This window comes from Xenopus tropicalis, chromosome 6, assembly GCF_000004195.4.
Source record: "Xenopus tropicalis strain Nigerian chromosome 6, UCB_Xtro_10.0, whole genome shotgun sequence".
Taxonomy (NCBI): domain Eukaryota; kingdom Metazoa; phylum Chordata; class Amphibia; order Anura; family Pipidae; genus Xenopus; species Xenopus tropicalis.
This window is the reverse complement of record NC_030682.2, coordinates 6,581,200-6,636,934: the sequence shown is the minus strand read 5'-3', so window position 1 is coordinate 6,636,934 and position 55,735 is coordinate 6,581,200. Positions and strand designations below refer to the sequence as shown.

Here is a 55,735-nt window from a genome sequence, read left to right as displayed (position 1 = left end):
ATATGTGTTTTCTGATGGTCTTAGGTGACCCCTGTGAAAGGGTTGTTCCAACCCCAAAGGGGTCCCGACCCACAGGTTGAGAAACTGCTGGTTTAAAAGTAATGGCGTCTGTGGCGGGGCATTAACCCTTTTAGTGCCAGCAGACACTAACTGCAGAACCAATTTTTTGTGCCCTTTTACTTTGTGGGGCATTTATACAGCGCCCTCCATAATGTCAACCACTGTGACCTACAGCACTTATATTTGCCTATTTGTATCTGTTACCCTCCCATATAGACTGTAAGCTCTACGGGGCAGGGACCTCCATCCTCTTGTGTCTTTGACTCTTAACTTGTTGCAAATGTATTTATCTGTATTTATTGTTATACTGTGTATTTATCTATTATTATCTTAATAACCCCCTGTTTGTATTAATGTATTCTACTGTACAGCGCTGGGTACATAAGTAGCACTTTATAAATAAAGATATACATACACACACATACATACAATTTCTTTGATTTACCCCTCTGCTCCTCAGTGTAAAATTGTAACTCAAACAATTCTGATGTGATTAAGGTGCATACATTTCAGTTTCCCCATGTAGAAATTCCAACACTTTTTTATAAACCGTCCCGCTCGTTTCAGGGCACCATAATGTTTGGGACATTTGGCTTCACAGGTGTTTGTGTTACTCAGGTGTGCGGCACTGCTGCATTAGTGCAGGGATAAGGTACCCAGGCTGCTAGTACCATTGGGAGTCTGGAGTTGCCATTGTTCAACATGAGGAGAAAAGCTGCACCAATAAAAGTCAAGGAAGGCTGAAAAACAAGAATAAAGCCATTAGAGACATCAGTTAAACCTTAGGATTGCCAAAGTCAAGTGTCTGGAATATCAGTAAGGAGCAAGAATACACTGGTGAGCTCTGTAATGGCAAAGGGGCCGGTAGGCCAAGGAAGATCTCAACTGCTGATGGCAGAAGAATTCTCACTATGGGAAAGAATAATCCTCAATCATCAGTAAAACAGATCAGAAGCATCTCCAGGAGGCAGCCGTGTCTGTGCCAGAGGCTCCTATCCGCAGAAGGCTTCATGAACAGAAATACTGTCAGGTTGAGCCACAGGTGGGTGGCTGGCAGGTAGGAGCCTATGTGTGTGTAACACGGATAGAGTGGGTACTTCACTTGTTGATAGGCTGGAAACATGTTATGGTGAAAGATGATTTATTATAAGGAGTGAAATATAGCAATAAACAAATACGTAAGTCCTTACAACAGGCCAGTTGTCAGAGGCAGGCAGCAAATGATAGGTCCATATAGCAGGCAGAGGGTCTGGCAGCGAGCAAGGAGATTCCGATAAACAGGCTGTGGTCAGGGGCAGGCTGGAGACAGACAGTAGTGAAATAAACAGACCGAGGTCAATACCAGGAGATCCAACTGAGGCCCGGAGCAGGAGCAGAGGAACAGGGTATATAGCACACGGAATCAGGCAGAACCGCAGGTACAAGTGCTCGATCAGCCTATAAGGGCATAATGATCAAGCAACCAGGAGTTACTTGTAACAGGCTTATAAAGCCCATTAATTGCCGGATTGCAAACACCTGGGCTTACTGAGGGAGGAGGAGGTGAGCATGAACAACGAGAAACTGAAGAATATTTAACAATATGTGTAGGACTGGATCCCCAAGGTCTCCAGTGGCTCAACAAGGTAATGCAGGACCTGCCTAATATACAGTCCAGAGTTTGAGTACAGGCAGGTCCTGACAAATACAGAGACTACACTGCAAGATACAAACCACTAGTTAGCTGCAAAAAGGGGCAATTACAGTTTGTGGAAAGTACTAAAAAGAGGCTGCAGAATATGGGAAAAGGTGTTATGGCCAAACGAGAGCAAGATTAACCTGTATCAGAGTGATGGCAAGGGGAAAGTGTGTAAGCGGAATGGAACTGCCCAATATCCAAAGCATAGCGGCTCATCTGTTAAACATGGTGGTGGGGGGTATGGCTTGGGCAGGTGTGGCACACTTATCTGCATTGGTGATGGGACTCGTACATTGTGAGCTGTATAGAAACATCTTATCTGCTCAGGTTCCAGTAAGTGCCTCCAAACTCATAAGGTGAAGCTTCTTCCTACAACAAGATAATGATCCCAAACTTACTGCTAAGGCAACACGGGGGTTTCTCAAGCTAAACAATGGATAATTCTTGAATGGCCAAGCTGGTCACCTGATTTAAATCCAACTGAGCTTGCCTTCCATATGCTGAAGAGGAAACTGTCATGATATTTATGGGGCACTTTTTATCTCTAAATGACACTGTTACACAGCAAATAATTCCCTCTGCCATTTAACCTTTTATTCTTGAACCAACAAATGTCCAAGCCGGACTTGGATTTCTTACTATTGAGTGCTATTTTGATGCCTACTGGGAGCTGCTATCTTGCTCCCTTCCCATTGTTCTGCTGATCGGCTGCTGGGGATGAGGGGGGGAGGGGGGGTATCACTTCAACTTGCAGCGCAGCAGTAAAGTGTGACTGTTTATCAGAGCACAGGTCACATATCTGTGGCACCCTGGGAAATGAAGAATATGGCTAGCCCCATGTTTTTAAAAAAAAATGTTATTTAAATGGCAATTTGTGTTCAACATTGCACTTTGCACACTGCACTTGTGGCCATAAATACCTCCCATGTGCTCTTGGGCACAAAGACACAATTCAGTTTAAAAGCCAGGAAATTCCTATTCACATGTGCGCTTTCTAGAGACCCAAAAATGTGAATCTGCCCATTCTAATTTTTATGACACTTGTGCAATCACTCAGGGGCACATTTATTACAATTCAAGATGGCGACTTTTTTTTGTGAGATTTATCAAATGTAAATATCTAAAAGCTGACAATTTAGTGCATATTATGGGATTATTTCAACATTCAAGCAACATTGTTTTTTCTTATTTTTTCTATTGAGTTTATTAAAACGGTTGAGATTTTTGTTTGCAAACAACTTTTTTTCCCTGATTAAACACAACAACATTCACCCGTTTGAGGTTTTTCTAGTGATTGTGGAAAGAAGAATGCGATTGCGGGAAAAAAGTAGCTCGTAATTTTTGTCCCACAAATTTGGAAATTGATCAATCGGCCTCTCATCGTCTGTGGTTTATGTGTCAGAGGAGCCCCCATCAGTAAATAAACCCCATATACAATATACCTTGAGAAAGTGCACTCCAACGATACAAAATGGGTAAATATTCCTTGCTACTCATCTTTTAGTATTTTTTTAGTATGTTATAGAATGGCCTATTCTAAGCAGCGTCGGACTGAGCCGCTGGGGAAAAAACCTGGTGGGCCCCCGGCGGCCCAGACCGGAACCCCCCAGGGAACTCATGTGATCCGCCGATCTCCTTCCCCCAACGCCGCAGGTGAGTTTAATTTAGGCACGCTCGGGGGAGGGGGTCGGAGGGTGTTGGGGGCTCCTGCGGGGGAGGTGTGAAGGCGCCGGGGGCCATTGGGTGGTGCAGGAGCCCCTGAGGCAGAAGCCCCGGTGGGCCCTCCACCCCCCAGTCCGACCCTGATTCTAAGTAACTTTTCAATTGGTTTTCATTATTTATTTGTTATAGTTTTTGAACTATTTCCTGCTTTCAAATGGGGGTCACTGACCCCAGCATCCAAACCCTATTGCTCTGTGAGGCTCCAGTTTTATTGTTATTGTTACTTTTTATAATTTGTTCTTCTATTCAGCCCCTTCCCTATTCATATACCAGCCTCTCATTCAAAAATTTATAAAATCAGCTCAGCACCTTATCTGCCACGTGTTCCTGGATACTAAGAGAACACATCATAAATACGAGGGCCAGGGCTCCCTGGAATACTATGATACCACACGTGAATAGAATCACCAAAACTGTGTGGACCCCATATTAAGTACATACCAGCAATGAGCAAATTTTCGAAACACCACATTTCGCCAATTTTGGCAAAAACTTTCCGCAAACAAAAATTCACAGAAAAAAGTCACCAAGAGAAAATGTTGCGAGAGACAAAAAGGTCGCAGCCAAAAAAAAATGCCCATTGACTTTAAAGGAGACATATCCTATAAAAATTAACAATGTACCAGGGAATTATACTCCTCTAGATATAGAAGGATTGGGCTAAAAAAAGTTGTGTTTCTGACTGATTTATTGAGAAATTCCACCAAAACCCCACTAGCCCCGCCCATCTGTTCCACTTCCTGCTGGCTGAATTCTCTGGATGTGCAGGGGGGCCGGCGGCCCTCCGTAACCTGCACTGTAGGATAGGAACCAATCAGCAGCTAGGCTGACCTGATAGGGAACTGAAGCCTGTCTGTGCTTGTGTGACTGCAGGGCTGTGATTGGCTCTCCCGCTCCTACTGTGCTTCTGGCAGGGACCGTTAGGACACGCCCACCCCTCATGTGAAACCCAGACAGGGACCTGAGAGGATCTATAGGGAGCTCCAATAAAGGGGCCATTGTTACAGACAGGGTTAATGTTTAGCCCAAAGGGAAACCAGCACCGGATATTATTCATAATTGCCTACAGGGTTGGGGGTTTTACCCCATTTATCCAATATGTCTCCTTTAATGCATTTGGAGAAAGAAAAAAAGTCACGCATAAAAATTGTTGCGAGTAAAAAAATTGGCTTCAATGTGTTTCGTGAATTTGTAGCAGTTTTGCAAATTTTTGGCCAGTTTTAGGTAGGGATGAACCGAACCCAAAAGTTTGGCCGATCCCCCCGAACCCACCCCGGTGGATCTGGCGAATACAGAACCGTATCCTAATTAGCATATGCTTAGGATTGGGAAGGGTTTTTCCCCCTAACATTTAACCCTTCCAAATGCTAATTAGAGTATGCTAATTTATGCTAATACGGATTCAGTTCAGCCAGGACCGTGGATTCGACCACAACCGAACCCTGCCAATAAAGCCCGAATCCTGGCCGAATACCGAACCGAATCCTGGATTTGGTGCATCCCTAGTTTTAGGCCTCACTACAGCCCCAGATTAGGAGAGCCAGGAAAAATAGTCTAACTTCTAAAGAACACAAACACCAAACCACATTGTTTTGGTTAGAATTTGTCATTTTTTCCCCAAAAAATTTCATGCCACGTGGCAACCTCAAAATATGAAAGGTACATTACAGTTATTGTATTGTAAATGCTTGAGGGGCTCACCATTGCATCTGTTAAATGGAGGGGACCACAATATGTCATTCCAATCATATAAAAAGGGTGTGGTTACCTGGGTGTGGCCACAAAGGGGGCGTACCCAAAATGTCACCATCACAGTGCACATGGCAGATTTTCTGCTTTCAGTTTCTTAAATGTTGGGAGATATGGTATTGCATACATTAAGGGGCTGATTTACTAAGACACGAATTCGAATCCAAATTGGAAAAATTCTGATTGGAAAACGAACATTTTGCGACTTTTTCGTATTTTTGCGATTTTTTCGGCGCCTTTACGACTTTTCGGAAATTGTTGCGACTTTTTCGTTACCAATACGATTTTCGCGAAAAAACCATTACGATTCGCTCGTATCTTGTCGCGACTTTTTCGTATTGAGCGCTCGTAAGCGGCGGCGAAACTTTCAGACTTAGCATGATTTTGGAAGTCTCCCATAGGACTCAAAGGCACCCTGCAGCTCCAACCTGGCCCAAGGAAAGTCTCCCATAGGGCTCAATGGCACTCTGCAGCTCCAACCCGGCCCAAGGAAAGTCTCCCATAGGGCTCAATGGCACTCTGCAGCTCCAACCCGGCCCAAGGAAAGCCTCCCATAGGGCTCAATGGCACTCTGCAGCTCCAACCCGGCCCAAGGAAAGTCTCCCATAGGGCTCAATGGCACTCTGCAGCTCCAACCCGGCCCAAGGAAAGTCTCCCATAGGGCTCAATGGCACTCTGCAGCTCCAACCCGTCCCAAGGAAAGTCTCCCATAGGGCTCAATGGCACTCTGCAGCCCCAACCCGGCCCAAGGAAAGTCTCCCATAGGGCTCAATGGCACTCTGCAGCTCCAACCCGGCCCAAGGAAAGTCTCCCATAGGGCTCAATGGCACTCTGCAGCTCCAACCCGGCCCAAGGAAAGTCTCCCATAGGGCTCAATGGCACTCTGCAGCTCCAACCCGGCCCAAGGAAAGTCTCCCATAGGGCTCAATGGCACTCTGCAGCTCCAACCCGGCCCAAGGAAAGTCTCCCATAGGGCTCAATGGCACTCTGCAGCTCCAACCCGGCCCAAGGAAAGTCTCCCATAGGGCTCAATGGCACTCTGCAGCTCCAACCCAGCCCAAGGAAAGTCTCCCATAGGGCTCAATGGTACTCTGCAGCTCCAACCTGGCCCAAGGAAAGTCTCCCATAGGGCTCAATGGCACTCTGCAGCTCCAACCCGGCCCAAGGAAAGTCTCCCATAGGGCTCAATGGCACTCTGCAGCTCCAACCCGGCCCAAGGAAAGTCTCCCATAGGGCTCAATGGCACTCTGCAGCTCCAACCCGGCCCAAGGAAAGTCTCCCATAGGGCTCAATGGCACTCTGCAGCTCCAACCCGGCCCAAGGAAAGTCTCCCATAGGGCTCAATGGCACTCTGCAGCTCCAACCCGGCCCAAGGAAAGTCTCCCATAGGGCTCAATGGCACTCTGCAGCTCCAACCCGGCCCAAGGAAAGTCTCCCATAGGGCTCAATGGCACTCTGCAGCTCCAACCCGGCCCAAGGAAAGTCTCCCATAGGGCTCAATGGCACTCTGCAGCTCCAACCCGACCCAAGGAAAGTCTCCCATAGGGCTCAATGGCACTCTGCAGCTCCAACCCGGCCCAAGGAAAGTCTCCCATAGGGCTCAATGGCACTCTGCAGCTCCAACCCGGCCCAAGGAAAGCCTCCCATAGGGCTCAATGGCACCCTGCAGCTCCAACCCGGCCCAAGGAAAGTCTCCCATAGGGCTCAATGGCACCCTGCAGCTCCAACCCGGCCCAAGGAAAGTCTCCCATAGGGCTCAATGGCACTCTGCAGCTCCAACCTGGCCCAAGGAAAGTCTCCCATAGGGCTCAATGGCACTCTGCAGCTCCATCCCGACCCAAGGAAAGTCTCCCATAGGGCTCAATGGCACTCTGCAGCTCCAACCCGGCCCAAGGAAAGCCTCCCATAGGACTAAATGGCACTCTGCAGCTCCAACCCGGCCCAAGGAAAGCCTCCCATAGGGCTCAATGGCACTCTGCAGCTCCAACCTGGCCCAAGGAAAGTCTCCCATAGGGCTCAATGGCACTCTGCAGCTCCAACCCGGCCCAAGGAAAGTCTCCCATAGGGCTCAATGGCACTCTGCAGCTCCAACCCGGCCCAAGGAAAGCCTCCCATAGGGCTCAATGGCACTCTGCAGCTCCAACCCGGCCCAAGGAAAGTCTCCCATAGGGCTCAATGGCACTCTGCAACTCCAACCCAGCCCAAGGAAAGTCTCCCATAGGGCTCAATGGCACTCTGCAGCTCCAACCCGGCCCAAGGAAAGCCTCCCATAGGGCTCAATGGCACTCTGCAACTCCAACCCAGCCCAAGGAAAGTCTCCCATAGGGCTCAATGGCACTCTGCAGCTCCAACCCGGCCCAAGGAAAGTCTCCAATAGGGCTCAATGGCACTCTGCAGCTCCAACCCGGCCCAAGGAAAGTCTCCCATAGGGCTCAATGGCACTCTGCAGCTCCAACCCGGCCCAAGGAAAGTCTCCCATAGGGCTCAATGGCACTCTGCAACTCCAACCCGGCCCAAGGAAAGTCACCATACTAAAGCTTGAATGAATCCGAACGCTACGAAAAAATCGCAACATTTTGCGCAACTTTCAGAATGGCTACGAAAAAGGCGCTACTTTTCGTGCAAGTTTTAACGCTACGAAAAAATTGCCAGATTTTGCGCAACATTCGGAATGGCAACGAAAAAGTCGCGATAATTTTCCGAAAAATCGCCAAATACCGATCATTACGAAAAAAACGCAATCGGACGCATTCGGCCCGTTCGTGGGTAAGTAAATGTGCCCCTAAGTGTTCTGATCATGTGATAGACAAACAGATAAACCGACTGATAAATGGATCTATTGATCCCAGGAATAAGTGAAGCTCATAGCACAGAGTTCTTTTGCTTTTTCTTAGAACCAGTCCTAGTGCCATGGAAATAAAGCAAAAGTCTGAGTACAATGCCCAAACCAAAGCACCCAGAGTGAAATTGCACCGTGTTGCAGGGACAAACGTTTCTTATTTTGATGACAGTATCCCTTTAAATAACCTAGTCCCTGATCTGAGGTAAAAAAGGCGGCAAAACTTGAGTTGTCATAGTGACAAAACCCACCCACTCAGAAGTGAAAGTAAAATACACAAAAAACAGAGATGTACCAGCAGCCCAGTGTTGCCATATAGAACACAGTGAAGCCATTCCTTATTGTATACACCACACTCAGCCCATTCCTTTCTGCCCTCGCCATGCTCCCAAGCTGGCACTGCCAGTCCTAAACCACTAATCTTGGAATTATCAATAAACCCAGGCCAATATGTTTCCCTCAGTGACTATCGGAGGGTATCGCTGTGGTACATTGGGGCCTCATTGCAAATAAACACCGGTTACAGGTCCAGGGGCAGAATTTGGGCCTTTCCAAATAAACATGGCATCTTCTATATAACTCAGCCCCTGATCCTCCCCCTTTTTTTCCTGAGGTAAAATAAGGGTTGAGGTACCCTTGTAACTTGGTCCAACTTCTACTATTATGTTACTATGACACAAGTCCAGACTGGGATTGGAAGTAGGCCCTGGCATTTCAAGTCCACAAAGGCCCAATAAATAGTGACTCTTACAGCAGCCCCTATGGGACATGTTATCCAGAATGCTTGGGACCTGTGGTTTTGCAGATAAGGGGGATTTCCATAATTTGGACCTCTAAAAATAATTTAACCATGAAATAAACCCAATAGGGCTGTTCTGCCCCAATAAGGGGTAATTATATCTTAGTTGGGATCAAGTACAGGTACTGTTTTATTATTACAGAGAAAAGGGAATCATTTAACCATGAAATAAACCCAATAGGGCTGTTCTGCCCCAATAAGGGGTAATTATATCTTAGTTGGGATCAAGTACAGGTACTGTTTTATTATTACAGAGAAAAGGGAATCATTTAACCATTAAATAAACCCAATAGGGCTGTTCTGCCCCCAAGAAGGGGTAATTATATCTTAGTTGGGATCAAGTACAGGTACTGTTTTATTATTACAGAGAAAAGGGAATCATTTAACCATGAAATAAACCCAATAGGGCTGTTCTGCCCCAATAAGGGGTAATTATATCTTAGTTGGGATCAAGTACAGGTACTGTTTTATTATTACAGAGAAAAGGGAATCATTTAACCATTAAATAAACCCAATAGGACTGTTCTGCCCCCAATAAGGGGTAATTATATCTTAGTTGGGATCAAGTACAGGTACTGTTTTATTATTACAGAGAAAAGGGAATCATTTAACCATTAAATAAACCCAATAGGACTGTTCTGCCCCCAATAAAGGGTAATTATATCTTTGTTGGGATCAAGTACAGGTACTGTTTTATTATTACAGAGAAAAGGGAATCATTTAACCATGAAATAAACCCAATAGGGCTGTTCTGCCCCCAATAAGGGGGGGGTAATTATATCTTAGTTGGGATCAAGTACAGGTACTGTTTTATTATTACAGAGAAAAGGGAATCATTTAACCATTAAATAAACCCAATAGGGCTGTTCTGCCCCCAATAGGGGGTAATTATATCTTAGTTGGGATCAAGTACAGGTACTGTTTTATTATTACAGAGAAAAGGGAATCATTTAACCATTAAATAAACCCAATAGGGCTGTTGTGCCCCCAAGAAGGGGGGGTAATTATATCTTAGTTGGGATCAAGTACAGGTACTGTTTTATTATTACAGAGAAAAGGGAATCATTTAGCCATTAAATAAACCCAATAGGGCTGTTGTGCCCCCAAGAAGGGGGGGTAATTATATCTTAGTTGGGATCAAGTACAGGTACTGTTTTATTATTACAGAGAAAAGGGAATCATTTAGCCATTAAATAAACCCAATAGGGCTGTTCTGCCCCAATAAGGGGTAATTATATCTTAGTTGGGATCAAGTACAGGTACTGTTTTATTATTACAGAGAAAAGGGAATCATTTAACCATTAAATAAACCCAATAGGGCTGTTCTGCCCCCAATAAGGGGTAATTATATCTTAGTTGGGATCAAGTACAGGTACTGTTTTATTATTACAGAGAAAAGGGAATCATTTAACCATTAAATAAACCCAATAGGGCTGTTCTGCCCCCAATAAGGGGTAATTATATCTTAGTTGGGATCAAGTACAGGTACTGTTTTATTATTACAGAGAAAAGGGAATCATTTAACCATTAAATAAACCCAATAGGGCTGTTCTGCCCCAATAAGGGGTAATTATATCTTAGTTGGGATCAAGTACAGGTACTGTTTTACTATTACAGAGAAAAGTGATTTTTAAAAAAAATTATTTGCGTATATGGGAGCCTATGGGAGATGGCCTTTCTGTAATTCTGAACTTACTGGATAGCGAGTTTCCAGTTAAAGGATCCCATACATATAATATATAAATATATATCTGACAGGAGGGCCGATAGAGAAATTTAGATAATACCAGTTGCATATGCCTTAGTCACATTGGCCTGTGAGGAACCTCTTCCAATCAAATCATTCTTTTGATATTCAATTTTGTTGGCCCATGACACTTTTTAGAAGTTGCCATAGCCAGGTATGGGAGAATTTTTGCCCCAGGTCCCCTAATTTTATGCTTTTTTCCATCCCGGGGCCCATGCTGACACCACAAGATGATCCAATGCATCATGGGAAAGTGATCATGGTTTGCAACTCAGTGAGGGGGGCTGGAATTACATATTATTGCCTAACAGTGCTCTCTGCACTGGAAGAACAGAAATTGCATTTTGGCTCTTAAAATTACCAGGCGTTTTGCTGCCACTGGTAACCTGAGGGGCGCTGCCCACGGGGGCAAGTTTCTCGTCTCTTGGCAGCAGCGCCCCTAGTGGATTCCCAGCTGTTTGCTCATGACACATGGCCCCCATGTTGTAGGCATTTCCTCATAGCACTAAATAATTCATCTTGATTTATAAGATGGCTTAAACTAAGGATTTTTTTTTAATGAAGATGTGTCTCTGAGGGCCACTCTGTATTTATTCATGTTATTATAGTTATGAAAGATATCTGGACCTGGAGATGCAAACTAACAGGTCCCAAGCACTACGGGATGTTAATGGCCCTCTTCTGAGAGAAAAATAAATACTAAGGTCTTACGTTTTCTACACGGTTACCCACAGAAACCAATCAGTAAGTAGCATTTATGGCCAGCTGTTTGAAATTGCCTGACTGGTTGCCATGGGTTACTAGATGCTGGTTATAGGTAGACCTTTCATTGGAGCTGTAGATCAATGGAGGACAGGCTAGAGATATCTGATTGATACTTTAAGCGTCTATAGATTTTTTTTTTTAGTCCTAGTGCCTAATTCATGTAGCAAAAAACGCACATGATTAGTTGCAGCAACTTATACAGTAACCAATGGCAGTACAGTTGGTAGCCTGACTGACTTTTTTAAAAGTTGGCTATGTTTCCTGTGCCAGAGGGCCGCCCCACATGAGCCCAGTGAGTGAGGGCCCCCCATGAGCCCAGTGAGTGAGGGCCCCGCATGAGCCCAGTGAGTGAGGGCCCCCCATGAGCCCAGTGAGTGAGGGCCCCCCATGAGCCCAGTGAGTGAGGGCCCCGCATGAGCCCAGTGAGTGAGGGCCCCCCATGAGCCCAGTGAGTGAGGGCCCCCATGAGCCCAGTGAGTGAGGGCCCCGCATGAGCCCAGTGAGTGAGGGCCCCCCATGAGCCCAGTGAGTGAGGGCCCCCCATGAGCCCAGTGAGTGAGGGCCCCCCATGAGCCCAGTGAGTGAGGGCCCCCCATGAGCCCAGTGAGTGAGGGCCCCCCATGAGTGCAGTGAGTGAGGGCCCCCCATGAGCCCAGTGAGTGCAGTGAGTGAGGGCCCCCCATGAGCCCAGTGAGTGAGGGCCCCCCATGAGCGCAGTGAGTGAGGGCCCCCCATGAGCCCAGTGAGTGCGGGGCCCCCATGAGCGCAGTGAGTGAGGGCCCCCCATGAGCCCAGTGAGTGAGGGCCCCCCATGAGCCCAGTGAGTGCAGTGAGTGAGGGCCCCCCATGAGTGCAGTGAGTGAGGGCCCCCCATGAGCGCAGTGAGTGAGGGCCCCCCATGAGCCCAGTGAGTGAGGGCCCCCCATGAGCGCAGTGAGTGAGGGCCCCCCATGAGCCCAGTGAGTGCAGTGAGTGAGGGCCCCCCATGAGCGCAGTGAGTGAGGCCCCCCATGAGCCCAGTGAGTGAGGGGCCCCATGAGCCCAGTGAGTGCGGGCCCCCCATGAGCCCAGTGAGTGCAGTGAGTGAGGGCCCCCCATGAGCCCAGTGAGTGAGGGCCCCCCATGAGCCCAGTGAGTGCAGTCAGTGAGGGCCCCCCATGAGCCCAGTGAGTGAGGCCCCCCATGAGCCCAGTGAGTGAGGGCCCCCCATGAGCCCAGTGAGTGAGGGCCCCCCATGAGCCCAGTGAGTGCAGTGAGTGAGGGCCCCCCATGAGCCCAGTGAGTGAGGGCCCCCCATGAGTGCAGTGAGTGAGGGCCCCCCATGAGTGCAGTGAGTGAGGGCCCCCCATGAGTGCAGTGAGTGAGGGCCCCCCATGAGTGCAGTGAGTGAGGGCCCCACAGCTCGGTTCCCCACAGGCTGGCCCTGCCGCCCCAACATGCCGAGCAGCCGAGTGCGGAGTGGCGGAGCGCCGGGCGGGGGCGCAGTGCAATGGGATTGGCTGGGAAGGAGGGGGCGGGGCCCGGGGGCGGGGAAGGAAATGATGCAGCTTGTTCCTTCGGTCCGGAGCCATTAGTGGCGGAGCTGCACGGTACGTACATGTAGCGGCGGGAAGGGGCCCGGCGGGAGGCGGAGGGACCGGGGGAGCGCGGTGAGTCTGGGATGGGAGTGGCCGCCCTCCTACCGGCTCCGCTACCAGCGCAACTTTGCGCCTCTACTGTTAGCTTTCCCGCCAGCCTGCCCCCACCCCCCCGGGAACGCTAAATGGTACTGCCCGCATGGGAATGGGACTTACTGTGTGCCCCCCCCCCCCAGCGGGAATGGTACCTGCCCAGCAACTCCCCCGCCCCTCCCCCCTGCTCCTGTAGGGAACCCTCCTCTGTAAGGAACCTGCTCCTGTAGGGAACCCTCCTCTGTAGGGAACCCGCTCCTGTAGGGAACCCTCCTCTGTAAGGAACCTGCTCCTGTAGGGAACCCTCCTCTGTAAGGAACCCTCCTCTGTAGGGAACCTGCTCCTGTAGGGAACCCTCCTCTGTAAGGAACCTGCTCCTGTAGGGAACCCTCCTCTGTAGGGAACCTGCTCCTGTAGGGAACCCTCCTCTGTAAGGAACCTGCTCCTGTAGGGAACCTGCTCCTGTAGGGAACCTGCTCCTGTAGGGAACCCTCCTCTGTAGGGAACCCTCCTCTGTAGGGAACCTGCTCCTGTAGGGAACCCTCCTCTGTAAGGAACCTGCTCCTGTAGGGAACCCTCCTCTGTAAGGAACCTGCTCCTGTAGGGAACCCTCCTCTGTAAGGAACCCTCCTCTGTAAGGAACCCTCCTCTGTAGGGAACCTGCTCCTGTAGGGAACCCTCCTCTGTAAGGAACCTGCTCCTGTAGGGAACCCTCCTCTGTAAGGAACCTGCTCCTGTAGGGAACCCTCCTCTGTAAGGAACCTGCTCCTGTAGGGAACCCTCCTCTGTAAGGAACCTGCTCCTGTAGGGAACCCTCCTCTGTAGGGAACCTGCTCCTGTAGGGAACCCTCCTCTGTAAGGAACCTGCTCCTGTAGGGAACCTGCTCCTGTAGGGAACCCTCCTCTGTAGGGAACCCGCTCCTGTAGGGAACCCTCCTCTGTAAGGAACCTGCTCCTGTAGGGAACCCTCCTCTGTAAGGAACCCTCCTCTGTAGGGAACCTGCTCCTGTAGGGAACCCTCCTCTGTAAGGAACCTGCTCCTGTAGGGAACCCTCCTCTGTAGGGAACCTGCTCCTGTAGGGAACCCTCCTCTGTAAGGAACCTGCTCCTGTAGGGAACCTGCTCCTGTAGGGAACCTGCTCCTGTAGGGAACCCTCCTCTGTAGGGAACCCTCCTCTGTAGGGAACCTGCTCCTGTAGGGAACCCTCCTCTGTAAGGAACCTGCTCCTGTAGGGAACCCTCCTCTGTAAGGAACCTGCTCCTGTAGGGAACCCTCCTCTGTAAGGAACCCTCCTCTGTAGGGAACCTGCTCCTGTAGGGAACCCTCCTCTGTAAGGAACCTGCTCCTGTAGGGAACCCTCCTCTGTAAGGAACCTGCTCCTGTAGGGAACCCTCCTCTGTAAGGAACCTGCTCCTGTAGGGAACCCTCCTCTGTAAGGAACCTGCTCCTGTAGGGAACCCTCCTCTGTAGGGAACCTGCTCCTGTAGGGAACCCTCCTCTGTAAGGAACCTGCTCCTGTAGGGAACCTGCTCCTGTAGGGAACCCTCCTCTGTAGGGAACCCTCCTCTGTAGGGAACCTGCTCCTGTAGGGAACCCTCCTCTGTAAGGAACCTGCTCCTGTAGGGAACCCTCCTCTGTAAGGAACCTGCTCCTGTAGGGAACCCTCCTCTGTAAGGAACCCTCCTCTGTAGGGAACCTGCTCCTGTAGGGAACCCTCCTCTGTAAGGAACCTGCTCCTGTAGGGAACCCTCCTCTGTAAGGAACCTGCTCCTGTAGGGAACCCTCCTCTGTAAGGAACCTGCTCCTGTAGGGAACCCTCCTCTGTAGGGAACCTGCTCCTGTAGGGAACCCTCCTCTGTAAGGAACCTGCTCCTGTAGGGAACCTGCTCCTGTAGGGAACCCTCCTCTGTAGGGAACCCTCCTCTGTAGGGAACCTGCTCCTGTAGGGAACCCTCCTCTGTAAGGAACCTGCTCCTGTAGGGAACCCTCCTCTGTAGGGAACCTGCTCCTGTAGGGAACCCTCCTCTGTAGGGAACCTGCTCCTGTAGGGAACCCTCCTCTGTAGGGAACCTGCTCCTGTAGGGAACCCTCCTCTGTAAGGAACCTGCTCCTGTAGGGAACCCTCCTCTGTAGGGAACCTGCTCCTGTAGGGAACCCTCCTCTGTAAGGAACCTGCTCCTGTAGGGAACCCTCCTCTGTAGGGAACCTGCTCCTGTAGGGAACCCTCCTCTGTAGGGAACCTGCTCCTGTAGGGAACCTGCTCCTGTAGGGAACCCTCCTCTGTAGGGAACCTGCTCCTGTAGGGAACCCTCCTCTGTAGGGAACCTGCTCCTGTAGGGAACCCTCCTCTGTAAGGAACCTGCTCCTGTAGGGAACCCTCCTCTGTAGGGAACCTGCTCCTGTAGGGAACCCTCCTCTGTAAGGAACCTGCTCCTGTAGGGAACCCTCCTCTGTAGGGAACCTGCTCCTGTAGGGAACCCTCCTCTGTAAGGAACCTGCTCCTGTAGGGAACCCTCCTCTGTAGGGAACCCTCCTCTGTAGGGAACCCTCCTCTGTAGGGAACCTGCTCCTGTAGGGAACCCTCCTCTGTAAGGAACCTGCTCCTGTAGGGAACCCTCCTCTGTAAGGAACCTGCTCCTGTAGGGAACCCTCCTCTGTAAGGAACCTGCTCCTGTAGGGAACCCTCCTCTGTAGGGAACCCTCCTCTGTAGGGAACCCTCCTCTGTAGGGAACCCTCCTCTGTAGGGAACCCTCCTCTGTAAGGAACCTGCTCCTGTAGGGAACCCTTCTCTGTAGGGAACCTGCTCCTGTAGGGAACCCTCCTCTGTAAGGAACCTGCTCCTGTAGGGAACCTGCTCCTGTAGGGAACCCTCCTCTGTAAGGAACCTGCTCCTGTAGGGAACCCTCCTCTGTAAGGAACCTGCTCCTGTAGGGAACCCTCCTCTGTAGGGAACCTGCTCCTGTAGGGAACCCTCCTCTGTAGGGAACCCTCCTCTGTAGGGAACCTGCTCCTGTAGGGAACCCTCCTCTGTAGGGAACCTGCTCCTGTAGGGAACCTGCTCCTGTAGGGAACCCTCCTCTGTAGGGAACCCTCCTCTGTAGGGAACCTGCTCCTGTAGGGAACCCTCCTCTGTAGGGAACCCTCCTCTGTAGGGAACCTGCTCCTGTAAGGAACCTGCTCCTGTAGGGAACCCTCCTCTGTAGGGAACCTGCTCCTGTAGGGAACCCTCCTCTGTAAGGAACCTGCTCCTGTAGGGAACCCTCCTCTGTAGGGAACCTGCTCCTGTAGGGAACCCTCCTCTGTAAGGAACCTGCTCCTGTAGGGAACCCTCCTCTGTAAGGAACCTGCTCCTGTAGGGAACCCTCCTATGTAAGGAACCTGCTCCTGTAGGGAACTCTCCTCTGTAATGAACCTGCTCCTGTGAGGAACCCTCCTCTGTACGGAACCCTCCTCTGTACGGAACCCTCCTCTGTACGGAAACCCTCCTCTGTACGGAAACCCTCCTCTGTACGGAAACCCTCTTCTGTAAGGAACCCGCTCCTGTAGGGAACCCGCTTCTGTAGGGAACCCTCATCTGTAAGGTACTAGCTCCTGTAGGGAACCCTCTTCTGTAAGGAACCCTCTTCTGTAAGGTACTAGCTCCTGTAAGGAACCTGCTCCTTTAGGGAACCCTCTTGTGTAAGGTACTAGTTCCTATAGGGAAACTTCTTCTGTAAGGTACTAGCTCCTGTAGGGAACCCTAATCTGTAAGGTACTAGCTCCTAAAGGGAAACTGCTTCTGTAAGGTACTAAGAGTCTGCTCATCAGGGTTCTGCTGGGTGGAATGTTCGGAAGGCCGTAGAGATTTTCAGGTTTGCTTCGGTTGCCCCTGTGGCTCGCTAGGAATTATGGAAATTGCAGTTTAATAGCTGCAGGGCCACATGTTGCATTTTTCTGTGTTTAGCTGTGGAGACCTTGGTACTTTACTGGTTTAGGCAGGTACCCCATAGTACCCCGTGCAGTCTGTACTTGCTCTTTGTATTACCCCAGCTAATAGCCCTGTATCCCCGACCTGCTATCTCCTGCCTGTGTCTGAGCTGCTAAACTGCACAGGGGAGTATATAGAGTTGGGGCCCTCCTACCCTGAGTGTTACAGTAGCTGCCCCTCCCCTGTACATACAGCCTACCTTTCTCATGGGGGCGCCACTTTAATTAAAGTGTATGGGTCTGGCAGTAGCAATAGCTTTCATTCCTCATCTCTGTTTATTCTCTTAGACCGTTTGCCATGTTATAGAGCTGACGCCAGACGCCCATATGTCTGAGGTATACTCACGGAGACGGCGCACCAACACCAGACTGTCTCAGCGCTTGAAGCAGGACTCCTCCAGCATGCTGGACTCCGACACCTCCTCTGCAGAGACGCCTCCCCTTAGTAACAATGCATCAGCTTCTCCAAAGGTGGACCCCAAACTGGCGCTCAAGGAAGAACCCGTTGACCCGGCAGCTGCGCCCAACATCCTTGTTAGCGTCTGTTCCTTGCCGGCCCCTTCCACCTCGCAGTCTATGCTAATGCAGGTCAGGGAAAGCACAGCGTTGCAAGGGCCCATCCCCTTCCCCGGCCGAAAGCGCAAGGCCAACTTCTCCAACGAGGAGACGGAAACCTTAGTGAAATATGTGGTTAAACATTTCAGCGCTCTGTACGGTTCTGAGGCGCTGAGAACGGAATCAACCCGCAGGAACCAAAGGAGGAGCCAGCTGTGGAGCCAGATCCAGACAAGTGTAAACGAATTGGGCTACACCCCTCGCACCATCGACGATCTCAAACACAAATGGAGGGACCTGCGGCTCGATGTGAAAAGGAAGATCACCCATCGACGGACGTCAGGCAAGGCGTCTCCGGCTCCCACAGTCACCCCTATTATAGATACCAAGCTTACACCATTGGAGGATCTGGTGGCCTCCACCATAGGACACCATTGTTCATTGGACGGAGAGCAGGAGGGAATGTTCATGGAGCCAGGTGAGAATGGAGTCTCGCTCTGCAAATCCTATTTTTCCTTTGGGTGCAAGGTAAATTAATATAGCTGAGAGAAATGGCTTCTGGCACTGCAGGGGTTACAGAGCTTCCTCGTCAATAGATAATTTTGTTTTCAGAAACAGTCCTTTTATAGCTTCATACATAAATAATATATGTCTATTTTTCTTTCTCAGGGGTTCCCAGACAGTCCATCTTCTTAACATGCAGAGGCCCCCCCTCCGGTGTCTCCGAGCTGTGTAACGATACACTATCTAGCACAGGTAACGGCCACGGTGCCAGAACATGAGTGGCTGAGAGTGTGAGGGAGGGGTAATAGGCGTAAATTGGGGGCGTAATTGGATGGATGGGTAATAGGCGTAAATTGGGGGGCGTAATTGGATGGATGGGTAATAGGCGTAAATTGGGGACGTAATTGGATGGATGGGTAATAGGCGTAAATTGGGGACGTAATTGGACGGATGGGAAATAGGCGTAAATTGGGGGGCGTAATTGGACGGATGGGTAATAGGTGCAAATTGGGGGCGTAATTGGACAGATGGGTAATAGGCATAAATTGGGGGGCGTAATTGGACGGATGGGAAATAGGCGTAAATTGGGGGCGTAATTGGACGAATGGGTAATAGGCGTAAATTGGGGGCATAATTGGACGGATGGGTAATAGGCGTAAATTGGGGGTGTAATTGGACGAATGGGTAATAGGCGTAAATTGGGGGACGTAATTGGACGGATGGGAAATAGGTGTAAATTGGGGGGCGTAATTGGACGGATGGGTAATAGGCGTAAATTGGAGGCGTAATTGGACGGATGGGTAATAGGCGTAAATTGGGGGCGTAATTGGAGGGATGGGAAATAGGCGTGAATTGGGGGGCGTAATTGGACGGATGGGTAATAGGCGTTAATTGGGGGCATAATTGGACGAATGGGTAATAGGCGTAAATTGGGGGACGTAATTGGACGGATGGGAAATAGGCGTAAATTGGGGGGCGTAATTGGACGGATGGGTAATAGGCGTAAATTGCTGGGCGTAATTGGACGGATGGGTAATAGGCGTAAATTGGGGGACGTAATTGGACGGATGGGTAATAGGCGTAAATTGGGGGGCGTAATTGGACGGATGGGTAATAGGCGTAAATTGCTGGGCGTAATTGGACGGATGGGTAATAGGCGTAAATTGGGGGCTTAAATTGAAAAGGCATCGTTTACATGATGTTGCACTGAATATGACTTGGTGTCACTGGTTCCACTCTCTGCTCTGTGCTCGGCACCCTCTGCAAGAGAAGCTAGACTGGGTGGGCTCCTCACATCATTTCAAAGACTGTGGCCCATTTCTGTGTCCCATGGGGCTAGCCATATTCTTCATTTCCCAGGGTGCCACAGCCATGTGACCTGTGCTCTGATAAACTTCAGTCACACTTTACTGCTGCGCTGCAAGTTGGAGTGATATCCCCCCCCCTCACCCCCAGCAGCCGATCAGCAGAACAATGGGAAGGGAGCAAGATAGCAGCTCCCAGTAGGTATCAGAATAGCACTCAATAGTAAGAAATCCAAGTCCAGCTTGGGACTCCTCCAGTTACATGGGAGTAGGAGAAACAATAGGTTAGCTGAAAGCAGGTCTAATGGGTAGCGCTGGCTGAAAGCTCAGACTCAGGCACACTTTACTGCTGCGCTGCAAGTTGGAGTGATATCCCCCCCTCCCCCCAGCAGCCGATCAGCAGAACAATGGGAAGGGAGCAAGATAGCAGCTCCCAGTAGGTATCAGAATAGCACTCAATAGTAAGAAATCCAAGTCCGGCTTGGGACTCCCCCAGTTACATGGGAGTAGGAGAAACAATAGGTTAGCTGAAAGCAGTTCTAATGTGTAGCGCTGGCTGAAAGCTCAGACTCAGGCACACTGCACTGAGATGGCGCCTACACACCAATATTACAGCTACAAATACATTTGTTGGGTCAAGAATAAAAGGTTAAATGGCAGAGGGAATTATTTGCTGTGTAACAGTGTCATTTGGGCATATTATTTCCTAGGTGAGATAATAGAGAGATGCCTCATACACAGGGCCATGATTTCCTCTCACTCTGTCCCTTCTTGTTACAGCGAGCCCCAGGCCTCCTGCAGAGATCTCCCTAGTGGCCCCGCTGGTCAGTGCCTCCCCTGCCCATGTCTCCTTCATTCCTGTGACAGAAAATGGAGACTTGAATGAACTGGATGCCACCCAGAGAGTTACCATCAAGCCCTTCACAGAAGCGTGGACGACCGTTAGTGAGATCTGCACCCTGGTCACAAATCCGACACCTCTAGCTCCCCAAACCGACCTGGTCCTGAAGAACCAGAAACCAGCGACCCAAAAGCCCGAGATGCTCAAGATCAAACAAGAGCAAATGCCGCTGCAAAATGACTTGGATTCGGTTCGCTGCGACTCCCAGGGATCTATTGGCTCATCCCCCGAGGGTTCTATTGGCCCTGTGACTGGGCACAACGAATGGACTTCAAGTGTCAACGGAGACAACGAGGTGTCGGCAGTCACGGTGGAATCGGACACACTCCAGCTGAAAATAGAGGACGATGGGGACAGTCAGATGGAAGAAGACACTGGCTCCCAGGGAAACCAAGAGGTTTGGGAAAGGCAGTCGGTGTCCCCCCAGCACAGTGACAATGCACAGGACTCCATCCCGCCATCCTCCTCCTCTCAGGAGGGGGAACCCTCATCCGGGGGCGACATTGTCACGAACGGGGACGACTGCTGCCTGGAGGATGATGGCAAGGAGGTGCTGCAGAGCAGAATGCATCGACTGCTGGAACTGGAGGAGCACTGGGACCGGCTCTACCAGCGGGAATTGGGGATGTGGGAGGAGGAGAGAATCCGGCAGCAGCAGCAGCGGGACCAGGACCAGAAACTGCAGCTGCAACTCATGGGCATCCTCAGCGACATTCGGGATGAACTGCGCCTCATTAGGGAGGACCGAGCAGCTGCCCGAGAAGCCCTCCTTAACTCCCAAGCAAATGGCTCTGCTGTCCTATCCGCTGCTCCCACGGAGCAGCCGCCCCCCGCCCCAAGCACCGTATCCAGTGCTCCGGAGCAGCCCACCCCAAGCACCCCCAGTAAGAACCCCAAGAAACCCAGCACTACTGATGCTTCCCCAGCCCTGGCCAGTCCGCAGCCTCGGCGCAGAGGGCGCCCCCGTCTGGTTAGGCCAAACGCAGACCAAGCCAGCAAGAGCTGAACCCCGTACTATGAATTAGCCGGAATTAATTAGGGGTGCTCAGTTCTAGGAGCAACCAACCTGGTGCGCTGGCAGGACTCTCTCGCCCCACCCCGGGGCAAGGTAGGTCGTTGGCAAGCCATAGAGACAGCTGAAAGCTTTATATGGAAAGAAGGATAAATAGGGGTTATTTGCTTCTACATAGATTTCTCCTTTTATTGCCGTTATGAAATGTGACTGCTGGAAATGGATGCTAGACATCGTCATATGAATTTCATACCCGCTATTTGTTGCTCCGCCCCCCAATACTTTTTACTCATTTACCCTGACATAACTGCAGTGCAGCAGGGAGGCTCCATGAAATGCCCCTGCCCCCCAGCTGCTCCCTTTCTATACACTGGAGAGACGAGCCCCCCCAACTTTGCTTTCTGTCCTGTAACCTCATCTGTTTTACTGCTCAGCCGACAAAGGACACAGCGAAGGGGGCACCGATCAGGCCGAATATATATATATATTTTATAGTTTCTTTTTGCACATTGTTCCCTTAGAAGGAGCGGCCAGTAGAATGGATCTGCCCCGGGATGCTCATGTAGGGGTAAGTGATATAGGGCTGAAGGGAGGGCGTTACTGATGAATTATTTTGCATTATGCCGACCAACGCCTCTCTGCCGACCCTGTTCTGGACCTTTTAAATCTTTCCATGCAATAAAAGATTTGGTTGTTTTTTTTTATGACTTGTTCTGTAAATTAACTTTGCCTTGAATTGTTCTGGCTAACCAGTCATCTGTTTACTTAAAAAACAGATTTGTTCTGCTTGATTGATTCCCCCTGTTCTATTCCCTGCTAATGACTGGTATCTACAGTATAATGCAATATAAAGGGTAAGTTAACCTGTGTTTAAACCTGAGTACTTCAGTAACTCAGTTGTAGGTAAGTGAATCCAATCTCCCCCCAGTACTTACCCAGGTACAGAGCTCTGATTCTCTGTACTTCCTGCTCCTGGGCTGCTCTCTTTCCCATGGTCAGGCAGGAACCCCCCCTGGGTAAGTGAATCCAATCTCCCCCCAGTACTTACCCAGGTACAGAGCTTTGATTCTCTGTACTTCCTGCTCCTGGGCTGCTCTCTTTCCCATGGTCAGGCAGGAACCTCCCCCTGGGTAAGTGAATCCAATCTCCCCCCAGTACTTACCCAGGTACAGAGCTCTGATTCTCTGTACTTCCTGCTCCTGGGCTGCTCTCTTTCCCATGGTCAGGCAGGAACCCCCCCTGGGTAAGTGAATCCAATCTCCCCCCAGTACTTACCCAGGTACAGAGCTTTGATTCTCTGTACTTCCTGCTCCTGGGCTGCTCTCTTTCCCATGGTCAGACAGGAACCTCCCCCTGGGTAAGTGAATCCAATCTCCCCCAGTACTTACCCAGGTACAGAGCTCTGATTCTCTGTACTTCCTGCTCCTGGGCTGCTCTCTTTCCCATGGTCAGACAGGAACCTCCCCCTGGGTAAGTGAATCCAATCTCCCCCCAGTACTTACCCAGGTACAGAGCTCTGATTCTCTGTACTTCCTGCTCTTGGGCTGCTCTCTTTCCCATGGTCAGGCAGGAACCTCCCCCTGGGTAAGTGAATCCAATCTCCCCCCAGTACTTACCCAGGTACAGAGCTCTGATTCTCTGTACTTCCTGCTCCTGGGCTGCTCTCTTTCCCATGGTCAGGCAGGAACCTCCCCCTGGGTAAGTGAATCCAATCTCCCCCCAGTACTTACCCAGGTACAGAGCTCTGATTCTCTGTACTTCCTGCTCCTGGGCTGCTCTCTTTCCCATGGTCAGGCAGGAACCTCCCCCTGGGTAAGTGAATCCAATCTCCCCCCAGTACTTACCCAGGTACAGAGCTTTGATTCTCTGTACTTCCTGCTCCTGGGCTGCTCTCTTTCCCATGGTCAGACAGGAACCTCCCCCTGGGTAAGTGAATCCAATCTCCCCCAGTACTTACCCAGGTACAGAGCTCTGATTCTCTGTACTTCCTGCTCCTGGGCTGCTCTCTTTCCCATGGTCAGGCAGGAACCTCCCCCTGGGTAAGTGAATCCAATCTCCCCCCAGTACTTACCCAGGTACAGAGCTCTGATTCTCTGTACTTCCTGCTCCTGGGCTGCTCTCTTTCCCATGGTCAGGCAGGAACCTCCCCCTGGGTAAGTGAATCCAATCTCCCCCCAGTACTTACCCAGGTACAGAGCTCTGATTCTCTGTACTTCCTGCTCCTGGGCTGCTCTCCTCCCCCATGATCAGGCAGAGGGGAGGGATCTGATAATTGTATGACTGCTCTAAATTGTTCCCTCCTTGTCAGCCTATGGGAGAGAGAGCAGCGCATCAGGAGTGGGTCAGTGATTCACTGATAGAATCCCAAATAAAATCCCCTGTATAAAAAAAAAGAGCTTTGAAGCCATTTGATTGGTGCGTAACGACTAGAATTTGTACTAAAGTCCATAGAAATCGGCTTGAGAAGAGATTTGCATATTGGCCCCGCCCCTTCAGCTCCCTACTGGTAATTACATATTCATTCAGGGTTATCCAATCACAACCCGTTATGGCTCCTTGCAGCTCTCACTATCTTATCAAGCAGGGTCAGTCGTTACTCGTGCAAATGGCACCAAGGAGTTTAAAGGGAATATAAACCCAAAGAATGAGAGAAACTTTATTATTTGTGAAGGTAACTGCTGTCGGAATATGTCTGCCCCCCCTTCCTGTTTCCTCTCCTGCTCTCCCTGACAATAAAGTGTATGAATGGAATAAGTAGTGCGCCCCCTCTGGTCGAGACTCCAGTTCCCATAATGCAATGCATGTTGTGAAATCTTAGAAGGAGGGCAACGGAAGCGTGCACGGCATTGTGGGAGGTGAAGGCTGAAGGAGGGGCTTATTCTTGCTACATTTGCACTGTAGTTTGGCAGACAGGGAAGGGAATAAAGGAGGCCAGACCTGGGCAGAGTTCAGCTGCCCATTTCCCATGATGCCTTGCACGCCAGTTTGTAGCTGGCTTCTCCGCAGCCAGTGTAGCAATTGCAAAAGGTCTGACCAACTGCAGGCAATACAGTTGCTATGGAGGGGAGGCAGGGTCTGTGTCCAGTAATGCTATTGGCCGGGGGTGGTTCAGCCATGAGAGCCAATAGTCACCCTTTGCACTAGCCCCATAGTGCGTTCTACGTGCCGGCAGTCTCATAGCCAGCGCTGATTGGCTGCACTTCCCCTAGGTTCTCTCTTATCTGCATTACAGATCAGCAGTAGGCGTGTCCTGTCATTACCCAGAAGCACAGTAGGGTGTGGGAGCCAATCACAGCTCTACCTCTGGGCATACTGCAGGTCTGCTGCTGATTGGTCCCCCTAATGATGAGGTAAGTGACAGGCAGTGCTGAAGGCGATGCCCCTGGTCTGTACAGGGAGTAGGATATTCCCCCCGCCGACTCCATCTTACCAGCACCCCGATGTTCATTGTCCCAACAGTTTCTATGGGTGAAGACACACAGAGCTACTAGTAGCAGCTACTTGTCACAGCTACTAAAGTAGACTTTTAGTAGCTGTTAATAGGTAGCTGTGTTTCTCCAGCCTAATAAGGAGCGATGCTGCCCCCTAGTGGTTGCAATAGGAACAATGTATCTTGCAAACGTACAATATGCCTATTCTCATTCACCCAGCCAATGAGACACACTATCTGGCAGCATTAAGTCTGACACAACTGGACTTTTCTGGGGTTTTTCTTGAAATACGTTTCACCCCTCATGCGAGTGGCTTCTTCAAGCAATGTGTGATATGCGGATACATTGAGCAACAGGAGCCTCTAATTACTGACTGACTGGGAGAGTTGAACGGCTAAGTAGAAACACTTCTCTCAGATTTGGGGGTGTATGGGGGGGGGGGGGTCTCGGCTAAAGACAGGATCATGTGCATTAATAAGCAGGAAGATATTAGATACTATACACACACACACACACACACACAAAGAATGTAGGAGGCGCTCTAGTCCAACTGCTTGTGCTGAGCATGATGGGAAGTGTAGTTTATCAATGGGCTGATTTCATTGGGTTAGACATTTCTCAAGGCAGGTTGCTCAATTCCCTGTCTCTGCTCTCCTCCTCCCTGACTGTCTCTGCTCTCCCCCTCCCTGACTGTCTCTGCTCTCCCCCTCCCTGACTGTCTCTGCTCTCCCCCTCCCTGACTGTCTCTGCTCTCCCCCTCCCTGACTGGCTCTGCTCTCCCCCTCCCTGACTGTCTCTGCTCTCCCCCTCCCTGACTGTCTCTGCTCTCCCCCTCCCTGACTCTCTGCTCTCCCCCTCCCTGACTGGCTCTGCTCTCCCCCTCCCTGACTGTCTCTGCTCTCCCCCTCCCTGACTGTCTCTGCTCTCCCCCTCCCTGACTGTCTCTGCTCTCCCCCTCCCTGACTGTCTCTGCTCTCCTCCTCCCTGACTGTCTCTGCTCTCCCCCTCCCTGACTGTCTCTGCTCTCCCTCTCCCTGACTGTCTCTGCTCTCCCCCTCCCTGACTGTCTCTGCTCTCCCCCTCCCTGACTGTCTCTGCTCTCCCCCTCCCTGTCTCTGCTCTCCCCCTCCCTGACTGTCTCTGCTCTCCCTGATTGTCTCTGCTCTCCCCCTCCCTGACTGTCTATGCTCGCCCCCTCCCTGACTGTCTCTGCTCTCCCCTCCCAGTCTCTTTTCCCCCCCTCCCTGACTGTCTCTGCTCTCCCCCTCCCTGACTGTCTCTGCTCTCCCCCTCCCTGACTGTCTCTGCTCTCCCCTTCCCTGACTGTCTCTGCTCTCCCCCTCCCTGACTGTCTCTGCTCTCCCCCTCCCTGCCTGTCTCTGCTCTCCCCCTCCCTGACTGTCTCTGCTCTCCCCCTCCCTGACTGGCTCTGACACCCTCCCACCCCCTGTCTGTATTGGGTGCATTCCTGTGCCACTCACTCGGACCCCTCCCTGTGTCTCCCCTCTGCCAGGGGCCGGTGTAACCCCTCAGGTGCCAGACAACTAAAACTCACGCAGACTCTAGTACTTAGCCTACTGCCTTGTTGCTAGGGTCAGTGACCTTGGTAACCTGAAAATTCTACCATGAGATCTCTAGTCACATTTTTATATCACACACTCCTCCCTTCTGTCAGCCTGCCAAACCACTGTGTTGTTGCTAGGGGTTGTTAGACCATAGCAACCAAAGCAGTATCCCAATACCAGACTGAAGGCCACAAGGCAATGTGTGGAACAATGCAGGAAGCGCATGGAATATCAAATAAAGCCCAACCCTGCCTATTACATGATTACTAGTAGTGTTGGCCCCCCGCATGACAGGGCCCCTGTAAGAATTGTTAAGTATTCAGGTGGGGGTGGGACGCTGGGAGTTGTAGTTGCACTTGATGGTGTAGGAATAACATTAACCGTTACTAACACCAATTGGGCCCAGACCCTGTCAGCACCGAGTGCTTGAGCCCGACTCCCCAGCTGCCACACACGCCGGTTATTGGAAGCTCCTCCTCCCGGAGCGCCGGACTATATAGCTGGCGCGCTGCATTGTGGGAAATGTAGTTTCAGGACGTTCCCAGCCGCGCAGAGTGATGGTACCGGAACTACATTTCCCAGGAGCGCACGTTTCCCAGGCAGCGGCAGAATAGGGAGCGCGGTACCGACTTCCTTTGTCTTTTCCCGGAGCCCCTCCCTTCCTGGGGCGGAGTCACTCGGGGTGAGTGAGAGGCGGAGACCTACCCTACCTACTCTCACCATGGCCGGGCCGCTGGCCCCTCTACAGGTAGGGAACCTGCTCGGCATCGCAAAGCCAGATGGGAAAGTAGGGCATAGTGCTGGGGCTCCTGTCAGAGAGTAGGGATACACAGTGCCGGGGCTCCTGTTGGAGAGTAGGGATACACAGTGCCGGGGCTCCTGTCAGAGAGTAGGGATACACAGTGCCGGGGCTCCTGTTAGAGAGTAGGGATACACAGTGCCGGGGCTCCTGTCAGAGAGTAGGGATACACAGTGCTGGGGCTCCTGTTAGAGAGTAGGGATACACAGTGCCGGGGCTCCTGTTAGAGAGTAGGGATACACAGTGCCGGGGCTCCTGTCAGAGAGTAGGGATACACAGTGCCGGGGCTCCTGTCGGAGAGTAGGGATACACAGTGCCGGGGCTCCTGTCAGAGAGTAGGGATACACAGTGCCGGGGCTCCTGTCAGAGAGTAGGGATACACAGTGCCGGGGCTCCTGTCGGAGAGTAGGGATACACAGTGCCGGGGCTCCTGTCAGAGAGTAGGGATACACAGTGCCGGGGCTCCTGTCAGAGAGTAGGGATACACAGTGCCGGGGCTCCTGTCAGAGAGTAGGGATACACAGTGCCGGGGCTCCTGTCGGAGAGTAGGGATACACAGTGCCGGGGCTCCTGTCGGAGAGTAGGGATACACAGTGCCGGGGCTCCTGTCAGAGAGTAGGGATACACAGTGCTGGGGCTCCTGTCAGAGAGTAGGGATACACAGTGCCGGGGCTCCTGTCAGAGAGTAGGGATACACAGTGCCGGGGCTCCTGTCGGAGAGTAGGGATACACAGTGCCGGGGCTCCTGTCGGAGAGTAGGGATACACAGTGCCGGGGCTCCTGTTGGAGAGTAGGGATACACAGTGCCGGGGCTCCTGTTAGAGAGTAGGGATACACAGTGCCGGGGCTCCTGTCGGAGAGTAGGGATACACAGTGCCGGGGCTCCTGTCAGAGAGTAGGGATACACAGTGCCGGGGCTCCTGTCAGAGAGTAGGGATACACAGTGCCGGGGCTCCTGTCGGAGAGTAGGGATACACAGTGCTGGGGCTCCTGTCAGAGAGTAGGGATACACAGTGCTGGGGCTCCTGTCGGAGAGTAGGGATACACAGTGCTGGGGCTCCTGTCGGAGAGTAGGGATACACAGTGCTGGGGCTCCTGTTGGAGAGTAGGGATACACAGTGCCGGGGCTCCTGTTAGAGAGTAGGGATACACAGTGCCGGGGCTCCTGTTAGAGAGAAGGGATACACAGTGCCGGGGCTCCTGTCGGAGAGTAGGGATACACAGTGCCGGGGCTCCTGTCGGAGAGTAGGGATACACAGTGCCGGGGCTCCTGTCAGAGAGTAGGGATACACAGTGCTGGGGCTCCTGTCAGAGAGTAGGGATACACAGTGCCGGGGCTCCTGTCAGAGAGTAGGGATACACAGTGCCGGGGCTCCTGTCGGAGAGTAGGGATACACAGTGCCGGGGCTCCTGTCGGAGAGTAGGGATACACAGTGCCGGGGCTCCTGTTGGAGAGTAGGGATACACAGTGCCGGGGCTCCTGTTAGAGAGTAGGGATACACAGTGCCGGGGCTCCTGTTAGAGAGAAGGGATACACAGTGCCGGGGCTCCTGTCGGAGAGTAGGGATACACAGTGCCGGGGCTCCTGTCGGAGAGTAGGGATACACAGTGCCGGGGCTCCTGTCAGAGAGTAGGGATACACAGTGCTGGGGCTCCTGTCAGAGAGTAGGGATACACAGTGCCGGGGCTCCTGTCAGAGAGTAGGGATACACAGTGCCGGGGCTCCTGTCGGAGAGTAGGGATACACAGTGCCGGGGCTCCTGTCGGAGAGTAGGGATACACAGTGCCGGGGCTCCTGTTGGAGAGTAGGGATACACAGTGCCGGGGCTCCTGTTAGAGAGTAGGGATACACAGTGCCGGGGCTCCTGTCGGAGAGTAGGGATACACAGTGCCGGGGCTCCTGTCAGAGAGTAGGGATACACAGTGCCGGGGGCTCCTGTCAGAGAGTAGGGATACACAGTGCCGGGGCTCCTGTCGGAGAGTAGGGATACACAGTGCTGGGGCTCCTGTCAGAGAGTAGGGATACACAGTGCTGGGGCTCCTGTCGGAGAGTAGGGATACACAGTGCCGGGGCTCCTGTCGGAGAGTAGGGATACACAGTGCTGGGGCTCCTGTTAGAGAGTAGGGATACACAGTGCCGGGGCTCCTGTTAGAGAGTAGGGATACACAGTGCCGGGGCTCCTGTTAGAGAGAAGGGATACACAGTGCCGGGGCTCCTGTCAGAGAGTAGGGATACACAGTGCCGGGGCTCCTGTCGGAGAGTAGGGATACACAGTGCTGGGGCTCCTGTCAGAGAGTAGGGATACACAGTGCTGGGGCTCCTGTCGGAGAGTAGGGATACACAGTGCTGGGGCTCCTGTCGGAGAGTAGGGATACACAGTGCCGGGGCTCCTGTCGGAGAGTAGGGATACACAGTGCTGGGGCTCCTGTTAGAGAGTAGGGATACACAGTGCTGGGGCTCCTGTTAGAGAGTAGGGATACACAGTGCCGGGGCTCCTGTTAGAGAGAAGGGATACACAGTGCCGGGGCTCCTGTCAGAGAGTAGGGATACACAGTGCCGGGGCTCCTGTCGGAGAGTAGGGATACACAGTGCCGGGGCTCCTGTCGGAGAGTAGGGATACACAGTGCCCGGGCTCCTGTCAGAGAGTAGGGATACACAGTGCCGGGGCTCCTGTCAGAGAGTAGGGATACACAGTGCCGGGGCTCCTGTCGGAGAGAAGGGATACACAGTGCCGGGGCTCCTGTCGGAGAGTAGGGATACACAGTGCCGGGGCTCCTGTCAGAGAGTAGGGATACACAGTGCCGGGGCTCCTGTTGGAGAGTAGGGATACACAGTGCCGGGGCTCCTGTCAGAGAGTAGGGATACACAGTGCCGGGGCTCCTGTTAGAGAGTAGGGATACACAGTGCCGGGGCTCCTGTCAGAGAGTAGGGATACACAGTGCCGGGGCTCCTGTCGGAGAGTAGGGATACACAGTGCCGGGGCTCCTGTCAGAGAGTAGGGATACACAGTGCCGGGGCTCCTGTCAGAGAGAAGGGATACACAGTGCCGGGGCTCCTGTCGGAGAGTAGGGATACACAGTGCCGGGGCTCCTGTCGGAGAGTAGGGATACACAGTGCCGGGGCTCCTGTCAGAGAGTAGGGATACACAGTGCCGGGGCTCCTGTCGGAGAGTAGGGATACACAGTGCCGGGGCTCCTGTCAGAGAGTAGGGATACACAGTGCCGGGGCTCCTGTTAGAGAGTAGGGATACACAGTGCCGGGCTCCTGTCAGAGAGTAGGGATACACAGTGCCGGGGCTCCTGTCGGAGAGTAGGGATACACAGTGCCGGGGCTCCTGTCAGAGAGTAGGGATACACAGTGCCGGGGCTCCTGTCAGAGAGTAGGGATACACAGTGCCGGGGCTCCTGTCAGAGAGTAGGGATACACAGTGCCGGGGCTCCTGTCAGAGAGTAGGGATACACAGTGCCGGGGCTCCTGTCAGAGAGTAGGGATACACAGTGCCGGGGCTCCTGTCGGAGAGTAGGGATACACAGTGCTGGGGCTCCTGTCAGAGAGTAGGGATACACAGTGCCGGGGCTCCTGTCAGAGAGTAGGGATACACAGTGCCGGGGCTCCTGTCAGAGAGTAGGGATACACAGTGCCGGGGCTCCTGTCGGAGAGTAGGGATACACAGTGCCGGGGCTCCTGTTGGAGAGTAGGGATACACAGTGCCGGGGCTCCTGTTAGAGAGTAGGGATACACAGTGCCGGGGCTCCTGTCGGAGAGTAGGGATACACAGTGCCGGGGCTCCTGTCAGAGAGTAGGGATACACAGTGCCGGGGCTCCTGTCGGAGAGTAGGGATACACAGTGCCGGGGCTCCTGTTGGAGAGTAGGGATACACAGTGCCGGGGCTCCTGTCGGAGAGTAGGGATACACAGTGCCGGGGCTCCTGTCAGAGAGTAGGGATACACAGTGCCGGGGCTCCTGTCGGAGAGTAGGGATACACAGTGCCCGGGCTCCTGTCAGAGAGTAGGGATACACAGTGCCGGGGCTCCTGTCAGAGAGTAGGGATACACAGTGCCGGGGCTCCTGTTAGAGAGAAGGGATACACAGTGCCGGGGCTCCTGTCGGAGAGTAGGGATACACAGTGCCGGGGCTCCTGTCAGAGAGTAGGGATACACAGTGCCGGGGCTCCTGTCGGAGAGTAGGGATACACAGTGCCCGGGCTCCTGTCAGAGAGTAGGGATACACAGTGCCGGGGCTCCTGTCAGAGAGTAGGGATACACAGTGCCGGGGCTCCTGTCAGAGAGTAGGGATACACAGTGCCGGGGCTCCTGTCAGAGAGTAGGGATACACAGTGCCGGGGCTCCTGTCAGAGAGTAGGGATACACAGTGCCGGGGCTCCTGTTAGAGAGTAGGGATACACAGTGCCGGGGCTCCTGTCAGAGAGTAGGGATACACAGTGCCGGGGCTCCTGTCAGAGAGTAGGGATATACAGTGCCCGGGCTCCTGTCAGAGAGTAGGGATACACAGTGCCGGGGCTCCTGTCAGAGAGTAGGGATACACAGTGCCGGGGCTCCTGTCAGAGAGTAGGGATACACAGTGCCGGGGCTCCTGTCAGAGAGTAGGGATACACAGTGCCGGGGCTCCTGTCAGAGAGTAGGGATACACAGTGCCGGGGCTCCTGTTAGAGAGTAGGGATACACAGTGCCGGGGCTCCTGTTAGAGAGTAGGGATACACAGTGCCGGGGCTCCTGTTAGAGAGTAGGGATACACAGTGCCGGGGCTCCTGTTAGAGAGTAGGGATACACAGTGCTGGGGCTCCTGTCGGAGAGTAGGGATACACAGTGCTGGGGCTCCTGTCAGAGAGTAGGGATACACAGTGCTGGGGCTCCTGTCAGAGAGTAGGGATACACAGTGCCGGGGCTCCTGTCGGAGAGTAGGGATACACAGTGCCGGGGCTCCTGTCGGAGAGTAGGGATACACAGTGCCGGGGCTCCTGTTAGAGAGTAGGGATACACAGTGCCGGGGCTCCTGTTAGAGAGTAGGGATACACAGTGCCGGGGCTCCTGTCAGAGAGTAGGGATACACAGTGCCGGGGCTCCTGTCAGAGAGTAGGGATACACAGTGCTGGGGCTCCTGTCAGAGAGTAGGGATATACAGTGCCCGGGCTCCTGTTAGAGAGTAGGGATACACAGTGCCGGGGCTCCTGTCAGAGAGTAGGGATACACAGTGCTGGGGCTCCTGTCGGAGAGTAGGGATACACAGTGCCGGGGCTCCTGTTAGAGAGTAGGGATACACAGTGCCGGGGCTCCTGTCAGAGAGTAGGGATACACAGTGCTGGGGCTCCTGTCAGAGAGTAGGGATACACAGTGCCGGGGCTCCTGTTAGAGAGAAGGGATACACAGTGCCGGGGCTCCTGTCGGAGAGTAGGGATACACAGTGCCGGGGCTCCTGTCAGAGAGTAGGGATACACAGTGCGGGGCTCCTGTCGGAGAGTAGGGATACACAGTGCCCGGGCTCCTGTCAGAGAGTAGGGATACACAGTGCCGGGGCTCCTGTCAGAGAGTAGGGATACACAGTGCCGGGGCTCCTGTTAGAGAGAAGGGATACACAGTGCCGGGGCTCCTGTCGGAGAGTAGGGATACACAGTGCCGGGGCTCCTGTCGGAGAGTAGGGATACACAGTGCCGGGGCTCCTGTCGGAGAGTAGGGATACACAGTGCCCGGGCTCCTGTCGGAGAGTAGGGATACACAGTGCCGGGGCTCCTGTTAGAGAGTAGGGATACACAGTGCCGGGGCTCCTGTTAGAGAGTAGGGATACACAGTGCCGGGGCTCCTGTTAGAGAGTAGGGATACACAGTGCCGGGGCTCCTGTTAGAGAGTAGGGATACACAGTGCTGGGGCTCCTGTCGGAGAGTAGGGATACACAGTGCTGGGGCTCCTGTCAGAGAGTAGGGATACACAGTGCTGGGGCTCCTGTCAGAGAGTAGGGATACACAGTGCTGGGGCTCCTGTCGGAGAGTAGGGATACACAGTGCCGGGGCTCCTGTCAGAGAGTAGGGATACACAGTGCTGGGGCTCCTGTCAGAGAGTAGGGATACACAGTGCCGGGGCTCCTGTCGGAGAGTAGGGATACACAGTGCCGGGGCTCCTGTTAGAGAGTAGGGATACACAGTGCCGGGGCTCCTGTCGGAGAGTAGGGATACACAGTGCTGGGGCTCCTGTCGGAGAGTAGGGATACACAGTGCCGGGGCTCCTGTTAGAGAGTAGGGATACACAGTGCCGGGGCTCCTGTTAGAGAGTAGGGATACACAGTGCTGGGGCTCCTGTTAGAGAGTAGGGATACACAGTGCCGGGGCTCCTGTCGGAGAGTAGGGATACACAGTGCCGGGGCTCCTGTCGGAGAGTAGGGATACACAGTGCCGGGGCTCCTGTCGGAGAGTAGGGATACACAGTGCTGGGGCTCCTGTCAGAGAGTAGGGATACACAGTGCCGGGGCTCCTGTTAGAGAGAAGGGATACACAGTGCCGGGGCTCCTGTCGGAGAGTAGGGATACACAGTGCCGGGGCTCCTGTCAGAGAGTAGGGATACACAGTGCCGGGGCTCCTGTCGGAGAGTAGGGATACACAGTGCCCGGGCTCCTGTCAGAGAGTAGGGATACACAGTGCCGGGGCTCCTGTCAGAGAGTAGGGATACACAGTGCCGGGGCTCCTGTTAGAGAGAAGGGATACACAGTGCCGGGGCTCCTGTCGGAGAGTAGGGATACACAGTGCCGGGGCTCCTGTCAGAGAGTAGGGATACACAGTGCCGGGGCTCCTGTTAGAGAGTAGGGATACACAGTGCCGGGGCTCCTGTCAGAGAGTAGGGATACACAGTGCCGGGGCTCCTGTCGGAGAGTAGGGATACACAGTGCCGGGGCTCCTGTCAGAGAGTAGGGATACACAGTGCCGGGGCTCCTGTCAGAGAGTAGGGATACACAGTGCCGGGGCTCCTGTCAGAGAGTAGGGATACACAGTGCCGGGGCTCCTGTCAGAGAGTAGGGATACACAGTGCCGGGGCTCCTGTCGGAGAGTAGGGATACACAGTGCTGGGGCTCCTGTCGGAGAGTAGGGATACACAGTGCCGGGGCTCCTGTCGGAGAGTAGGGATACACAGTGCTGGGGCTCCTGTCAGAGAGTAGGGATACACAGTGCCGGGGCTCCTGTCGGAGAGTAGGGATACACAGTGCCGGGGCTCCTGTTGGAGAGTAGGGATACACAGTGCCGGGGCTCCTGTTAGAGAGTAGGGATACACAGTGCCGGGGCTCCTGTCGGAGAGTAGGGATACACAGTGCCGGGGCTCCTGTCAGAGAGTAGGGATACACAGTGCTGGGGCTCCTGTCAGAGAGTAGGGATACACAGTGCCGGGGCTCCTGTCGGAGAGTAGGGATACACAGTGCTGGGGCTCCTGTTAGAGAGTAGGGATACACAGTGCTGGGGCTCCTGTTAGAGAGTAGGGATACACAGTGCCGGGGCTCCTGTTAGAGAGAAGGGATACACAGTGCCGGGGCTCCTGTCGGAGAGTAGGGATACACAGTGCCGGGGCTCCTGTCGGAGAGTAGGGATACACAGTGCCGGGGCTCCTGTCGGAGAGTAGGGATACACAGTGCCCGGGCTCCTGTCGGAGAGTAGGGATACACAGTGCCGGGGCTCCTGTCAGAGAGTAGGGATACACAGTGCCGGGGCTCCTGTTAGAGAGAAGGGATACACAGTGCCGGGGCTCCTGTCGGAGAGTAGGGATACACAGTGCCGGGGCTCCTGTCAGAGAGTAGGGATACACAGTGCCGGGGCTCCTGTCGGAGAGTAGGGATACACAGTGCCCGGGCTCCTGTCAGAGAGTAGGGATACACAGTGCCGGGGCTCCTGTCAGAGAGTAGGGATACACAGTGCCGGGGCTCCTGTCAGAGAGTAGGGATACACAGTGCCGGGGCTCCTGTCAGAGAGTAGGGATACACAGTGCCGGGGCTCCTGTCAGAGAGTAGGGATACACAGTGCCGGGGCTCCTGTTAGAGAGTAGGGATACACAGTGCTGGGGCTCCTGTCAGAGAGTAGGGATATACAGTGCCCGGGCTCCTGTCAGAGAGTAGGGATACACAGTGCCGGGGCTCCTGTCAGAGAGTAGGGATACACAGTGCCGGGGCTCCTGTCAGAGAGTAGGATACACAGTGCCGGGCTCCTGTCAGAGAGTAGGGATACACAGTGCCGGGGCTCCTGTCAGAGAGTAGGGATACACAGTGCCGGGGCTCCTGTTAGAGAGTAGGGATACACAGTGCCGGGGCTCCTGTTAGAGAGTAGGGATACACAGTGCCGGGGCTCCTGTTAGAGAGTAGGGATACACAGTGCTGGGGCTCCTGTCGGAGAGTAGGGATACACAGTGCTGGGGCTCCTGTCAGAGAGTAGGGATACACAGTGCTGGGGCTCCTGTCAGAGAGTAGGGATACACAGTGCCGGGGCTCCTGTCGGAGAGTAGGATACACAGTGCCGGGGCTCCTGTCAGAGAGTAGGGATACACAGTGCCGGGGCTCCTGTTAGAGAGTAGGGATACACAGTGCTGGGGCTCCTGTCAGAGAGTAGGGATACACAGTGCCGGGGCTCCTGTTAGAGAGTAGGGATACACAGTGCTGGGGCTCCTGTCAGAGAGTAGGGATACACAGTGCTGGGGCTCCTGTCAGAGAGTAGGGATACACAGTGCCGGGGCTCCTGTCGGAGAGTAGGGATACACAGTGCTGGGGCTCCTGTCGGAGAGTAGGGATACACAGTGCCGGGGCTCCTGTCGGAGAGTAGGGATACACAGTGCCGGGGCTCCTGTCAGAGAGTAGGGATACACAGTGCCGGGGCTCCTGTCAGAGAGTAGGGATACACAGTGCTGGGGCTCCTGTCAGAGAGTAGGGATATACAGTGCCCGGGCTCCTGTTAGAGAGTAGGGATACACAGTGCCGGGGCTCCTGTCAGAGAGTAGGGATACACAGTGCTGGGGCTCCTGTCGGAGAGTAGGGATACACAGTGCCGGGGCTCCTGTTAGAGAGTAGGGATACACAGTGCCGGGGCTCCTGTCAGAGAGTAGGGATACACAGTGCTGGGGCTCCTGTCAGAGAGTAGGGATACACAGTGCCGGGGCTCCTGTTAGAGAGAAGGGATACACAGTGCCGGGGCTCCTGTCGGAGAGTAGGGATACACAGTGCCGGGGCTCCTGTCAGAGAGTAGGGATACACAGTGCCGGGGCTCCTGTCGGAGAGTAGGGATACACAGTGCCCGGGCTCCTGTCAGAGAGTAGGGATACACAGTGCCGGGGCTCCTGTCAGAGAGTAGGGATACACAGTGCCGGGGCTCCTGTTAGAGAGAAGGGATACACAGTGCCGGGGCTCCTGTCGGAGAGTAGGGATACACAGTGCCGGGGCTCCTGTCAGAGAGTAGGGATACACAGTGCCGGGGCTCCTGTCGGAGAGTAGGGATACACAGTGCCCGGGCTCCTGTCAGAGAGTAGGGATACACAGTGCCGGGGCTCCTGTTAGAGAGTAGGGATACACAGTGCCGGGGCTCCTGTTAGAGAGTAGGGATACACAGTGCCGGGGCTCCTGTTAGAGAGTAGGGATACACAGTGCTGGGGCTCCTGTCGGAGAGTAGGGATACACAGTGCTGGGGCTCCTGTCAGAGAGTAGGGATACACAGTGCTGGGGCTCCTGTCAGAGAGTAGGGATACACAGTGCTGGGGCTCCTGTCGGAGAGTAGGGATACACAGTGCCGGGGCTCCTGTCAGAGAGTAGGGATACACAGTGCTGGGGCTCCTGTCAGAGAGTAGGGATACACAGTGCCGGGGCTCCTGTCGGAGAGTAGGGATACACAGTGCCGGGGCTCCTGTTAGAGAGTAGGGATACACAGTGCCGGGGCTCCTGTCGGAGAGTAGGGATACACAGTGCCGGGGCTCCTGTTAGAGAGTAGGGATACACAGTGCCGGGGCTCCTGTCAGAGAGTAGGGATACACAGTGCTGGGGCTCCTGTTAGAGAGTAGGGATACACAGTGCCGGGGCTCCTGTCGGAGAGTAGGGATACACAGTGCCGGGGCTCCTGTCGGAGAGTAGGGATACACAGTGCCGGGGCTCCTGTCGGAGAGTAGGGATACACAGTGCTGGGGCTCCTGTCAGAGAGTAGGGATACACAGTGCCGGGGCTCCTGTTAGAGAGAAGGGATACACAGTGCCGGGGCTCCTGTCGGAGAGTAGGGATACACAGTGCCGGGGCTCCTGTCAGAGAGTAGGGATACACAGTGCCGGGGCTCCTGTCGGAGAGTAGGGATACACAGTGCCCGGGCTCCTGTCAGAGAGTAGGGATACACAGTGCCGGGGCTCCTGTCAGAGAGTAGGGATACACAGTGCCGGGGCTCCTGTTAGAGAGAAGGGATACACAGTGCCGGGGCTCCTGTCGGAGAGTAGGGATACACAGTGCCGGGGCTCCTGTCAGAGAGTAGGGATACACAGTGCCGGGGCTCCTGTCGGAGAGTAGGGATACACAGTGCCCGGGCTCCTGTCAGAGAGTAGGGATACACAGTGCCGGGGCTCCTGTTAGAGAGTAGGGATACACAGTGCCGGGGCTCCTGTTAGAGAGTAGGGATACACAGTGCCGGGGCTCCTGTTAGAGAGTAGGGATACACAGTGCCGGGGCTCCTGTTAGAGAGTAGGGATACACAGTGCTGGGGCTCCTGTCGGAGAGTAGGGATACACAGTGCTGGGGCTCCTGTCAGAGAGTAGGGATACACAGTGCTGGGGCTCCTGTCGGAGAGTAGGGATACACAGTGCTGGGGCTCCTGTCGGAGAGTAGGGATACACAGTGCCGGGGCTCCTGTCGGAGAGTAGGGATACACAGTGCTGGGGCTCCTGTCAGAGAGTAGGGATACACAGTGCCGGGGCTCCTGTCGGAGAGTAGGGATACACAGTGCCGGGGCTCCTGTCGGAGAGTAGGGATACACAGTGCCGGGGCTCCTGTCGGAGAGTAGGGATACACAGTGCCGGGGCTCCTGTTAGAGAGTAGGGATACACAGTGCTGGGGCTCCTGTTAGAGAGTAGGGATACACAGTGCCGGGGCTCCTGTCGGAGAGTAGGGATACACAGTGCCGGGGCTCCTGTCGGAGAGTAGGGATACACAGTGCCGGGGCTCCTGTCAGAGAGAAGGGATACACAGTGCCGGGGCTCCTGTCGGAGAGTAGGGATACACAGTGCCGGGCTCCTGTCGGAGAGTAGGGATACACCAGTGCCGGGGCTCCTGTCGGAGAGTAGGGATACACAGTGCCCGGGCTCCTGTCAGAGAGTAGGGATACACAGTGCCGGGGCTCCTGTCAGAGAGTAGGGATACACAGTGCCGGGGCTCCTGTTAGAGAGAAGGGATACACAGTGCCGGGGCCTCCTGTCGGAGAGTAGGGATACACAGTGCCGGGGCTCCTGTCGGAGAGTAGGGATACACAGTGCCGGGGCTCCTGTCGGAGAGTAGGGATACACAGTGCCCGGGCTCCTGTCGGAGAGTAGGGATACACAGTGCCGGGGCTCCTGTTAGAGAGTAGGGATACACAGTGCCGGGGCTCCTGTCAGAGAGTAGGGATACACAGTGCCGGGGCTCCTGTCAGAGAGTAGGGATACACAGTGCCTGGGGCCTCCTGTCAGAGAGTAGGGATACACAGTGCCGGGGCTCCTGTCAGAGAGTAGGGATACACAGTGCCGGGGCTCCTGTTAGAGAGTAGGGATACACAGTGCCGGGGCTCCTGTTAGAGAGTAGGGATACACAGTGCCGGGGCTCCTGTTAGAGAGTAGGGATACACAGTGCTGGGGCTCCTGTCGGAGAGTAGGGATACACAGTGCTGGGGCTCCTGTCAGAGAGTAGGGATACACAGTGCTGGGGCTCCTGTCAGAGAGTAGGGATACACAGTGCTGGGGCTCCTGTCAGAGAGTAGGGATACACAGTGCCGGGGCTCCTGTCGGAGAGTAGGGATACACAGTGCCGGGGCTCCTGTCGGAGAGTAGGGATACACAGTGCCGGGGCTCCTGTCGGAGAGTAGGGATACACAGTGCCCGGGCTCCTGTTAGAGAGTAGGGATACACAGTGCTGGGGCTCCTGTTAGAGAGTAGGGATACACAGTGCCGGGCTCCTGTCGGAGAGTAGGGATACACAGTGCCGGGGCTCCTGTCGGAGAGTAGGGATACACCAGTGCTGGGGCTCCTGTCAGAGAGTAGGGATACACAGTGCCGGGGCTCCTGTTAGAGAGAAGGGATACACAGTGCCGGGGCTCCTGTCGGAGAGTAGGGATACACAGTGCCGGGGCTCCTGTCAGAGAGTAGGGATACACAGTGCCGGGGCTCCTGTCGGAGAGTAGGGATACACAGTGCCCGGGCTCCTGTCAGAGAGTAGGGATACACAGTGCCGGGGCTCCTGTCAGAGAGTAGGGATACACAGTGCCGGGGCTCCTGTTAGAGAGAAGGGATACACAGTGCCGGGGCTCCTGTCGGAGAGTAGGGATACACAGTGCCGGGGCTCCTGTCAGAGAGTAGGGATACACAGTGCCGGGGCTCCTGTCGGAGAGTAGGGATACACAGTGCCCGGGCTCCTGTCAGAGAGTAGGGATACACAGTGCCGGGGCTCCTGTTAGAGAGTAGGGATACACAGTGCCGGGGCTCCTGTTAGAGAGTAGGGATACACAGTGCCGGGGCTCCTGTTAGAGAGTAGGGATACACAGTGCCGGGGCTCCTGTTAGAGAGTAGGGATACACAGTGCTGGGGCTCCTGTCGGAGAGTAGGGATACACAGTGCTGGGGCTCCTGTCAGAGAGTAGGGATACACAGTGCTGGGGCTCCTGTCAGAGAGTAGGGATACACAGTGCTGGGGCTCCTGTCGGAGAGTAGGGATACACAGTGCCGGGGCTCCTGTCAGAGAGTAGGGATACACAGTGCCGGGGCTCCTGTCAGAGAGTAGGGATACACAGTGCCGGGGCTCCTGTCGGAGAGTAGGGATACACAGTGCCGGGGCTCCTGTCGGAGAGTAGGGATACACAGTGCCGGGGCTCCTGTCGGAGAGTAGGGATACACAGTGCCGGGGCTCCTGTTAGAGAGTAGGGATACACAGTGCTGGGGGCTCCTGTTAGAGAGTAGGGATACACAGTGCCGGGGCTCCTGTCGGAGAGTAGGGATACACAGTGCCGGGGCTCCTGTCGGAGAGTAGGGATACACAGTGCCGGGGCTCCTGTTAGAGAGAAGGGATACACAGTGCCGGGGCTCCTGTCGGAGAGTAGGGATACACAGTGCCGGGGCTCCTGTCGGAGAGTAGGGATACACAGTGCCGGGGCTCCTGTCGGAGAGTAGGGATACACAGTGCCCGGGCTCCTGTCAGAGAGTAGGGATACACAGTGCCGGGGCTCCTGTCAGAGAGTAGGGATACACAGTGCCGGGGCTCCTGTTAGAGAGAAGGGATACACAGTGCCGGGGCTCCTGTCGGAGAGTAGGGATACACAGTGCCGGGGCTCCTGTCGGAGAGTAGGGATACACAGTGCCGGGGCTCCTGTCGGAGAGTAGGGATACACAGTGCCCGGGCTCCTGTCGGAGAGTAGGGGATACACAGTGCCGGGGCTCCTGTTAGAGAGTAGGGATACACAGTGCCGGGGCTCCTGTCGGAGAGTAGGGATACACAGTGCCGGGGCTCCTGTCGGAGAGTAGGGATACACAGTGCCCGGGCTCCTGTCGGAGAGTAGGGATACACAGTGCCGGGGCTCCTGTTAGAGAGTAGGGATACACAGTGCCGGGGCTCCTGTCGGAGAGTAGGGATACACAGTGCCGGGGCTCCTGTCAGAGAGTAGGGATATACAGTGCCCGGGCTCCTGTCAGAGAGTAGGGATACACAGTGCCGGGCTCCTGTCAGAGAGTAGGGATACACAGTGCCGGGGCTCCTGTCAGAGAGTAGGGATACACAGTGCCGGGGCTCCTGTCAGAGAGTAGGGATACACAGTGCCGGGGCTCCTGTTAGAGAGTAGGGATACACAGTGCCGGGGCTCCTGTTAGAGAGTAGGGATACACAGTGCCGGGGCTCCTGTTAGAGAGTAGGGATACACAGTGCCGGGGCTCCTGTTAGAGAGTAGGGATACACAGTGCCGGGGCTCCTGTTAGAGAGTAGGGATACACAGTGCCGGGGCTCCTGTCAGAGAGTAGGGATACACAGTGCCGGGGCTCCGTTAGAGAGTAGGGATACACAGTGCTGGGGCTCCTGTCAGAGAGTAGGGATACACAGTGCCGGGGCTCCTGTTAGAGAGTAGGGATACACAGTGCTGGGGCTCCTGTCAGAGAGTAGGGATACACAGTGCTGGGGCTCCTGTCAGAGAGTAGGGATACACAGTGCCGGGGCTCCTGTTAGAGAGTAGGGATACACAGTGCCGGGGCTCCTGTCAGAGAGTAGGGATACACAGTGCCGGGGCTCCTGTCAGAGAGTAGGGATACACAGTGCTGGGGCTCCTGTCAGAGAGTAGGGATACACAGTGCCGGGCCCTGTCAAGAGTAGGGATATACAGTGCGGGCCCTGTCAGAGAGTAGGGATACACAGTGCCGGGGCTCCTGTCAGAGAGTAGGGATACACAGTGCCGGGGCTCCTGTTCAGAGAGTAGGGATACACAGTGCGGGGCTCCTGTCAGAGAGTAGGGATACACAGTGCCGGGGGCTCCTGTCAGAGAGTAGGGATACACAGTGCCGGGGCTCCTGTCAGAGAGTAGGGATACACAGTGCCGGGCTCCTGTCAGAGAGTAGGGATACACAGTGCCGGGGCTCCTGTCAGAGAGTAGGGATACACAGTGCTGGGGCTCCTGTCAGAGAGTAGGGATACACAGTGCCGGGGCTCCTGTCAGAGAGTAGGGATACACAGTGCCGGGGCTCCTGTCAGAGAGTAGGGATACACAGTGCCGGGGCTCCTGTCAGAGAGTAGGGATACACAGTGCTGGGGCTCCTGTCAGAGAGTAGGGATACACAGTGCCGGGGCTCCTGTTAGAGAGTAGGGATATACAGTGCCCGGGGCTCCTGTTAGAGAGTAGGGATACACAGTGCCGGGGCTCCTGTCGGAGAGTAGGGATACACAGTGCCGGGGCTCTTGTCGGAGAGTAGGGATACACAGTGCCGGGGCTCCTGTTGGAGAGTAGGGATACACAGTGCCGGGGCTCCTGTCGGAGAGTAGGGATACACAGTGCCGGGGCTCCTGTCGGAGAGTAGGGATACACAGTGCCGGGGCTCCTGTCGGAGAGTAGGGATACACAGTGCCGGGGCTCCTGTCGGAGAGTAGGGATACACAGTGCCGGGGCTCCTGTTAGAGAGTAGGGATACACAGTGCCGGGGCTCCTGTCGGAGAGTAGGGATACACAGTGCCGGGGCTCTTGTCGGAGAGTAGGGATACACCGTGCCGGGGCTCCTGTCGGAGAGTAGGGATACACAGTGCCGGGGCTCCTGTTAGAGAGTAGGGATACACAGTGCTGGGGCTCCTGTCGGAGAGTAGGGATACACAGTGCTGGGGCTCCTGTCGGAGAGTAGGGATACACAGTGCCGGGGCTCCTGTCGGAGAGTAGGGATACACAGTGCCGGGGCTCCTGTCGGAGAGTAGGGATACACAGTGCCGGGGCTCCTGTCGGAGAGTAGGGATACACAGTGCCGGGGCTCCTGTCGGAGAGTAGGGATACACAGTGCGGGGCTCCTGTCGGAGAGTAGGGATACACCGTGCCGGGGCTCCTGTCAGAGAGTAGGGATACACAGTGCCGGGGCTCCTGTCAGAGAGTAGGGATACACAGTGCCGGGGCTCCTGTCAGAGAGTAGGGATACACAGTGCCGGGGCTCCTGTCAGAGAGTAGGGATACACAGTGCCGGGGCTCCTGTCAGAGAGTAGGGATACACAGTGCCGGGGCTCCTGTTAGAGAGTAGGGATACACAGTGCCGGGGCTCCTGTTAGAGAGTAGGGATACACAGTGCCGGGGCTCCTGTCAGAGAGTAGGGATACACAGTGCCGGGGCTCCTGTCAGAGAGTAGGGATACACAGTGCCGGGGCTCCTGTCAGAGAGTAGGGATACACAGTGCCGGGGCTCCTGTCAGAGAGTAGGGATACACAGTGCCGGGGGCTTCCTGTCAGAGAGTAGGGATACACAGTGCCGGGGCTCCTGTTAGAGAGTAGGGATACACAGTGCTGGGGCTCCTGTCGGAGAGTAGGGATACACAGTGCTGGGGCTCCTGTCGGAGAGTAGGGATACACAGTGCCGGGGCTCCTGTCGGAGAGTAGGGATACACAGTGCTGGGGCTCCTGTCGGAGAGTAGGGATACACAGTGCCGGGGCTCCTGTCGGAGAGTAGGGATATACAGTGCCGGGGCTCCTGTCGGAGAGTAGGGATACACAGTGCCGGGGCTCCTGTCGGAGAGTAGGGATACACAGTGCCGGGGCTCCTGTCGGAGAGTAGGGATACACAGTGCCGGGGCTCCTGTCGGAGAGTAGGGATACACAGTGCTGGGGCTCCTGTTAGAAAGTAGGGATACACAGTGCCGGGGCTCCTGTCGGAGAGTAGGGATACACAGTGCTGGGGCTCCTGTCGGAGAGTAGGGATACACAGTGCCGGGGCTCCTGTTAGAGAGTAGGGATACACAGTGCTGGGGCTCCTGTTAGAAAGTAGGGATACACAGTGCCGGGGCTCCTGTCGGAGAGTAGGGATATACAGTGCCGGGGCTCCTGTCGGAGAGTAGGGATACACAGTGCCGGGGCTCCTGTCGGAGAGTAGGGATACACAGTGCCGGGGCTCCTGTCGGAGAGTAGGGATACACAGTGCCGGGGCTCCTGTCGGAGAGTAGGGATACACAGTGCCGGGGCTCCTGTCGGAGAGTAGGGATACACAGTGCTGGGGCTCCTGTTAGAAAGTAGGGATACACAGTGCCGGGGCTCCTGTCGGAGAGTAGGGATACACAGTGCTGGGGCTCCTGTCGGAGAGTAGGGATACACAGTGCCGGGGCTCCTGTCGGAGAGTAGGGATACACAGTGCCGGGGCTCCTGTCGGAGAGTAGGGATACACAGTGCCGGGGCTCCTGTTAGAGAGTAGGGATACACAGTGCCGGGGCTCCTGTTAGAGAGTAGGGATACACAGTGCCGGGGCTCCTGTCGGAGAATAGGGATACACAGTGCTGGGGCTCCTGTCAGAGAGTAGGGATACACAGTGCCGGGGCTCCTGTCGGAGAGTAGGGATACACAGTGCCGGGGCTCTTGTCGGAGAGTAGGGATACACAGTGCCGGGGCTCCTGTCGGAGAGTAGGGATACACAGTGCCGGGGCTCCTGTCAGAGAGTAGGGATACACAGTGCCGGGGCTCCTGTCAGAGAGTAGGGATACACAGTGCCGGGGCTCCTGTCAGAGAGTAGGGATACACAGTGCCGGGGCTCCTGTCAGAGAGTAGGGATACACAGTGCCGGGGCTCCTGTTAGAGAGTAGGGATACACAGTGCCGGGGCTCCTGTTAGAGAGTAGGGATACACAGTGCCGGGGCTCCTGTCGGAGAGTAGGGATACACAGTGCCGGGGCTCCTGTCAGAGAGTAGGGATACACAGTGCCGGGGCTCCTGTCAGAGAGTAGGGATACACAGTGCCGGGGCTCCTGTCAGAGAGTAGGGATACACAGTGCCGGGGCTCCTGTTAGAGAGTAGGGATACACAGTGCTGGGGCTCCTGTTAGAAAGTAGGGATACACAGTGCCGGGGCTCCTGTCGGAGAGTAGGGATATACAGTGCCGGGGCTCCTGTCGGAGAGTAGGGATACACAGTGCCGGGGCTCCTGTCGGAGAGTAGGGATACACAGTGCCGGGGCTCCTGTCGGAGAGTAGGGATACACAGTGCCGGGGCTCCTGTCGGAGAGTAGGGATACACAGTGCTGGGGCTCCTGTTAGAAAGTAGGGATACACAGTGCCGGGGCTCCTGTCGGAGAGTAGGGATACACAGTGCTGGGGCTCCTGTCGGAGAGTAGGGATACACAGTGCCGGGGCTCCTGTTAGAGAGTAGGGATACACAGTGCTGGGGCTCCTGTTAGAAAGTAGGGATACACAGTGCCGGGGCTCCTGTCGGAGAGTAGGGATATACAGTGCCGGGGCTCCTGTCGGAGAGTAGGGATACACAGTGCCGGGGCTCCTGTCGGAGAGTAGGGATACACAGTGCCGGGGCTCCTGTCAGAGAGTAGGGATACACAGTGCCGGGGCTCCTGTTAGAGAGAAGGGATACACAGTGCCGGGGCTCCTGTTAGAGAGAAGGGATACACAGTGCCGGGGCTCCTGTCGGAGAGTAGGGATACACAGTGCCGGGGCTCCTGTCGGAGAGTAGGGATACACAGTGCTGGGGCTCCTGTTAGAGAGTAGGGATACACAGTGCCGGGGCTCCTGTCAGAGAGTAGGGATACACAGTGCCGGGGCTCCTGTCGGAGAGTAGGGATACACAGTGCCGGGGCTCCTGTCGGAGAGTAGGGATACACAGTGCCGGGGCTCCTGTCGGAGAGTAGGGATACACAGTGCTGGGGCTCCTGTTAGAAAGTAGGGATACACAGTGCCGGGGCTCCTGTCGGAGAGTAGGGATACACAGTGCTGGGGCTCCTGTCGGAGAGTAGGGATACACAGTGCCGGGGCTCCTGTCGGAGAGTAGGGATACACAGTGCCGGGGCTCCTGTCGGAGAGTAGGGATACACAGTGCCGGGGCTCCTGTTAGAGAGTAGGGATACACAGTGCCGGGGCTCCTGTTAGAGAGGAGGGATACACAGTGCCGGGGCTCCTGTCGGAGAATAGGGATACACAGTGCTGGGGCTCCTGTCAGAGAGTAGGGATACACAGTGCCGGGGCTCCTGTCGGAGAGTAGGGATACACAGTGCCGGGGCTCTTGTCGGAGAGTAGGGATACACAGTGCCGGGGCTCCTGTCGGAGAGTAGGGATACACAGTGCCGGGGCTCCTGTTAGAGAGTAGGGATACACAGTGCTGGGGCTCCTGTCGGAGAGTAGGGATACACAGTGCTGGGGCTCCTTTCAGAGAGTAGGGATACACAGTGCCGGGGCTCCTGACGGAGAGTAGGGATACACAGTGCCGGGGCTCCTGTCAGAGAGTAGGGATACACAGTGCCGGGGCTCCTGTCAGAGAGTAGGGATACACAGTGCCGGGGCTCCTGTCAGAGAGTAGGGATACACAGTGCCGGGGCTCCTGTCAGAGAGTAGGGATACACAGTGCCGGGGCTCCTGTCAGAGAGTAGGGATACACAGTGCCGGGGCTCCTGTCAGAGAGTAGGGATACACAGTGCCGGGGCTCCTGTCGGAGAGTAGGGATACACAGTGCCGGGGCTCCTGTCGGAGAGTAGGGATACACAGTGCCGGGGCTCCTGTCGGAGAGTAGGGATACACAGTGCCGGGGCTCCTGTCGGAGAGTAGGGATACACAGTGCCGGGGCTCCTGTCGGAGAGTAGGGATACACAGTGCTGGGGCTCCTGTTAGAAAGTAGGGATACACAGTGCCGGGGCTCCTGTCGGAGAGTAGGGATACACAGTGCTGGGGCTCCTGTCGGAGAGTAGGGATACACAGTGCCGGGGCTCCTGTCGGAGAGTAGGGATACACAGTGCCGGGGCTCCTGTCGGAGAGTAGGGATACACAGTGCCGGGGCTCCTGTCGGAGAGTAGGGATACACAGTGCCGGGGCTCCTGTTAGAGAGTAGGGATACACAGTGCCGGGGCTCCTGTCGGAGAGTAGGGATACACAGTGCTGGGGCTCCTGTCAGAGAGTAGGGATACACAGTGCCGGGGCTCCTGTCGGAGAGTAGGGATACACAGTGCCGGGGCTCTTGTCGGAGAGTAGGGATACACAGTGCCGGGGCTCCTGTCGGAGAGTAGGGATACACAGTGCCGGGGCTCCTGTTAGAGAGTAGGGATACACAGTGCTGGGGCTCCTGTCGGAGAGTAGGGATACACAGTGCCGGGGCTCCTGTCAGAGAGTAGGGATACACAGTGCCGGGGCTCCTGTCGGAGAGTAGGGATACACAGTGCTGGGGCTCCTGTTAGAGAGTAGGGATACACAGTGCCGGGGCTCCTGTCAGAGAGTAGGGATACACAGTGCCGGGGCTCCTGTCGGAGAGTAGGGATACACAGTGCCGGGGCTCCTGTCAGAGAGTAGGGATACACAGTGCCGGGGCTCCTGTCAGAGAGTAGGGATACACAGTGCCGGGGCTCCTGTCGGAGAGTAGGGATACACAGTGCTGGGGCTCCTGTTAGAGAGTAGGGATACACAGTGCCGGGGCTCCTGTCAGAGAGTAGGGATACACAGTGCCGGGGCTCCTGTCGGAGAGTAGGGATACACAGTGCTGGGGCTCCTGTTAGAGAGTAGGGATACACAGTGCCGGGGCTCCTGTCGGAGAGTAGGGATACACAGTGCCGGGGCTCCTGTCGGAGAGTAGGGATACACAGTGCCGGGGCTCCTGTCAGAGAGTAGGGATACACAGTGCCGGGGCTCCTGTCAGAGAGTAGGGATACACAGTGCCGGGGCTCCTGTCAGAGAGTAGGGATACACAGTGCCGGGGCTCCTGTTAGAGAGTAGGGATACACAGTGCCGGGGCTCCTGTCAGAGAGTAGGGATACACAGTGCCGGGGCTCCTGTCAGAGAGTAGGGATACACAGTGCCGGGGCTCCTGTTAGAGAGTAGGGATACACAGTGCCGGGGCTCCTGTTAGAGAGTAGGGATACACAGTGCCGGGGCTCCTGTCAGAGAGTAGGGATACACAGTGCCGGGGCTCCTGTCAGAGAGTAGGGATACACAGTGCCGGGGCTCCTGTCAGAGAGTAGGGATACACAGTGCCGGGGCTCCTGTCAGAGAGTAGGGATACACAGTGCCGGGGCTCCTGTTAGAGAGTAGGGATACACAGTGCTGGGGCTCCTGTTAGAAAGTAGGGATACACAGTGCCGGGGCTCCTGTCGGAGAGTAGGGATATACAGTGCCGGGGCTCCTGTCGGAGAGTAGGGATACACAGTGCCGGGGCTCCTGTCGGAGAGTAGGGATACACAGTGCCGGGGCTCCTGTCGGAGAGTAGGGATACACAGTGCCGGGGCTCCTGTCGGAGAGTAGGGATATACAGTGCCGGGGCTCCTGTCGGAGAGTAGGGATATACAGTGCCGGGGCTCCTGTCGGAGAGTAGGGATACACAGTGCCGGGGCTCCTGTCGGAGAGTAGGGATACACAGTGCCGGGGCTCCTGTCAGAGAGTAGGGATACACAGTGCCGGGGCTCCTGTCAGAGAGTAGGGATACACAGTGCCGGGGCTCCTGGGGCTCCTGTCAGAGAGTAGGGATACACAGTGCCCACCCCCCCCCCCCCCATTAGCAGTATGGCCGCTCTCACCTCCCTCCTGTTCCTGCTCAGGTGGCGCCGACGTTCGATGACGTTGCGGTTTATTTCTCGTGGAGCGAGTGGGAAAGCCTGAGCCCCTCCCAGAGGGACATGTACAAGAGCGTCATGGCGGAGAACTACGAATGCGTGCTTTCCCTGGGTGAGTGCAGCGCTGCAATCCATTGGCCAGTCACTAATTACATGTCGTTAATTAAGTCTTCAGCGGCTGCTGTCTCCATTATACACAGTCGGACCTCTAGTAGCGCTTCTAGGACTGATGTGACTTCACTTTCCCACAAGCCCTAAACTTCAGCAGCCCTGAGCCCACTGAGCACGTGCAGTGCCCCTGACATTTTGTTTATTGGCTCCTCCGAACAGTGGGAGGAGTCAATAAACAAAGCTAATTATTTCTATGTATTGCGCTGTCTCCGGGATTCCCATTCATCCTGTATATAACTGTGATCGTCCCTCGCAGGTTATCCAATCGGAAAGCCAGAAATTGTATCAAAGATCGAGGCGGGAGAAGATCTGTGGTCGAGGAGCGATGCCCGTCCCGAACGCAAGGAGAAGGACGGTGAGTCAACGAGGCAACGAGTGCCCCTTCCTATCCCCCCCCCCATGGGGTATTGCTTAGGGGCCACAATACTGTTCTACCCTCTACATTTTATAGATAATTATATATTTACACATGGGCCAATGTGGCAGCTTATTGGTCCACGAATGGGGCCCACCAGTCCCCAGCTTTACTCCATAGAATCCCTGCTGTAAAGCAAGACTGGTGACTGTTGCATTTTTTTGTCGGAAAGGACTGACTTCCTTTGATTGGTGTTGGGGGGCCCCCATTGCTTGGGTTCTTGGCACAGATAGGGCCCCCCCCCCTGTAGAGTTTAACCAGCTTCAATGTCTCTGCAGGTGAAACGCCCAAGGATTCTGATTGGGCAGCAGAGGACTATAAGGAGGTGCTGTACCTCGGTACTTTGGCCGCAGTAAAGTCGGAGCCGGTGGAGGAGCCTGTGGTGGAGGGAAGCAACTCGGCCAAGAAGAGCCACATCTGCAGCCATTGCGGCAAGCTGTTTAGCTGCTATGCAGCCGCGGCCCGGCACCAAAGGATGCACAGACTGCAGAAGGCGCATCAGTGTCCCCACTGCAAAAAGGGCTTCGTGCAGAAGTCGGATCTCATTAAGCACCATAGGACCCACACCGGAGAGAGGCCGTATCAGTGCGCAGAGTGCCAGAAGAATTTCACCGAGCGCTCGGCCCTCGTCAACCACCAGAGGACGCATACGGGCGAGAGACCTTACAGGTGCCCGGACTGTCTGAAAAGCTTTAATCAGAGATCGGCGCTAACCAAGCACCGCCGGACGCACACAGGGGAGAGGCCGTATCACTGCTCGGTGTGTGCCAAGAGCTTCATCCAGAACTCGGACCTGGTGAAACACGTAAGGACGCACACCGGGGAGAAACCGTACGAATGCCCTCTGTGCGGCAAAAGGTTTGCCGAGAGCTCGGCTTTGATGAAGCACAAGAGGACGCACAATGCCCAAAGACCCTTTAGGTGCTCCGAGTGCAGCAGAAGTTTCGCCCAAAATTCTGATCTCGCCGCGCATATGAGAAAACATACAGAGTCCCAAAACGTTCCAGATCCAGACTCGGTAGTCGGAACTGGCCCATTAAGCTCCCAGAATGAGGTGATAACAGCTGCAGAGAGTCCGTTCTCCTGTGCCAAATGCAGGAAGACATTCAAGCAGTGGACATCTTTGCTCAACCACCAGCAGGCGCACTGCGGGGAGAAACCCTATCTGTGCTCCTACTGCAACAAAGGCTTCGTTCAGAACTCCGACTTGGTGAAGCACTTGCGCACCCACACCGGGGAGAGGCCGTATCAGTGTGCCGACTGCCACAAAGGCTTCATCCAGAAATCTGACCTCGTCAAACACTTAAGAACTCACACAGGGGAGAAACCCTTCAAATGCACCCACTGCGACAAAAAATTCACAGAGAAATCCGCTCTGGCTAAGCATCAAAGGACTCACACTGGGGAGAAACCATACAAGTGCAGCACCTGCGAGAAAGCCTTCACTCAACGCTCAAACCTCATCTTGCACCAGAGGATCCACACCGGCGAGCGGCCTTATAAATGCACCACGTGTCTCCGAAGTTTCATCCAGAACTCTGACTTGGTGAAGCATCAGAAGGTGCACACAAGGTCGTCGCTCTCCGATCCTCGTGCCCCAGCCGTGACTTCCCCTTACCAGTGTTCTGAATGCGACCGGACTTTTAGCCACTGGTCGACCTTTATGAAGCACTCAAAGCTGCACAGTGGAGAGAAGTTCCAGTGCATGGAGTGCAAAAAAGGCTTCGTACAGAAGTCTGATTTGGTGAAGCACCTCCGCGTCCACACCGGAGAGAAACCGTTCAAATGCCTCGTGTGTAAGAAAAGCTTCTCCCAGAAATCCGACCTGCACAAACACTGGAGAATTCACACTGGGGAGAAGCCGTTCCCGTGTCACACGTGCGACAAAAGCTTCACCGAAAGATCGGCTCTCATTAAACACCACAGGACCCACACCGGGGAGCGGCCGCACAAGTGCAGTGTCTGCGAGAAAGGCTTCATCCAGAAATCTGCGCTCACCAAGCACATGAGGAGCCACACGGGAGAGAAACCATACGCCTGCGCCCAGTGCGGCAAGAGTTTCATCCAGAACTCCGACTTGGTGAAGCACCAGAGAATCCACACGGGGGAGAAACCATATCACTGTACCGAATGTAACAAGTGCTTTACCGAAGGGTCGTCGCTGGTGAAGCACCGGCGTACCCACTCAGGGGAGAAACCATATCCGTGCACACAGTGTGAAAAAACCTTCACCCAAAGCTCAGACCTTGTTAAACACACCATGGTCCACAATGGAGACACCCCACCGGCCGCCACGGCGTTCCATGAAATCCTCATAAAACAGGAGACTGGGAGCGAAGGGCTGAGGAGTCGGCTGGTTTCCTATCCGTGTCCGGAGTGTGACAAGGTCTTCTGCCAGAGACCCGCCCTGGTCAAACACCAGAGAACTCACAAGGCAGAGAAACGATATCCGTGCAACGAGTGCGACAAGAGTTTCTTCCAGACGTCCGACTTGGTTAAACACCTGCGAACCCACACGGGGGAACGGCCGTACCACTGTTCCGAGTGCAACAAGGGTTTCATCCAGAATTCGGACCTGGTGAAGCACCAGAGGACCCACACAGGCGAGAGGCCCTACACTTGTGCCGAATGCAACAAAGGCTTCGTGCAGAGATCCGCCCTGACCAAACACATGCGAACTCACACCGGGGAGAAACCATATAAGTGCGAGCAGTGCCAGAAGTGTTTTATTCAGAACTCGGATCTGGTCAAGCACCAAAGGATCCACACCGGGGAGAAACCGTACCACTGCCCTGACTGTGGCAAACGCTTCACCGAAGGCTCCTCCCTTATTAAGCACCAAAGGATTCACAGCAGAATCAAACCGTATCCGTGCAACGTGTGCGGCAAAAGCTTCAGCCAAAGCTGCAACCTCCTCAAACACTTGAAATGCCACAGTGAACAGAACCCTCCTGTTGTTCTTGGCTCCGGACCGGGCCTTGTATCGAAGACTCAGCCTGACCCGCCGGATAATATGGTTTATGGTGATACGGCCGAGAACACTAATTACGTTTCGCCCGAGGCCGCCAGGGAGAGGTTGTTTAAATGCAACGACTGCGGCAAATGTTTTGCCCACAGGTCGGTACTTATCAAGCACATTCGGATCCACACGGGGGAGCGGCCGTACAAGTGCACCCAGTGCGCCCGAAGCTTCATCCAGAAGTCGGACCTCGTCAAGCATTATCGCACCCACACCGGGGAGAGGCCGTACAAGTGCGGGCTGTGCGAGAGGAGCTTTGTGGAAAAGTCGGCCCTTTCCAGGCACCAGAGAGTTCACAATAACAAGAGCCCAGTTCCGGATTCTGCCGCGGAACAGCACCAGGTTACGTACTGGGGAGAGTCTGAAGATGATCCGAAGAGTCTGGTTCCGCAGCTCCATGTTGTTAAAGAAGAAGATCCACGTGTAATGTACGGCCCCCTTAGTCTTCTCCAGAGCTGCTGCCCTCCTGCGATAAAGGCCAAGCTAACCCCGCCATACATGTGCTCGGAGTGCGGGAAGTCCTTCACTCACAGGTCCGTCTTCCTGAAACACTGGCGGTCGCACACGGGGGAACAACCCTACACGTGCAAGGAGTGCGGCAAGGGCTTCAGTCAGAGTTCTGCCCTGGTGAAACACGTGCGGATACACACCGGGGAGAGGCCCTACGCCTGTCCCACCTGTGGGAAGAGCTTCATCCAGAACTCGGACCTGGCCAAACACCAGCGGATCCACACAGGAGAGAAGCCGTACAGATGCACCACGTGCGGCAAGAAATTCATCGACCGCTCGTCCGTGGTCAAGCACTCGAGAACCCACACGGGGGAGAGGCCGTATCCGTGCAAGGAGTGTGGCAAAGGCTTTGTCCAGAGGTCGGATCTGGTGAAACACACGAGGACTCACACAGGGGAGAAACCCTATGCGTGCAACGGGTGTGAGCGCAGCTTTAGCACCCACTCCGCCTCCGTCCGGCACCAGCGCTTGTGCAACATGGGCCGACCCTGTCGGTATCAGAACAGCTTGTTCTATAGCGCGGATATCACTTGGCAGGAACAGTATGCGGAGCTGGTCCAAGTACCAATGAACTCAGAGGAACCAATGAACGCAATTGGTTGGATTTCTGAAGTCGTTCTGTGAATAAACCTGTTTCAGTACGTTGGGTCCAGTGTTCAGTGTAACTTCCTGCACAGTTCTGCCCCATACAGGGAAGGTTTATTGTATGCACAGAACCATCCGCCAAAATCCGCTGTTGCACAGCCAAGGCCTACTCTTTACATTGCAGTATCTAATTATGGCCACCAGAGGCGCTCTATAGAATGCTTCAGGTTAGGCAAGCTACATAAACTATATAGCGGCACCCTGGTGTCCTACAAATACATATATATACAGAGAAGGAATGTTCTGGGCACACAATAAGCTGTACCCCAATACTGTACTGTCTAAGGGAAACACTATGGCACCCCCTACCCATATGTATAAATACAAATATACAGAGAAGGAATGTTCTGGGCACACAATAAGCTGTACCCCCATACTGTACTGTCTAAGGGAAACACTATGGCACCTCCTACCCATATGTATAAATACAAATATACAGAGAAGGAATGTTCTGGGCACACAATAAGCTGTACCCCCATACTGTACTGTCTAAGGGAAACACTATGGTACCCCCTACCCATATGTATAAATACAAATATACAGAGAAGGAATGTTCTGGGCACACAATAAGCTGTACCCCCATACTGTACTGTCTAAGGGAAACACTATGGCACCCCCTACCCATATGTATAAATACAAATATACAGAGAAGGAATGTTCTGGGCACACAATAAGCTGCTCCCTGTTCCACATGGCCAATAATCCGGTGGACAGAGCCAAATCATCAGTGGGTCGGTTCCACTGGAGAAATGTTGAACCCGTAGTCAGTCTAAGGGTAAATAAGCCCTTCAGGAGAAGAAACAGTTCCATGTTGGGTTGAGAAGCTCATAGATAGGTTCATTATTACCGTGTTTGGGCCCAAACCAATTCCCTCATCAACCAATATCCAATCAGCGCCTGTTCATCATCAAATGAGATGGACGATCCTATTGGCCGAGCACTGTACTAATGGATTTTCATGGGCCCTTGTGTGACCTGCTGGTCTGCCTTGGGGCCAAATGATTGGAAAGGCACCTTGAGCTACATGGGCCAATCCTGTAAGGTACAAACTGGGCCGCCCCACTGGTCACTCACCCCAGGTAGTCTTATAAAATGCCCCTTTATTAGCCACAGGGGCACCGAGGGCAGAGCCAATGTGCGGCCAATCATGGCTCTTTTCTTTGGAAAAAGTTTTGGAAAAAGTTTTGGAAACCACCAATAAATTCACCAATTATGGGACCTGAATTCCCATAGTGGGCAAGTTAGGGGGAGTTCAAGTCCCAGAATCCATCACTTCAAAATGTAAAAAGGATAGAGAATAGGGGGTGCATTACACAGTGAGCCCGGGGGATGCTGGGAAAAGATTCACCGGTGTTTCATTCATTTAAATATGGTGGTTTTATTTTCCCTTTATTTCCTCATTGCACTTGAACACTGGGGGAGCCCTACACTAGGGATTAGACTGAGGGCAGCCTTAGTTGTTAGGGACCCCCCAAATGCTTCAAGGCCCTTCCTAACTGAGGTTGGTGCTCCTCTCAGGCCTACTGCCATTTTGTTCTGGTGTGCCAAGCATCCCGTGCCACCCTTGCCAGGAGTATGTACAGAACAGAATGTTATGGGGGTAGCAATTAAGCGACCTGGGGGTTCCTAACAACTTGGTTCCCCACTGATTGTAAGGTTCTAGACACACTCTCAGTGGTAGCTGGGAGGGGTTATGTCTTTACCCAGGGTCCTCAGGTGAGTTGGAACCTTTGGAGATGGCCCCTACGCATGTTGGGCATAGCAACAAGCCATTGAGTGGTAGAGGGGGCTCCTCAAATGACCAGTTGAGCGTAGAAGTCTGTGCAACTGGAACAGGGCTTTACTAAGAGGGACTTTGGGGGTAACTGTTAGACCAGTGTAGGTATAACTTGGGGTTTGGCATGAATACGGTCCCAGTATCTCAGATACAAGAGCCAGGGAAGCCTCCCAGTAGGGTTGAATTGTGGGGCAGGACCAACGGGTGTGGAGCAAAGTGCCAACGTTGTGTTTGTGTGGGATACACGGGGTGAAAGCCCTGGGATCATTCTATGGGAGTAGAACTACAGTTGGGGGGATCTGTGCCTGGGGGTGATGGAGACCTGGGTCGGGGCCCTAAGGGTGGCTCTCCACTGGGGGTCTCTTAAGGTTCTGAGATCTTTCTCTGCATTGTGGCAACACCTTGTGGCAGTAAATACAGTATATATCACTTTGTACATGGATGGTTCCCTCCTGAGTAGGGTTGCACTGAAACCTTCTCTTTGGTATCTGGCCGAATCCCTTGGTTCCAAACCCTCACACCAGGCAGGAATTGGTGACACAAGTGGAAAGAGCCAGTGTGTGCAGGTAGGAGTTGCCATTTGGTTGGGCGAGGCTTATAATGGCCCCAGGATTTGGTGCACCCCTACTTCTGAGAATACAACCACAAGATGTCCGCCCCGTGTACAGGACTTACGCCATTGGGTTTGAGTCTTATAG

At 54.4% G+C, this 55,735-nt stretch overlaps 2 protein-coding genes across 5 annotated transcripts; both read left to right on the top strand.

Moving 5' to 3' along the window:
• The first annotated feature begins 12,918 nt into the window (after positions 1-12,918).
• tsnare1l (t-SNARE domain containing 1 like) lies at positions 12,919-21,977 on the top strand. 4 transcript variants are annotated; one of them, XM_012954128.3, is made up of 4 exons: positions 12,919-13,008; positions 17,286-18,030; positions 18,222-18,308; positions 20,141-21,977. In XM_012954128.3, the coding sequence occupies exons 2-4, from the start codon at positions 17,325-17,327 to the stop codon at positions 21,265-21,267; spliced, it is 1,920 nt and encodes a 639-aa protein (XP_012809582.2). In that variant the 5' UTR covers positions 12,919-13,008; positions 17,286-17,324; the 3' UTR covers positions 21,268-21,977.
• A 4,155-nt stretch (positions 21,978-26,132) lies between these two features.
• LOC101731232 (zinc finger protein Xfin-like) lies at positions 26,133-53,261 on the top strand. Its single transcript, XM_004919559.4, has 4 exons — positions 26,133-27,017; positions 48,486-48,612; positions 48,928-49,026; positions 49,365-53,261. Exons 1-4 carry the CDS (start codon positions 26,991-26,993, stop codon positions 53,237-53,239), a joined length of 4,128 nt encoding a protein of 1,375 aa, XP_004919616.1. The 5' UTR covers positions 26,133-26,990; the 3' UTR covers positions 53,240-53,261.
• Positions 53,262-55,735: the final 2,474 nt, after the last annotated feature.

Bases quoted from the DNA above. Each gene is read 5' to 3' on its own strand.
- tsnare1l (XM_012954127.3), top strand. The intron at 18,031-18,221 runs GTGAGAATGGAG...TTTCTTTCTCAG, and splicing joins GGGAATGTTCATGGAGCCAG to GGGTTCCCAGACAGTCCATC. The intron at 18,309-20,140 runs GTAACGGCCACG...TTCTTGTTACAG, and splicing joins CGATACACTATCTAGCACAG to CGAGCCCCAGGCCTCCTGCA.
- LOC101731232 (XM_004919559.4), top strand. From the start codon at position 26,991: ATGGCCGGGCCGCTGGCCCCTCTACAG. The intron at 48,613-48,927 runs GTGAGTGCAGCG...CGTCCCTCGCAG, and splicing joins CGAATGCGTGCTTTCCCTGG to GTTATCCAATCGGAAAGCCA. The intron at 49,027-49,364 runs GTGAGTCAACGA...ATGTCTCTGCAG, and splicing joins CGAACGCAAGGAGAAGGACG to GTGAAACGCCCAAGGATTCT.